The sequence below is a fragment of the Loxodonta africana genome, chromosome Y (assembly GCF_030014295.1).
Source record: "Loxodonta africana isolate mLoxAfr1 chromosome Y, mLoxAfr1.hap2, whole genome shotgun sequence".
In the NCBI taxonomy this organism is placed as follows: Eukaryota; Metazoa; Chordata; class Mammalia; order Proboscidea; family Elephantidae; genus Loxodonta; species Loxodonta africana.
Window position 1 is genome coordinate 23384909 of NC_087370.1, and position 72089 is coordinate 23456997.

The 72089-nt window shown below is 47.3% G+C and overlaps 1 protein-coding gene across 2 annotated transcripts; it reads left to right on the forward strand.

Annotated features, from left to right (window-relative positions):
• Positions 1-13864: 13864 nt before the first annotated feature.
• On the forward strand, positions 13865-46846 carry LOC135229047 (matrix-remodeling-associated protein 5-like). 2 transcript variants are annotated; one of them, XM_064278801.1, is made up of 7 exons: positions 13865-13937; positions 19354-19568; positions 26216-26345; positions 27549-27939; positions 30906-35846; positions 39395-40295; positions 42740-46846. In XM_064278801.1, exons 2-7 carry the CDS (start codon positions 19381-19383, stop codon positions 44643-44645), a joined length of 8457 nt encoding a protein of 2818 aa, XP_064134871.1. In that variant the 5' UTR covers positions 13865-13937; positions 19354-19380; the 3' UTR covers positions 44646-46846. The 2 variants fall into 2 exon arrangements, with proteins under 2 accessions (XP_064134871.1, XP_064134870.1); XM_064278800.1 differs by lacking the exon at positions 13865-13937 and adding an exon at positions 15765-15847.
• Positions 46847-72089: the final 25243 nt, after the last annotated feature.

Genomic DNA, 72089 nt, shown 5'->3' on the forward strand with positions numbered 1-72089 from the left:
CCCTCTACAAGCCTCTTTAAGAGGGACTGGCACAGTGGCTGCAATGATAGGCTCAAACATAGCAACGACTGTGAGGATGACGCAGGACAGGGCAACATTTCATTCTGTTGTGCGTGGGGTCACCATGTGCCAGAGCAAACTTGATGGCAACTCATACCCAAAACAAATTCAACGGAGACTTGGACTTGCTTACCATAGACACGGTCATCAGGAAAGACCAATCGCTAGGAAAGAACGTCAAGTTGGTGAAGCAGACAAACCAAAACTAAACCCACTGCCTTCGAGTCGATTCCGACTCATAGCAACCCTACAGGACAGAGTAGAACTGCCCTGTAGAGTTTCCAAGGAGCCCCTGGCAGATTCGAACTGCCGACCTTTTAGTTAGCACCCGTAGCACTTAACCACTACGTGAACAGGGTTTCCTGGTGAAGCAGAGGGTCAGTGAAAATGAGGAAGACGCTCCATGACACGGATTGACACAATTGCTGCAACCATGGGCTCAAACGTACCAACGATCATGAAGATGGCGCAGGACCGGGCAACGTTTCATTCTGCTGTGCGCATTTGTGCGCACGTTTCTGTGGGAGTCAGCCTGCCTTTCTTTTAGCATATGGAAGGGGGGAATGGTGGCTCAGTGGTAGAATTCTCGCCTTCCATGTAGCCATCACTGGTCTGTCGGTGAAGGTGTGCATGTGGCTATGATGCTGAACAGGTTCCAGCAGAGCTCCCAGGTAAAGATAGACTAGGAAGAAAGGCCTGCTGATCTCCTCTGAGCAATTAGTCAATGAAAACCCTGTGGATCACAACAGATCATTGCTTGACTTGCTTGCTTTCAGCACATCATCAGGAGGGATCAATCACGGGAGGACGACATTGTGTTTGGTGAAGCAGAGGGCCGGCGAGGGTGAGGGAGACGCTTGGTGAGATGGATTGAAACAATAACCACAATGATGGACTCCAACCTACCGGTGATGTTTTGTTCTGTTCTACATAAGGTCGTCATGATTTGGAGCTGACTCCATAGTCACTAACAACAGCAACAAAAAGAAGCTTCTTGGTTTCTGTTCCAAGAGGCAGGTTGTCTACATAAAATGGAGGTGGCATAAAAGCAGACCTTTACGGATTGAATTATGTCCCCCCAAAATATGCGTCAATTTGGCTACGCCTTGATCCCCAGTATTGTGTGGTTGTCCACCATTCTGTCATCTGATGTGATTTTCCTATGTGTTGTAAATCCTATCTCTATGATGTTAACGAGGCAGGATTAGAGGCAGCTGTGGAAACCCTGGTGGCACAGTGGTTAAGAGCTATGGCTGCTAACCAGATGGTCAGCAGTTCGAATCCACCAGGTCCTCCTTGGAAACTCTATGGGCCAGTTCTACTTTGTCCTATGGGGTCGCTATAAGTCGGAATTGACTCGATGGCACTGGGTTTGGGTTTTTGTATGTTAATGAGGCAGGACTCAATCCATAGGATTAGGTTTATCTTGAGTCAATCCCTTTTGAGGCATAAAAGAGAGAAGTGAGCAGAGAGGCAAGGGCACCTCATACCACCGAGAAAACAGAACTGGGAGCAGAGTGCGTCCTTTGGACCTGGGATCCCTGCACTGAGGAGCTCCTAGCCCAGGGGAAGATTGATGACGTGGACCTTTCCCCAGAGCCGATAGAGAGAGAAAGTCTTCCCGTGGAGCTGGAGCCCTGAATTTGGACTTCTAGACTGAGACACAGACCCAAATGGGTTGGGGGAGAAAATTCCTAGCAACTTCACCATGTAATTCTGAATATTTGTCCTGTATAGGACATTTTTATGAAGGGAATACATTCATATGGAAATAAGATCATTTACAATTGGTATTTTGGGAAAAGCGAGCCCAATGTTGTTTTTGGCTGACTTGGCGTTCAGAGGTGGGGTCTTTGAAGGGATAAAGCAGTCATTGCTGACATCCCTTGGCCTGGCCCTGTCTGCATGTCATTGGCCTATGTGGTCTGGGGACAGAAGAGTAAATTCCATGACCTCATCCTTCAGCTGGTTTTCCACCAAGAGAAACGTGGAGACTGAGAGTGGAGAAGCCCACGTCTGTGACTTTCTTCATTGCCGATGCTGCTAGCCCTGATAAGGAGCGGTTGTTGTTCGCTGCTGTCACGTTAGCCCTCGACTCATGGTGACCCTGTGCACAATGGAACAAAACGCTGCCCAGTCCTGTGCCATCACTATGATCAGTTGTGAATTGGACCCTTGAGATCCAGAGGGTTTTCACTGGCTGTCTTTGGAAGCGGATCACCAGGCCTTTCTTCCTTGTTCACCTTAGCCAGGAAGCTCTGCTGAAGCTGGTTGAGCGTCACAGCAACACGCAAGCCCCACTGACAGATGAGTGGTGGCTGCGCATGAGGTGAACCAGCCAGGAATTGAACCCGGGTCTCTGGCTCGGAAGGCCAAGAACTCTACCACTGGACCACCACTGTTCCATTAAGGAGCAGGTCCCCGAGTGGCACAAATGATTTGCGCTCCATTATGGAATCGACTTGACGGCACCGGGTTACGAACCCAAAGGTTGGCAGTGGGAACTTACCCAGCACCACGGCGGAAGAAAGGCCTGGAAACCTGCTTCTGAAAAGATCACAGCCAGGAAAAACCGATGGGGCTCAGTTCTGCTCTGAACACATGGGGTCACCATGAGTCGAAGTCAACCTGATGGCAGAGGATTTTTGTTTGTTTGTTTTTTTGAGTGGAGGTTAAACCACTCCCATTTTACCCAGAAATTCCTGGCTGCAACTTCCCTGTGATTGGTCAGACCAAATTCTGTTCTACAGTGAGACCTGTGAGACCGGAAAATTAAATAACATCACATTTATCCAAAATCACAAGTTACCTTGAAGTTTTAGCAAGAAAAGCAAGTGATACAGTGAAAACTCTGAGAGCTGGAACTCGACAGGACTGCCTGGTTTTTCCGTCTCACAAGTTTTCCGCCTTTGACGGGGTGCTGCCTTATCACTTTTGTATTGCTCGTTGGAGTAGAAAATATTTGAGTTTTCCTTCTCCAACAGGTTCCTGCCCTGCTCAGGTTCTGGCTTTCGCAGGTTTTACTGTATATCATATATGCCACAGGCTGCCTGTACCTCACTCTCCAGCTACTTGGGAGGAAGGAATTTCCTTGACGCTATCTTGCAGACACGATGCAACTGTGCTTGGCAGAACTGGGGAGTGTCTTTGATTGTGTACCTTTTTTTTTTAATTCATGGTGCTCTATTTTTAAAATGCAGTGGAGAAAATCTGGAAGCATTTTAGTGAAGGCAACTGAGCAGAATTTTTCTCCCGCGTGGGCTGTGCAGGAAGAAAGCAAAACAAAAACACCCTTCATTTCCAGCGACGTTGCCAGTAGCCTGTATTATCATTTAAGGCTTACCCTCGACCAGGCTGGGGTTGCTTTCACATAGAACATTCCTGAAAATCTGTTTCTGCTCAAATAAAGATCCTGCCCCCACGAGCTATGAGCCTACCCCTGGGATTTCCCAGCTATGCAAGCCCACAACGCTGAAGAGAAATTTCCTGTGCAGACTTTGTTTCTTTGTCCTTTCAGTCATCCCAGACTACTCAGGGGTCAGCATTTCCCTGCTTAAAAAGGCTGAGAAGCCGTGGGGTGTGCAGCCGTGTGCTTCAGACAGCGTATTTGCAGTTAGATGAAGCAAAGACCCACGGGCTACACAGTGGTCCACGTTTATGATATTAAATTCTCCCGTTAAAGTCACAGCCCTGAAGTGTGGCAACTGCTCCAGGAAATAGCCACACAAACCTCCAGTGGCGAGCTTTGGTGTGAAGAGTTGGATACGAGGGTGAAAGACAGAAAGAGCGTAAGAACCAACGTCGCGGAACTTTGCCTGAAAGTGTTTATTAAGCACAGATGTGGTACAGGCTCTGTGCTCGTTTCTTTCTGTCCACAATCGCATTGTGGGGGGTCACAAGAACTGCCACTAAAGGGTGGCTGTTACTGGCCTCATTGTACCCACAAGAAGGCTGACCTTAGGGAGGTAGAATAGCATCTTCTAGGCCACCCTGGAGAGAGCCCTGGTAGCTCAGTGGTTAAGCGCTCAGGCTGCTAACCAAAAAGTTCACAGTTCGAATCCTCCAGCCGCTCCTTGGAAACCCTATGGGGCAGTTCTACTCTGTCCTGTAGGGTCACTATGAGTCAGAAACAACTCGATGGCACCTAACAACAACAAGAAGGCCATCCTGGCGGCACAATGGTTGAAGTGCTTGGCTGTTAACCAAAAAGGCAGCAGTTCAAACCCACCCAGCAGCTCCATGGGAGAAAGACCTGGTGATTGGTTCCTGTTAAGATTAACCAAAAAATAAACACAAAAAACTCATTGCCTTCGAGTCGATTCCAACTCAGAGACCCTGCAGGACACAGTAGAACTGCCCCATAGGGCTTTAAAGTCTGTAATCTTTATGGGAGCAGATCACCAGGTCTCTCCCCTGTGGGGCAGCTGTTGGATTCAAATCACCCAGCTTTTTGGTTAGCAGCTGAGCGCTTACCCACTGTGCCACCAGGGCTCCTCAGTGAAGATGAAAACTAAACCAAATCCTTTGCTGTGGAGTCGATTCCAACTCATAGGGGCCCTATAGGACAAGGTAGAATTGCCAAGGAGTGGCTGGTGGATTTGAACAGCCCATCTTTCATTCAGAAGCCAAGTTCTTAACTGCAGTCTAGAAAACCCTATGGGGCAGCTCTACTCTGTCCTACACCCAAGAATAAGAGGCCACCTGCCAGGAAATGGTAAGGAGGGCATGTTGGGCTCAGCCATTGGACTGCATTACCTATTGGTTTGGGGGTGCTTCCAGGGGCCCCTACACCCGCCATAAGGACAGTAGATTGGAAACATTTTCTGATGGTACAGAGTCCTCCCTGGGTGATGCAAATGGTTAAGTGCTCAGCAGTTAACTGAAAGGTTGGTGGTTCGAGTCTACCCAGATGTGCCTCAGAAGAAAGTCCTGGCAATCTACTTCCTGAAAATCAGCCCTTGGAAAACCCCAGGGAGCACAGCTCTACTCCGTGGCAACCGGCGGTCAACGGTGTAGACGAAGGTGAATGACGATTCCCCCTCTTGTCCCCGCGGGCAAGGTCTGCAGGGACTTCAGAGCTTCGAGTTTTTACTCTTCTGCAGATTTCTAAAAGGAAACATGGTCAAGGGCCACCGGTGTTGGAGGAGAGGAGCTGCCAGGCAAACTGCTAGGATTTCCTTCCGGACAAATGCGTCGAGGTGGCTGAACTGAAAGAGGACAAGCTTCTCGGCTATGCCTTTACCACCTATCTCCCGCCTTAAAAAAGCAGCAAGCTCCCAGCCTGCTCCAGGGCGTTTCAGCAGACACGGTTGACCGCAAACATAAATGGAGCCATTGGGCTTGTAAAAAAAATAATAATAATAGTAATAAAATAGGCTTCCATACTCACAGATATCTTTCGTAGATCAAAGAGCACAATAGGCAAACGTTAACGATGGAGTACACGTTGTTAAAATTCTGGTACAAGCAGAGACATGCTAAAAACAGAAAGATCGAAAATTAATACCTTATAAAACTCCTTGGTACACCAAGCAACAGGCTTGCTCTCAACGGATCAAATTACCTGGTCAGGCTAGCTACCAAGAGGTTAATCATTGCAGTCAACGTTTTTCCTTTGCTCAAGGTAAGTGCTACAATGTAGCCACTCGGGCTGCCTGCACTGCATTTTCTCACCCCTCCGCACATTCCACAGAGTGTGATCCTCGGCTGGTGGGTGAATTTAATGCAACCAATATGGCTTCGAAATCCCCTATCTTCAAAGAGCTGTGTTGGGGCTCCTAAACCAGTTGCTGTTGAGTGGATTCCAACTCATGGCACCCCCATGTGTGTCAGAGTAGAACTGCACTCCATGGACTTTTCCGGGGCTGATTTTTTGAAAGCAGATCACCAGGCCTTTCTTCCAAGGTGCCTCTGAGTGGACTTTGAACCACCAACTTTTCGGTTAGCAGCTGAGCATATTAACTATTTGCACCACCCACCGAAACCAAGACCCAAACCAACCCCATTGCCGTCAAGTAGATTCTGACTCATAGCAACCCTATAGGACAGAGTAAAATTGCCCCATAGGGTTTCCAAGGAGCACCTGGTGGGTTCAAACTGCTGATCTTTTGGTTAGCAGCCATAGCTCTTAACCACTGTGCCAACAGGGCCCCATGGTTTTCCACCCAGGAATTCCTGAAAACCAGTTACCATCAAGTTGACTCTGATTCATGGCAAGCCCACGTGTGTCAGAGTAGAACTGAGCTCCAGGGGCTGATTTCTCAGGAGCTGATCACCAGGATTGTCTTCTGAGGCACCTCTGGGTGGACTTGAACCTCCAAACTTTTGCTTAGCAGCTGGTTGTGTTCACCATTTGTGACACCACCTACAAGCCACATCAGAACGTGTTCACCCTTTGTACCACCCAGGGACCCCACTGGTACTTCTAGGAATTAAATAAATAAATAAATAAACCATGATCCCTATCCAAGGAACTAACCACCTGGGAAGCAGACAAGGCTGGTAAGATACATGTCAAAACAAAAGGACTCCGTACATCAATATATTCATTAAAAAAAATTGAGAATCAGTAATGCATTTTCCACGTAATTTGTCTCATGGTATCTAGTATGACTTTTTTATTCTACACATTTCTTTCTCTTTTTTTTTTTTAATTGTGCTTTAGGTGAAAGGTTACAGCTCAAGTTAATTTCTCATACGAAAATTTATAGACATATTGCTATGTGTCCCTAGCTTCAATCCCTATAGTGTGACAGCACACTCCCCCTTTCCACCCCCAGTTCCCTTGTTTTACACATTTGTTTTCCTAATTAATACTTAATTTTATTTTTGGGTGAATATATAAATGGCAAAACCGACTCCCATTCCAGGGTTTCCGAATATAATGTTCAGTGACATTGGTTACGTTCTCCACGTTGTGTCAGTGTTCTTGTTATTTTTAGTCTAATTGTTTCACTCGGGTTTGCTTTAACTCCCTGCCCCCCAACCTCCTCATCTACGCTTTATAACAGCTGCTGTCCACTTGTTCTTAAACAATGTTTTTAAAAGAACACAATATTCAAGGGTGACAGTCTTTATTCTTTGAGCTAAACTGTTACTCAGCTTAAAGGTGACTTCAGGGGATAGTTTTGATTCAAGGTTTGAAGAATAACTAGAATTGAGCCTCATTCACTCATTCATTCACTCTACTGAACACCACTCGTCGGCTCAGCTCTGTGATAGTTTCTAAGTCTCAAGAAGCCCCCACGATCGATATTGAAGGGGGGAAGTGATTAGCCACAATACAGAAGGAAGAGGACCACATTAGCCATAGGCACCGATGTCGGAGGGCTTTGTGTGATGAAGGTCTAGGAGATTGTCCAGCGAGTGGACCAAAACAAGCACCAGGAGATAAAAGAGTGCAAAAACATTAAAAGGTCTTAAAGGTTTGCAAGCAGCCATCTAAGATATATCTATTGGTCCAGTCCCATCTGGAGCAAAGGAGAACAGAGAAAACCAAAGACCGAAGGAAAAGATTAGCCCAAAGGACTAAAGGGCCACATGAACCACAGCCTCTACCAGTCTGAGTCCAGAAGAATGTGCCCAGCGTCTACTACAGACCGCTCTGACAAGGATCACAACAGAAAGTCCCAGACAGAATGGGAGAAAAATGTAGAACAGAGCTCAAATTCATGAAAAAAGACCAGACTTACTGGTCTGACAGCAACTGGAGGAACCCCCAAGAGTATGGCCCCCAGACATTCTGCTAACTCCGAACTGAAACCACACTTGAAGTCCACTTTTCAGGCAAAGATTAGACAGGCCTGTAAAACAAACAATAACATACGTGAGGAACGTGCTTCTTAGTTCAATCAAATATACGAGACCAAGTAGTAAACTGTCCAAAAGCCACACAAGAAGGCAGGAAGGGACAGGAAAACTGGACGAATGGATACAGGGAACCCTGGGTAGAAAGGAGGCTTCTGCTGTCATATTGTGGGGATTGCAACCAATGTCACGAAACAATATGTGTGTACATTTTTGAATGAGGATTTAACTTGAGCTGCAAACTTTCACCTAAAACACAATAAAAAACAAAACAAAAACGGCAGAGATTTGCCCACCACCCTTCAGAGCAGGGTGTATCAGCAGATGAGAGGTTCCTGGAGTGTGATGGGGAGACCATGACATATAGTATACCAGCAACGGCAAAGTTCAGACTCTGCATTGATAACACTGGCAGCCCCTGAGTTTTAGTGATGGGCTGGGGGTCGTGGCCAGAATCGGTGGAGGAACAGGCTGGCAGAAGCTAAGACAGGATGAGAACGTGTACTAAGGCCGTGAGATTGGGGTGGGAGGAAGACATGGAACCCAAAGATCCTTAGGCGTCAGAATCCACTAGACCTATGGAACAATTGCCCATGGGTTACTCAAGGAGAAGCAAGGATGGCTGCAATTTCTAGTTTGGATGGCTAGGTGGATGCTGCTGCCATTAACAAGGATTAGGAGATTCTAGGAAATGGCAGCATAAATAGACCATTATTCTGACCCTCCTCCACAAATACAACAAAGAAACAGTTCTTGGCTTTGAGGGACTCTGTAACAGGGGGCAGAGGAAAGTAGCAGGGAACTGCAGCCAGGCAAGAATTAGTGAATCAACAAGTTGAATACAGTAGGAAAATTGCTTCTCGCACCATCCCTGCCCCTTACTCCAGCCATGCTGGCTGCTAGCTAAAGTGAACTGGGGTAGTGGCCCCAGAAAAGGAGACTCCTTTCTTAACCACCACAGTCCCTGTCTATACAAAGAGATAGGACCCCAAGCTTCTGCTCTAAAATCAGCCAGGCAGACCTCCCTAGAGATCCGTTTCAAGTGTGCCAGCACCTCCCCCACCAGGACACTGTTGGCTGCAAGCCTACGGTGAATTTTTACAGAAAGCCCATACACTGGAGTCTGCTCTCATAGTCAACACTCTTACCTGCTTCCCCGTGCACCCCATAGCTCAGGCCTCGGAAACCACTAGGACAGGTCTCCTGGGGAGTCAGTTCTGGTCTGTCTGCTCCCCCTTACTGTCAGTGCTGAGGGCTGCTGATTGAGACTGCTGTATGCTAAGAAGCAGGCATCTTTAGTGGAGGCTATACCACAGGGTCAATTTATCAAGAAGATTTAACAATCATAAATATATATGCACCCAACTTTGGGGCACCTAAATATATAAAGCAAACAGTGATAGAATCGAAGGGAGAAATAGGTAGTACTAAAGTAATAGTTGTAGACTTCAATATACCACTTTCAATATTGGAAGGAACATCTAGAAAGAAGATCAACAAGGAAACACAGGACACTATAAACCAAACAGATTTAATAGATATATATAAAACGCTCCACCCCAAAATGGCACAATATACATTCTACTCCACTGCACATGGATCATTCTCCAGGAAAGACCACATGTTAGGTCACAAAGCAAGTCTTGATAGATTTTAAAACATTGCAATCATACAAAGTATTTTCTCTGACCACAACAGAGTGAAGCTAGAAATCAATAACAGAAAAAAAAAAAAAACCTAAAAAATACACAGATGTATGGAAATGAAACAACACAGTATTAAACTACCAATGGGTCAAGAAAGAAATCAAAAGAGAAATCACAAATATCGTAGACTCAAAAACGTAACGGGATCCATGCCTCGCACCATACACAAAAACAAATTCAAAATGGATAAAGGACCCAAAGGGGCAAACTAAAACAATAAAATTCTTAGAAGAAAAAGCAGGGGCAATGCTGTCAGACCTAGCTTTTAACAGTGGATTATCTAACATTATAACAAAAGCATATATAGTGAAAAACAAAATAAAGAAATGGGACCTCATAAAAATTAAAATTTTGTTCACCAAAAGACTTTACCAAAAAAGTGAAAAGACAAGCTACAAGCGGGAGAATATCTTTGGTGAAACCATATATTTGACAAGAATCTAATAACGAAAATATATATAAAACTTTGACAATTTAACAACAAAAAGACAAATAACCCAACCATAAAGTAGACAAAGGGACCTGAATAAACATTTCACCAGAGAGGACATTCAAACAGCCACCAAATATGTGAAAAGAAGCTCAGTCGTCATTACCCGTTGTTATTATTGTTTTTAGGTGCTGTCAAGTCGGTTCAACTCATAGCAACCCTATGGCCCTATTAGCCATCAGAGAGATGCAAATCAAAATCACAATGGGATACCTTTACACTCCTACCAGACAGCTAAGATAAAAAACAAAAAAACAAAACAAAACAGAAAATAACAAATGCTGGCGAGGATGTGGGGAAATTGAAACCGTTATCCATTGCTAGCGAGAATGCAAACTGGTACAGCCATTGTGGAAAACAGTGTGGCGCTTCCTCCAAAAACAAAAACAGAACTACCATGTGACCCAACAACTCCTCTCCTAGGTATATACCCAAAAGATTTCAAAGCAGAAACTCAAACAGAAACTTGTACACCGATGTTCACGCAACACTATTCGAAATAGACAAAAGTTGGAAACAACCTAAATAAATCCCCATCAGCAGAGGAATGGGTAAACAAAATATGGCACATACATACAATGAAACACTACTCAGCCAGCAGGAGAAATGAAGTCTTGATTCATGTCACAATATGAATGGAGATGGAAAACATTATGCTGAGCAAAATAAGTCAATCAGGAAAGGACAAATATTGTATGACCTCAATTTTTTGTATAAAAAGGCAAGAAAAGGCAAACGTATAGAGAAAAAAGCTTATTAGTGGTTACCAGGAGCAGGTGGAAGGGGAAAAGGGTGGTTAATGGTGATAGAAATATCCCATTGATTAAGGGTAGGGTTACACAGCCGATTACTGTAATTGCTGTCAGTTAATTGTACACCTGTAAAAAGTTGAGTTGGCAAAAGTTGTGTGATAGACATATTTACAATGATGAGAAAAAAGGGGGGAGAGGTAGCTGCTTCTGTATAACCAAAATCCTTACGGGATGTCTGGTTTCTTGGTTTGGAGGTTTAGGGTCACAGTTTCATGGGACATCCCAGTTAACTGGCCTAGTGACTGATTTCGTGCTTCTGTTCTACCTCTTTTCATTTGTTGCATAGGGCCCGGGGTTTTAAAAGCTTGCAAGTGGCCATCCAAGGCACAACAATGGTTTCCTTTCGCCTGCAGCAACAGAGGAAGAAGGAGACTCAGGAATAGGAGGATACGGAATGTGTGGGTGATTCCCTCCATGAACAGCTGCCTCCTTTGCCATGAGACCAGAACTGGATGGTGCCCGGCTACCATTACTGAACATCTTGATCAAAGAGTCTGTAGAAGAATTCTAATCAAAAGGGGGGAAATGCAGAACAGGATTTCAATTTCTCATTGACTCCAGACTTCCTGGAGCTATGAAGGTTGGATGAACCCCTGAAACTAGTGCCCTGAGATAATCTTCAAATCATAAACAAAAAATAGTCCTCGAAGTCTTCTTAAAACAATAGTTTAGCTTAACTAATACAGAATATCTGCCTTGAGCATCGTGCTCTTTCAAGATCTATCTATATGGGATCAAACTGACAACAGCAACTTGAAAGATTAGATAGGAACCTTAGGGGCCAGTTAATTTATGTTAATGAGGGAGGAACAACTCGGAAAAGGCCCGTGAGAATGGTTCACAACTCAAAGAATGTAATCAGTGTCACTAAATGGTATATGTATAAATGCGGCACAGTGGTTAAGAACTCAGCTGCTAAACAAAAGGCTGGCAGTTCAAATCCACCAGATGCTCCTTGGAAACCCTATGAAGCAGTTCTACTCTGTCCTATAGGCTCACTATGAGTTGGAATTGACTCTATGGTGAATAGGTTTGGTTTTTTATAAACTGTAGAATTGGTGTATGTTTTGCTGTGTATATTCAACAAACTAAATAAAAAAAAAAAAAAAAGTTTCACAATATTAAAAAAGAAGGAGGATCAGGAGAAGTTCTGAGGAGTAGTTTTTTGTTTTCTTTTGTTTTAATCAATGGATTTTGGACATGCTGAGAAATACATACCATAATGCATTGTTTGACTAGTTCCTGGAAATTTTATGTCAACACACATTATTAAAAAATAAAGCTACAGACCCTCGTGTCTGCCAGTGTGTGTGCTGTAGTGGCTTGCATGTTCCTGGGATGCTGGAAGCTATGCCAACGGTATTTCAAATACCAGCACGCTCGCCCATGGTGGACAGGTTTCAGCAAAGCTTCCAGGCTATGACAGACTAGGAAGAAAGGCCCGGCAATCTACTTCTGAAAATCAGCCAAGGAAAACCCTATGGATCACAAGAGCACATTGTCCGATATTGTGCTTGAGACAAGCCTCCTAGGTTGGAATAACCAGTTGCCCTTGAGTCGAATCCAACTCATAGCGACCCCACAGTACAGAGTAGAACTGCCCCATAGAGTTTCCAAGGAGTGCCTGGTGGATTCGAACTGTCGACCTCTTGGTTAGCAGCTGTAACTCTTAACCACCAGCCACCACGGCTTCCTCAAAGGTACTCAAAATACACAGTAGTCCTAACAGTGGACTGGGGCATACCAACAATCCTGAAGATGAGGCAGGACCCGGCAACGTTTCATTCTGTTCTATGAGCGGTCGCCGCGAGTGGAATGACACTACGGCAACAAGAGCTAAGCTGTAGAAGTGAATCAGCACCCTTATCAACAGTGTGTATTGGTGATCTTCTCTGTGGAAGCCACGTGTAGGTGCAGCCAGGAATTCTGCAATTCCTAGAGACCATGTTCCTTAAGAGAAACTCCAGGACGACAAGAAATTAGCGCGGAGTGGACTTCAGCTCGTGGCAACACCACGAATGTCAGAGCAGGACTGGGCTCCCTAGGATTTTCAATGGCTGATTTTTGGGAGTAGATCACCAGGTCTTTCTTCCGCGGAGCCTCTGGGTGGACTCAAACCTCCAACCTTTTGACTGGCAGCCAAGTGCAATCACCATTTGCGCCACCCAGGGACTCCCTTGGAGAAGTTAAGGCATTCATCAGAAGGGACTGTCAGGCTCATTTCTTGTTAGGTCCTGGCGGTCCCTGGTCACGGGCCGTTGCACAGCCAGCTCCATCAGGACCGCTGGACTGGGGAGTGTCCTGCGCGCTGCCGTTCTTCCTCCCATGGAAACCTCTGCTTCTCCCCTTCCCAGTGGGGGCCCCATGGGGTCTTTGGCTCTGCCGTTTCAACTGCCCACATCATCCTTTCCAGCCCGTCTCAGGTCCTTTTCTCCTGGAAGCCAGTCCACTAACTCCTCCTACCTCCGCCCCAGAGCAGAGACACACGGTCCTCTCCAGCCTCCCTTTGGTACCCCTCCCCAGGTCATCCCCACGCCCCGGCTGTACCACCGGGCTACCCATGTTCCCACTCCGGGAGCCGCCGGGCGAAAGGAGGCAAGGCTTCCACCTTGGGCCAGGGGGCCGGGCGGGGGGCGTGGCTGGCTCACGGGGCCGGGGGCGCAGCCAGCTCCCCTGCACACCGGAGCGCAGCCTGGTTCCCGCCGTCGTCCACGAGAAGAGCAAGGCTTCTCGCTCGGCCGGGCAGGGTGCCCGGCGCCGATTTGCAGAGACCTGAACGCTCCCGCGGCGCCCCCTTCGCCCTGGGTCCCCCTACTTTCACCGGCTCCGCGCGCCCCGCCCCGGCCGCCTGCGCTCGGCCCCGCGGGAGCGGACGAGGATGCCCGCCCGGGCCGGGTCCCGTGGCCGCCCGCCGGCTCCCGGGGTGGGGCGGGGGTGGGCCGAGGCGTGGACTCGGGGATAAAAGGGCGCCGCGCGGGCCCGCTGGAGCCACGCTCTGCCCGCCCGGGAAGGGCATGGCGCCCCGGCCGTGACGCGCCCGTGCCTGGAGGCTCCGAAGAACAGGTGAGGACCGGATGGCCGGGGCTCTGCCCCCGCAGGGGTTGGGCGCGGGGAGCCAGAGGGACAGGCAGGGCGAGGGCAGAGGTGCGCACAGACAGTCTCCAGGGGCAATTTCAGGTCGCAAAGGGGCCCGCTGCCACCCAGGAGAGCAGCGGGTAGAGTCTGGAGGCCGAGGGCGGCTGCTGGGAGCCGGACTGCCGGCGCCGGGACTCTCTCCTCCTTCGCGTATCCATCCCAGCCTCTTGAGCTCTCCAGCCGCCTCCCCTCTGTCCACCCGGTCCTCCAGCGCTGCCAACCGGCTTCCCAAGCGCAGCGTCCTGTCTGCTCTTGGACGCGGTGGGGAAGAACAGTGCGTGGCCGCCTCCCAAGTCCCGGCTCCAGTATCAAGTCTCCTCCCGCCCAGACTCCCCTGGAAGGGGCGGCGAACGCCCAGCCGGGGCTGCAGCGCGCAAGCTGGGGAAGCCATCACCGGGAGAGACGGGCTCGGTGGCCGGGTCACAGGCGGCGGGGGCTCGCAGGCAACACAAGCCGCGCTCTGGGACCCTGCCGAAGCCCCTGAGCCGCCGCCCGGCGCGGCCGAGCAGCAGCTGGAAGTCGGCCAGGGCGCAGAACCGCCCGCCCGCAGCGCCAGGTCGTCTGCCCCGGCGGGGAGGGTAGAGGGCGGCCTCGCGCCCTGGCGCCGCTTGCATCCAGGGTTCGCGGACCGTCCCGAGAGGGCGGGGGTTTGCAGGCACAGAGCGCCTTCCCCGGCCGGGTGTGCCCGGAGCTAGGGTTCCCTGGGGGGACGGGGTCTCCTGGGAGGACCACGGGGAGAGGGAGGAGGGAGCGCCAAGGCTGGGGACGCATAGAGGGCATAGGGCTCAGGGCTGGGCCTGAGATGCCCTGGAGGATACCCAGTAGGGCCCAGGGTAAACGCGCAGCCAGGGGCGGGGAAAGCCCGGCTGGGGCAAGCTAGGGGACTCCTCCCCGCAAGCTGTTGGAGCAAGTTCTTTCCAGCGCTGAGAGGTGGAGCGCCGACTTGGTTTTTGCAAAGCTCTCTGCACCGTCAGCACTTCGTGGGTAACTGAAAGGGGGAGACGCACAGGGGTTCAGGAAAATGCATACTTCCAGGTCTTTTAAAAGGTGGAAAAGCGACGGATTTTGGGTGCCCAACCCTGGTGGCTTAGTCGTTAAGAGCTACAGCTGCTAACCACAAGGGCGACAGTTCGAATCCATCAGGCACTCCTTGGAAACCCTATGGGGGCGGTTCTACTCTGCCCTCTAGGGTCGCTATGTTTCCTATGGCAACAAGTTCCCCTGGATGGGAGTCCCTGGGTGGGGCAAACAGTTAAGGAGCTCGGCTGCTAGCGGCAAGATTGGCGTTTCATAGTCCACCCAGAGTCAACTCAGAAGAAACGCCTGGCGATCTGCTTCTGAAAAATCAGCCATTGAAAACCCATGAAGCACAGTTCTACTCTGACACACATGGGGCCACCATGAGCCAGAGTCACTAGGACAACTTCCCCCCAGCTGGGAAGGCTGGCTAGAGCAGAGGATAAACGGGGCCCTCAGTGGTGCTCTGTCGAGTGGTTTACCTTCCGCGTGTATGGCTATTTTTACGCACACGTCCTTTAAGAGAAGACAAAATACATGATGATGAAGGTACGGCCAATGGGCGAAAAATAAATTAACCTCTGACATTCCAGACCACGCAGCTGGTGTAAGCTAATTAAGAATGTCCAATATTTCTGTGACCTCACTGATTTTTTTTTTCTCTTTGCCTGAACATATCTTATGGAGCAATTCTTTTACTCTTTATTTATAGATTGTGCAGTGGCTCCCCCCACCCCCACCCCATCCACACATTTCCTCTGAGAAACCATGGCATTGAACCATCAAAACCCTTTGGCTGTTCCAAGAGAAGAATAAAGATGGTAAACAAACAACTCACTCAGAATGGATGGAGAAGCCTCTAGGGAGGGCTTCCTCAAGCCCTTTAAGGAGTTATAGCTAAACTTTGATGACTATCACTAAAGAAAGGAAACACTCCTGATAACAATGACTTTCCTGAGAAATATTTTTGATTCAAATATATTCAGTATATAATGACCCAGTCTTATCATTTGCAGGCAGAAATCTTAGCATTTATTATGGGATGAGCCTTATCTGCACAGTGGTTAAGCGCTCTCCTGCGAACCAAAAGGTCAATGGTTTGAACCCACCAGCCACTCCTGGGGAGAAAGATGTGGCAGCCTGCTTCCATAAGGATTATAGCCCTGGAAACCATAGGGCAGTTGTACTCTCTCCTGCAGGGTTTCTATGCATAGGAATTGACTTGATGGCAGTGGGTTTTTTTATATAATTAAAATTAAACCTCATGCAATCTCTTTCTATATGCATATATATAGTTTTAGTTATCTAGTGCTGCTATAACAGAAATACCGCAAATGGCTAGCTTTCACAAACAGAAATCTATTTTCCTAGAGGCTAGAAATCCAAATTCAGGGTGCTGGGTCTAGGGGAAGTCTTTCTTTCTGTTGGCTCTGAATGAAGGTCTTTGTTTCTTTGAGCTTCTGCTCTTGAGCAGTCTTCATGCAGCTTGCCATCTCTCTTCCCCCATTTCTGCCTCTCCTGATTGCTTGTCTAATTTCTTTTATATCTCCAAGGACACTAACTTAAGACACACTCTACACTAATCCTATTTTATTAACACAACAAAGACAACCCATTCTGAAATGGGATTATAATCACAGATACAGGGGTTAAGATTTACAAGACATATTTTTGGGGGACACAACCGAATCGATAATATTCGACCCTTTGGCACTCCAAAATTTGTGTCCTTCCCACATGCAAAACACATTCACCCCATCATATCATCCCAAAAGACTTAAATCAATTCCCAAAATCTCATCTTCTGAATCCTGTAAATCAAATATGGGTGAGACATTAGGTGTGTCACATCCTGGGGCAAAATTTTCTTTTATCTGTGAACCAGTGAAATCTAGAATACAAGTTATCTCTTTCCAAAGTACAATGGTGGAACAGGCATTTCCATTACAAATGGAAGAAATTGGAGGGAAAGAAGGGATAACAGACATCAAGCAAATCTAAAACCCAGCAGAACAATTTACATTAGCTCTCAAGGCTTGAAAATAACCCTCTCTGTTTTTTTTTTCTGGGTGGAGGCCTCCTCAATCCTGGGCTTCAGCTCTGCCTTCTAGGCCCACGGGGATGGCAACTCTGCTCTCTCAGCTTTGGGCAGCCCCATTTTCTAGCCAATCTAAGCAGTGACCCCACCCCCTTGGTCCCAGCAGTCCCCATTCTTCTGGCCCTTGGGCATGGTAGCCCTACTTCCTCAGTTTGGGCCATGGCACCATTCCCCTGGCATACCTTAATAGCAGCTCCAGCGCTGAGTTGGTGAAGATATGATTCTATTAAGCCTAAGAGGCTGTGGCCCCACCCTTTGAAATCCAGGAGACCGTGGTCCCACCCTTTGAAACCGATACAGCCCTGCTTCCTGTATTCCTTCCAACAGTTCTTCTGATCCCTGAGCTGCTCCGGGGATGGTTCTTTTCTTTTCTTAGAGGACAACAGATATAGCCCCTTTGGCCTGTTTCCTGTCTATATAATCCCAAGAGGCAGACAGTGTTCTCGCCTTTTGTTTTTTCTTCATTCCGGTCAGTCTAAGCTGATGAGTTTTCTGCTATAGTGGTTGGTTAGATTCATCAGTCACTGGCTTAATCTTCAACAAAAGATTGTGTAGCCATGTCCTTGGTGAACATCCTAGGACAAATGTCCTCAGTTTGTAGAGCAGAATTTTCCAAATCTTTAAGTTTTGTTTTCATTTTGCATAGTTCATTTTTAAGTCCGTCTCTTTCCTCTCCCATTTTACTACAAGTGGCAAGGAGAAATCATGCAGACTCTTTAAGATCTTGCTTAGAATTCTCCTCAGCGAGATATCCAAGTTCATCATTTACAAGTTCTAACTTCCACCAAACATTCAAAGGTAATTCAAACAAGTTCTTTGCCACTGCATAAAAAGCATCGCCCTTCCTCCAATCACACGTTCATCATTTTGTTTTAAAGCCTCACCAGAAGCACGTTTAATGTTAACATTTCTAGCAACTTTCTGTTGCTGACACCATATGTATTCTCTAAGATGATAGAGACTTTCTCTGTAGCTCTCCTCACTCCCTTCTGAGCCCTCACCTGAGTTGCCTTCGATGTCCATAATTCTGCCAACAAGTCTCTTCAAGGCAATCCAGGCTTTTACTATTAGGCACCTTAAAACTCTTCCAGCCTCTACCCATTACCCAATTCCAAAACCACTTCCATATTTTAGGCATCTGTTAGAGTAGCACCCCACTCTCAGTACAAAATGGCTTAGGCTAGGTTCCACAGAGGAGCAAAACCAGTGAAGCAGATATATGTAAATATATACAGAGAGAGATTTATTTCAAGGAAATGGCTCATGCCGTTGCGGAGGCTGGCAAGTCTCAGATTCATGGGTCTGGCATCAGGCTGGAGGCTTCTCCTCACTCACGTGGTTGCAGGGACTGACAAACCCCAAATCAGCAGGTCAGGCAGCAGGCTCCTGGTTCATGTCCCAAGAATGGGAGGTCAGAGGATGACAAGTTAGTTGCAGGATTGAGAGAGAGAGAGACCGAGCTTTGCCAGAGCATCCATATATATTGGAAGCAGGCCACACCCTTAAGGAAACTCCCTTTTCAACTGATTGGCTGCTCACATTAGATCACAAAATGGAGGACGATTACATCAGATCACAAAATGGAGGATGATTACACATCATACCTGCCAAGCCTCTGAGAATCATGGCCTAGCCAAGTTGAGACAGAACCTTGACCATCATAATGTTGTTGTCAAGTTGCTATTGAGTCAACTCTGATTCATGGTGACCCCGTGTGTGCAGAGTAGAACTGCTCCATAAGATTTTCAAGGGTGTGACCTTTCAGAGGTGGATCACTAGGCCTGTCTTCCGAAGCACCTCTGGGTGGATTAGAACCACTAACGTTTCAGCTAGTAATCAAGTGCTTAACTGTTTTGCCACCCAGGGACTTATGATATATCTATATATCTCTATATCAAAAAAAAAAGAGATATATATAAAAAAAATATATGCACACACACACACGTGTGTCTTATTCCAAATCCACAGCTTCTAGAGAAAAACAGAGTGAACTATCCAAATAATAATATCGAAGTCGAGAATTAAGAATCTGTTCCATAGTTATGATTAATGGAAGAAGATAAAAAAATACGTTTCGTGTATCTTTACCCAAATGTTTTAAGTGTCACTGCAATGTATCATTTGGAGGCTTAGGAAGCTTGAAACCATACGTAATTTAAAGGCAGAATTACTAAGAACGAGTAACGCAACCTGGCAACAACCGCGTCTCCTTTCCTCGTTCCACTCCAGGTAGCCAGAGCAAGCGCACCGGACAAGATGCCCACGCGTGCGCGCTGGGGGGCGCTCTCCGTGGTGCTGATCCTACTCTGGGGACACTCGTGCACTGCCCAGGCCTGCCCTCATCCCTGCGCCTGCTACGTTCCTAGTGAGGTTCATTGCACGTTCCGCTCCCTGGCTTCCGTGCCCGCTGGGATTTCTAAACACGTGGAAAGAATCAATTTGGGGTTTGTATATATGGCATTCTCACTGAACAACTCCAGCATCTTTGTGTGCATGTTTATTTGGTTTTGCATACACGTATGGAAACCCTGGTGGCATAGTGATTAAGAGCTACGGCTGCTAACCAAAAGGTCGGCAGTTCAAAGCCACCAGCCGCTCCTTGGAAACTATATAGGGCAGTTCTACCCTGTCCTGTAGGATCAGTATAAGTTGGAATCAACTTGACTGCAATGGATTATTTGTTTGTTTTAATGCAGATCAAAAGGATACCTGGTGGTGTAATGGTTAAGCACTCGGCTGCTAACCAAAAGGCTGGAGGTTCTAACCCACCCAGCAGCTCCACAGAAGAAAGACCTGGCAATCTGCTCCCATAAATAATACAGCCTAGGAAACCCTATGGGGCAGTTCTACTCTGTCACACCAGTTGCTATGAGTCAGAATGGACTCGATGGCACCTAACAACAACAATGACAGGGCAGATGACACACAGAGAAATGTATGAGGATTATTTACATAGACTTCAGAAATGATTTAAGGATAATAAAAAGAAAACGTTCAATACTTATGACATTTTATAAGTGATCTAGATGATGATATTGTGACATTGAGGAAATAGAAGAATTCTGTCAGGTTCTGCCTTTTTAAATATTCATGTATTTTTTCAAAGAGAAAGAGATTACGGTCAGCATTTCAGATAGAATTTTGTATCCTTCATTTCCTCTCGTACACATAACAATTTTATATATATAAATGCTGCTGTTGTTAGGTGCCATCGAGTCGATTTTGACTCTTGGTGACTCCAGGTGACAGAGTAGAACTGCCCCACGGGGTTTTCTAGGCGAATAGATCACCAGGCCTTTCTTTCTTGGAGCTGCTGGGTGAGTTCAAACTGCTAACCTTTAGGTTAGCAGCCAAGTGCTTAACCATGGCACCACCAGGGCTCCTTACACAAATACTTGTTGCTATGAATTGCAGATACTAATAATTGCAGCCTTAATAGTGAATAATCGTTTGGACTTCATCAAAATACATGAGCTGTCTCCTAACTTTGAGAAAACAGCAAAATAATTTAGACTTTGATGAATACCCACTGTGAAGAAGTTTTAATAAAATGAAATGGCAAACTTAAGCCAATGAACAAATAATGGCAAATTATCTTTAGAGTATTTATTTCTCCAGTTACCATGGAGTTGATCGCACCCCGTGACAACCCCACATGTGTTAGAGTAGAGCTGTGCCCCATAGGGTTTTCCATGGCTGTGATCTTTTGGAAGGTCACCAGGTCTTCTTCCAGTGCATCTCTGGGTGGGCTTGAACCTCAAACCTTTCATTTACCAGCCAAGCCCCTAACTGTTTGCACTGTGCAGGGCCTCCGTTTAGAGTATAGAGTTTAAAAACAAATTCTTGCATCTGTTGAAGCCCAGTAGTAGAATAAGAGAGAACAGAAAGTTAAGACAATAAGATAAAAACTTCCCTAATCTAAGGCAATTGACCATTAAGTAGCTTTCTCGATAAAATCTTGGAAAGCCTTATGCTTGGAGAATCTGCAAATCCAGTAACAATGATGAAAACCCAGTGGGGAAAACAACTGAGTTTTGCCAGAAGGAATATTAACAGCTACACAGTTCCATTTTTACAATCTGACAATTTATTGGGAGACTTCACTTATTTCATGGGAGTAAGAGAAAAGGAAGAAGAGATAAATCCCACTTGAACCAGGGTAGGATGAGCTGATTGCACATGGGTTAAGCAGTCCGCTGCTACCCGAAAAGTCAGTGGTTCGAACCCACTAGCTGCTCCACCGGAGAAAGATGTGGCAGTCTGCTTCCGTAAAGATGACAGCCTTGGAAACCCTATGGGGCAGTTCTGCTCTTTCCTACAGGGTTGCTAAGAGTCAGAATTGACTCGATGGCCATAAGTTTGATTTTTTTTTTTTTTTTCTGTTTGGGATGAGCTGAGCTGGTTTTTGTCAAGGGGGAAAAGCTGAGTTTTATCTACAATTTCTCTTCTTTCTTATACTTCCTGGCATGAAAAATGGTTCAGTCCAGTGATTGTTCCTTTCACGAGCCACATTTGAGTACATTGTTCAAAAAAAGAGCCCCTGGGTGGTGCGAATAGTTAACGTGCTCGGCTGCTAATGGAAAGATTGGAAGTTCGAGTCCACTCTGAGGCACCTCAAAAGAAAAGTTCTGGCAACCCACTTCCTATAAATCAGCCATTGAAAACACTATGGAGTGCAGTTCTACTCTGACACACATAGGGCCACCAGGCATCAGAGTCAACTCGACAGCAATCGGTTTTTGGTTTGTTTTTTCTTCAAAAAGAGAAGAGATGTAACACGTGCATGGATTGACCACTTTTCTCTGAAACCCAGCCCCTTGGCAGAGGACGTAGTCAGGGATCAGGGTACTGTCAGGAGTTATTAGGGTCTCCAAGAGAGATCTTGGGGGTGGCAGGTGGGGCAGAACTGTGCCCTGTCCACCATATGTGGTGTGTTGGGGGCAAGGGAGTCAGGTCGGATGTAGGGGAGAGAAAGATACAGTGTGTAGCCTTCCAAAAGAGGAGGTTAACTACATGATGAGTTTAGACTTGCAACATCAATAACTGTTTACATTTTCTTTTTCTTGCATATGTTTCTTTGCACGCATCTTCCAAGTGTTTTCTAAGTGGGAAACTTTACTAACCTCTAAATTACAGTACAGCTTCTGGGGGTTTCCTTTTAAATAACAAGCAGCAAAGACAACACCTACTGGTGTCTTAAAAACCCTCACCAGTAGCATAAAGCAGAGATACTGGCTTGCCCCCTTTTCTCCTGTTGCCAATGATATTTTGAGATGGTTTTGTGTGACATTAAAGGTAAAAGAAAATGACGTCAGGAATTCCTTTGTTGCCTCAACATACAGGACTCCTGTGTCCCTTAATTTGTAAAATGAATTAAATTGCCACTTTTTTCATCCTTGCTCTTTATAACATCATCACAGCCATGTCTCTGAAGCGGAGTCTCAGAGTAAACCATGGAGCTGGCATCACGAATTCTGATGGGAAATAAAAAAGCAAGATGAATATCGAATACAGATAAAATCTGAGGGCTGATTTGTCATTTAGCAATTTGGAGAGAATATGAAACTCTCAAGGAATGAAGTATTACTGGGAGAACTCTGATGTAACTTCGTGTTGCCACACAGCTGTCTCTGGGATTCTCAGCCAGCCTTTAAAGAGAGGTCTGCTACTTCCCCTAGGACAGCCTCACAGCTGTTCCAGAAATTACTTGCCAAATGTTTTTTGAGTAAACAAAAATCGCTTATCTCATGGCAGATAACAACGATGGTGAGGATGGTGCAGGACCAGACAGTGTTTCGTTCTGTTGAGCATAGGGTGGCTATGGGTTGGAACTGACTCCATGGCACCTAACGACAGTGTCTGATGTACAGGTTTTTTAAAGACATTTTTTTTTTCTTGATTAAAAGAAATACTTTTGATGACATCTTTCTGGAACTTCACAAATACCCATACTTGTCTTTCCCATGTTAAATATTGCTTTGCAACACTACCTGGTGTCTGTGTAGCAGTTTTACCCACATTGTCTGATAGAAACATCTCATTTAGTGTGTTAAGACGAGTCCCCGTGCCCTGACAGGGAACACAACAGAGAACCCCTGAGGGAGCAGGAGAGCAGTGGAGGGGGGGGGAAGACCCCAAATTCTCATAAGTGCAGACTTAATGGTCTGACTGAGACTGGAAGGACCCCGGTGTTCATGGCCCCCAGACCTTCTGCTGGCCCAGGATAGGAACCATTCCCAAAGCCAACTCTTCAGACACGGATTGGACTGGACAACAGGATGGAGAGGGATGGTGGTGAGGAGTGAGCTTCTTGGATCAGGTGGACACTTAAGACTATGTTGGCATCTCCTCCCTGGAGGGGAGATGAGAGGGTAGAGGGGGAATGGACACGAAAAGAGAGAGTGGAGGGAGGGAGTGGGCTGTCTCATTAGAGGGAGAGCAATTGGGAGTGTGTAGCAAGGTGTATATAAGTTTTTGTGTGAGACTGACTTGATTTGTAAACTTTCACTTAAAGCACATTAAAAAAATTAAAAAAAAAAAAACCCAGTCACCATGGAGTCGACTCCGACTCATGGCAGCCCCATGTGTGTCAGAGTAAAACCGTGCTCCATTGGGTTTTCAGTGGCTGATTTTTTGGACGTAGATTGCCGGGCCTTTCTTCCACAGCACCTCCAGGTGGACTCAAACCACTAACTTCTCAGTTAGCAGCTGAGAGCAGTAACTGTTTGCACAGCCCAGGGAGTTGGTTATTTCCAATCAACAGGTGAGGAAGATAATTTGGGGAGGAGGCAAAGAGACCAGGAAGTTGGAGAAATGGGCAGATTCCAAGGTCATCTGAGTTTCTGGTCAGGTTCTGTTCCCTGAATCCAACCTGCTTTCCTGCAGCTCTTTGCTGAGTCTTAGGACAACACAAAGAGGATCGGTCCACATCCTGGGGTGCTGGAGGGAAGAAAATTCCTCCTTGACTTGACTCTCTAGGGCAGGGGTGATTCAGTGGTAGAATCCTTGCCTTCCATGAGGGAGACCTGGGTTCAGTTCCTGGTTGGTGCACTTCATAGGCAGCTACCACCCATCTGTCATGTTGCTATGATACTGAACAGGTTTCAGCGGAGCTTCCGGGCTAAGAGTAGGAAGAAAGGCCTGGCAACCTACTTCTGAAAATCAGTCAATAAAAACCCTATGGATCCCAATGATCCAATCTGTAGCCAGTCTTGCGGTTGGCACAGGACTAAAGCAACACGTGGTTTTCTTGTGCATGAGTTTGCCGTAAGTTGGGGCGAACTCCATGGCAACTCAGCCACCAGCAAGAGATTGGTTAGACTTCGTATGTAAGCTACGTGCCCTCTGTAAGGTAACGTGCAAAATTCTCCATTCATTTTAAAATTGGTCGTCTAAGGATTAAGTCTGAGGGTTCCCATGTGCTACACTCAACATAAGGAGCCCCGGTGGTGCAATGGTTCATTGCTCAGCTGCTAGCCAAAAGGTTAATGATTCAAACCCACCCAGTGGTTTCGAGGAAGAAAGACCTGGAGATCTGCTCCCATATAGATTAGAGCCTAGAAAGCCTATGGGGCAGTTGTGCTGTGTCACACAGGGTTGCTGTGAGTCAGCGTCCACTGGCTGGTGCCCAATACCAACAGCATTCCCCAGAGAACAATGAGGAATGTCTAAACAGGTCAAGATTGCATCTTTACTAATGCTTGGGCAAAAATAAAAATATAATACTCTCCCCCCTAAATATGCAAAAAATGGAATGTTTACAAATAACTTTGACGATTAGCCAGAAGTAGTGACGTGACCTTGGGAAATAAGCTTGACTATGTTGAGAGTCAAGGAGCCTTGGTGGCATGGTGGTTAACGTGCTCAGCTGCTAACTACAAGGTCAGGAGTTTGAATCCACCAGCCACTCCACAGGAGAAAGATGTGGCAGTCTGCTTCCATAAACATTTACAGCCTTGGAAACTTTATGGGACAGTTCTGCTCTGCCCTGTAGGGTCGCTATGAGTCAGAATCAACTCGATGGCAATTGTTTTTTTAATGTTGGCTGTCAACACTTTAACTTGGCTCCTTCAGTGCTCCGTAGTGTTCTCTTTCTCCTGTTATTACCCATTGCTGTCAAGTCAATTCCAACTCCTGGGGACCCCATAGGACAGAGCAGAACTGTCCTTTAGGCTTTCCAAGGCCGTAATCTTTACGGAAGGAGACTGCCATATCTTTCTCCCACAGAGCAGCTGCTGGGTTCAAGCTGCAGACCTTTTGGTTAACAGCTGAGTGCTTAACCACTGCACCACCAGGGCTCCTTTTGTTAAATGCACAACTATTTCCGCTGCTCCTGGTCGTCACTCATGGGGACCAGGTATCACTGATCCCTGCCACTTAGGAGCTGCATCTTCAACCAGGAGCCACGTGAACCAGCTTCATTAGAATTCTCAGTCCTGTTTATCAGCCTGAAACAACCTCTAATGAATGACATTAGCGTATCCTGAGGCAAAATCCCTAGCAAAGTGTCCTGAATTGAATGAAGGTTAATAAAACCATGTCAGCTTCCCCTTGACCAAGAACACAAGGGAATGAAGGTACCTTAGCCACGGTACCAATGTGGACTCAGAACAGCCATGTTGCTGACTTGCTTATGGCGGGGTTGGAGAGGCTGTTCCGTGTGGCATTTCTGGAAGTCCTTAAGTGGTGCAAATGATTAACAGTTGGTTCCACTGCTAACTAAATGATTGGAGGCTTGAGTCCACCCTGAGTCACCTCGGAAGAAAGGCCTGACAATTGGCTCCCAAAAAGATTTAAAAAAACAAAAAACCAAACCCGTGACTATTGATTGTGACTCATAGCAACCCTTTAGGACAGGTTAGAACTGCCCCATAGGGTTTCCAAGGAGCGCCGGTGAATTTGAACTGCTGACCTTTTGGTTAGCAGCTGAGCTCTTAAGCACTGTACCACCAGGGCTCCCCATAAAGATTACAGCCTGTGAAACCCTACGGGGCCATTCTGCTCTGTCACACGGGGTCACCATAAGTCGGAATTGATTCAACAGCACCCAACAACAAGGATTCTAATTCACTCCCTCCCTCTCTCTTTTAAGGTTTAATAGTATCCAGGCCGTATCAGAAACCTCATTCGCGGGACTGACGAAGTTGGAGCTGCTTATGGTACATGGAAACGAAATCCCAAGCATCCCTGATGGGGCGTTACGAGACCTCAGCTCTCTGCAGGTGAGCTGGGCTCTCCTGGTGTCCCTACTTGCAGCCTCTAAGACGGTAATAAAGAATGGAAACTATGCGCCACTCCCAGTGCCCAAGTAGGGGCCCTTGGTGGCACCGTGGTTAAGAGCTCAGCTTCTAACCAAAAGGTCAACAGTTCAAATCCACCAGCTACTCTTTGGAAACCCCGTGGGGCAGTTCTCCTCTGTCCTATCGGGTCGCTATGAATCGGAATCAACTCGACTGGCAACGTGTTTTTGTTGATTTATTTGTTTTTAAATGCTCAGTTGAGGACAGCAGTGGTTCAGTGGTAGAATTCTCACCTTCCGTGCAGGAGACCCGGGTAGACCCAAGTTCGAATCTCAGCACCTTGTTCAAAACCACCACCCGTCTGTCAGTGCAGGTTTGCCATGTTGTTGTGATGCTGAACAAGGAGCCCCAGAGGGGCAACGGTTAAGCACTTGGCTACTAACTGGAAGGTTGGTAGTTCGAACCCAGCCAGCAGCTCTGAGGGAGAAAGACCTGGCAGTCTGCTTCCGTAAAGATTAGAAAAGCCTAGGAAACCCTATGGGGGCAGTTCTACTCTGTCGAATGGTGTCATTTTTGAATCAGAGCTGACTTGATAGCACAAAACAACAGTAACACGATGCTGAACAGGTTTCAGTGTTACTTCCAGACTAAGACTAGGAAGAAAGGCCTGGCAATCTACAAAAATCAGGCAACGAAAACCAAATGGATGATTGCAATCTGATTTGCAGCCGATCGTGGGGATGGTACAGGAGTGGGCATGGTCTCATTCCATTGTGTGTGGGGTCGCTATGAGTCAGGGGCGGCCTGTGTGGCAGCTAGCAACAAGAAAGATGGATTTCTGAGGCACCTCTGGGTAGTCTTGAATCTCCAACGTTTTAGTTAGCAGCCGAGCCCATTAACCATTTGCATCTTGGAAGAAAATTCTGGTGGTCTGCTTCTGAAAAATCAGCCATTGAAAGCCCCGTGGAGCACAGTTCTAGTCTGACACACGTGGAGTTGCCATGAGTCAGAATCAACTCAATGGCAACCCTTTTTTTTTTTAAATGATCAATAAAGTTTACTTAAAAAAAAACACAATAAAAACAAGCTTAGTGTCATGACTGTCATGCATTTTGAGCCAGTCTCTGTCCTTGACTGTGGCTTTCTTTCTCCGTAAGCACCATCATGACTTCCTTCTCTTTGTAGGTCTTCAAGTTCAGCTACAACAAGCTTCGTGTGATCACGGGACAGACCCTCCGGGGCCTCTCGAGCTTGGTGAGGCTGCACGTGGACCACAACAAGATTGAGTTCATCCACCCGCAAGCTTTCCACGGCTTGATGTCCCTGAGACTCCTTCATCTGGAAGGGAACCTTCTCCGGCAGCTGCATCCCGGCACCTTCTCCACGTTCTCCTTTCTGGACTATTTCCGGCTCTCCACCGTGAGGCACCTCTATTTAGCGGAGAACAAGATCAGCTCTCTTCCTACCGGGATGCTTCAGAACATGCCACTTCTGGAGAACCTCTACCTGCACGGGAACCCCTGGGCCTGTAGCTGCGAGATGAAGTGGTTTCTGGAATGGGAGGCGAGATCCAGAGGTAAGGAGAAAGGAGAGCAGAGGGAACAGGACGCCTGCTAGCAAAGGCTCTTACCTTTCTTTGAGATGTTGGAGCCCCAGGGCGGTGCAAACCGTGAATGCACTCGGCTGCAAACTGAAAGGTTGGGGCTCGACTCTGCTCATAGGCAGCTCGGAAGAAAGGCCTGGCAATCTACTTCCGAAAAACCAGCCACTGGAAGTCCTATGGAGCACAGTTCTACTCTGACACACACAGGTAGCCATGAGCTGGAGTCAAAAATGGCAACTGGTTTGGTTCTTGTTATAGAGATCCAAGTTTATTAGTGGTTACCAGGGGCAGGTGGAGAGAGGTCGTAAAGGGTTTTGAGCTTCTGTCAGGGGTGATGGAATAATTCGGAAGTGGATGGCGGTGATGGCTGTACAATACGATGAATGTAATTAATATCACTGCACCGTACACATATAAAGAAAGCTGAAATGGCCAAAGTTTTGTTATATATACTTGTAGCACAATTAAGAGAGTCCCTGGGTGGTGCACATGGTTAAGGGCTCGATTACTAGCAGAGATTGGCAGTTCAAGTCCACCCAGAGGTGCCTCGGAAGAAAAGCCTGGTGACTTGTTTCTGACAAATCAGCCACTGAAAACCCTGTAGAGCTCAGGTCTACTCTGACACACCTGGGGCTGCCGTGAGCCGGAGTCAATGCGATGGCTAATGGTTCTGGTGGTCCTGAGGTGCAGGGCGCCCCCTGGGGAAGGGAGCGGTGGACGTGCAGTGGATGGAGGGCCCGCTCTGGAGTCCTCTGTGTGTGTGTGCATGGGTTTGTGAGCATGTCTCTGTGTGCACGTGTGTGTGCATGCTCGTGTGTGCCTGTGTGTGCTATGTCTGTGTGCGTTTGTGTGTGTGTGTGTATGTCTCTACGTGTGTCTGTGTGCATATTTATGTGTAAATGTGTATAGTGTATGTGTGTGTGCTTGAGTGTGTCTGCGCGTGTATATGTGTACGTCTGCGTGTGTTTATGTCTGTGTATGTATGTTTATGTGTTATGTGTGAATTTGTGTGTGTTTGTGTGTTGTGTGTGTATGTTATGTGTGTGTATATGTTTGTATGTCTGTGTGTGTCTCTGTGTATGTTTGAGCATTTTTGTGTATATGTGTGTAGTGTATGTGTATGTGTGTGTGCCTGTGTCTGTGTGTCTATATGTGTGTATCTCTGTGTATATTTGGGTATGTTTGTGTATGTATGTTAAGAGATATCAGTGACACGAACATTTTTGCACTTTGGGGTATTTACTCTGAGAGTCCCACAGAAAACGGGGTGTGTGTGTATTTGGGTGTTTGTGTGTGCGTGTATATTTGTGTGTTTGAGTGTGTGTGTCGGGGAAGGTATATGGCATGACCATATTTGCATTTTGAGATGTTTACTGAGGGTCACATAGAAAATGGTGTGTGTGTGTATATTTGTGTGGGTGTGTGTATTTGTGTGTGTTTCTGTGTGTTGGGGGAGGCGTGTGGCATGACCCTATCTGTGTTTTGAGGCATGGACTCTGAGAGTCACAAGAAAACAATGTGTGTATTTGTATATGTGTGTGTGCTTGTATGTCTGTGTGTGCTGGGGGAGGTATGTGATGATCATGTTTGCATTTTGAGATGTGTACTCTGAGGGTCACAGTGAAAACTGTGTGTGTGTGTGTGTAATTGTGTTTGTATGTATATTTGTGTGTGTGTGTGTGTATGTGTTGCTGGGGGAGGTGTGAGATGTGACCACGTTTGCATTTTGAGGCATAGACTCTGAGGGTCACATAGGAAACAGTGTGTGCGTGTGGAGGGGAGAAGAAAAGTAAACATGGCAACACCAGTCAAGAGGCCACGTAGACTCTGAGTCCAGCCGATGGCTGTCTGACTGACATTCACAGAGAAGAGGAAAGAAGTGGGTAGACTCAAAGAGGACCGACATGGGGGACTCCTGGTCTTCCAGCTTTCCCAGCTGGGGAAACGGTAGCCCCGTGTATAGATACAGAGGAGGTGTGCAGAGACTGGGCTGGGGGCAGAGCGAGAACATGGTTGCTGTGTTCACCTCAGCATTGGGAGCTTCCGTGGCATCTACCTGGAGATGTGAGGCTGGCTGCTGGGTGAGGACCCAGAGGTGCATTGGGGCTGGAGAAGCACAGGTCGGCATCATGTTGCTGTAACAGAAATACTACCAGGGGGTGGCTTTAACAAGCAGAAATTAATTTTCTCACAGTTTAGGAGGCTGGAAGTCTGAATTCAGGGTGCCGGCTCTAGGCGAAGGCTCTCTCTGTCTGCTGTAATAAAAAAAAAAAAAAATTTTTTTTTTTTTTTTTTTAGAAGGTCCTTATTTCTTCTGTTCCTCAGACAGCTTTGTGTGGCTTGGCATCTGTCTTTCATTTCTCCACCCTTCCTTAATCTGCTTCTTTTATATCTCGAAAGAGGTGGACTCAAGACACACCCTATACCAATACTGCCTGGTTAACTTCACAAACAAAACCCATTCCCAGATGGGATTATAACCACAGGTATCCCATTGCCACTGGGTTGAGTCCAACTCATAGCGACCCTATAAGGCAGCACAGAACTGCCCCCCATGGGGTTTCCAAGGCTGTAATCTTTATAGAAGCAGACTGCCATATCTTCCTCTCATGAAGTGGCTGGTGGGTTTGAACTGCTGACCTTTCAGTTAGCAGCCGAGAGCTTTAACCACTGTGCCACCGGGGCTCCTTTTAATCACAAGTATAGAGGTAAGGTGATTACATGACATTGCATTGCATTACATTATCGGAAGTGATTACATTACATACATTAGGGAGGGTGATTACATTATGTTATATTACATTATGGAATGTGAGCACATACATTACATACATTATGGAAGAGCAACTAGGCTAGTATTTGGCCAAACCCCTGAGAATCATAGACTAGCCAAGTAGACACACGAAAGTAACCATCACACTGTGTTTTTGTCATTTTAGGAATCCTAAAATGTAAAAAGGACAAAGCCTACGAGGGCGGTCAGCTGTGCGCCGCGTGCTCCAGTCCCAAGAAGTTGCACAAACAAGAGATTCACAAGCTCAAGGACATCACTTGCTTGAAGCCGCTCATCGAGTCTCCTCTGAGGCAGAACCGGAGCGGGAGCAGCGAGGAGGAGCAGGGACAAGAGGAGGAAGACGGCGATGACCAGCTTTCCCTGGACAGCTTCCACCTCCCCACATGGAATGTCTCCTTGAACATGACGGACGAGCATGGAAATACGGTGGATTTGGTCTGCAGCATCAAGAAACCCACAGATGTGTACAAAATCCTCTTGAACCAGACGGATCCTCTTGAGATTGAAGTCAACGCGACGGTCGCCTTAGATTTTGAGTGTCCCATGACCAGGGAGAACTACGAGAAGCTGTGGAAACTGATAGCGTATTATAGCGAGGTCCCGCTGAAGCTGCACCGAGCAGTCAAGCTCAGCAAAGACCCCGGCGTCCACTATGAGTACAGACAGGATGCTGACGACGACGCGCTCTACTACACAGGCGTCAAAGCCCACATCCTTGCGGAGCCAGGTTGGGTCATGCAGCCATCCGTGGACATCCAACTGAACCGGCGCCAGAGCACTGCTAGAAAGGTGCTGCTCTCCTATTACACGTGGTTTTCGCAAACGATGTCCGCCAAGGATGTGAGGCGGACGCGGAGCAGAAGCTGGGTGATGGTCGAGACGAGCGAAGCCATGCAAAGGGCTCAGACGGTCCTGGAAGGAAGCTCCTTCCAGCTGGGCTGCAATGTGAGGGCTTCTGAGAGTCCTGCCATCTTCTGGGTGTTGCCAGATGGCTCTGTCCTGAAAGCCCCCATGGAGGACTCAGAGAGCAGGTTCTCTGTCCTCAGTGGTGGTCAGCTGAGGATCAAGTCAGCAGAGTACTCGGACTCGGGATTGTACCATTGTGTAGCTCAGGTGACAGATGAAATGGACCGGATAGTGTACAGGGTCGCTGTGCAGACGCTGGTCACTCAGCCACCTGGAGGACACACAGTGACCATCACCAAGAGCCCTGGGGAGCCAGTGGTATTGCCCTGCAGTGCCCTGGCAATTCCCGAAGCCCAGCTGAGCTGGGTTCTTCCAAGCAAAAGGATAATGAGCCATCTGGCTAACACATCCCATGCATACATGCTGGGTAATGGAACACTCTCCATCCCAAAGGTTCAAGCCAGCGACGGTGGCTACTACAGATGTGTGGCTGTCAACCTGCAAGGGGCAGACCACTTCACTGTGGGGGTCACCGTGAATAAGAAAGGACCCAGCAGGACCTCAAAAAGAGGCAGACGCCCAGGCTCGAAGACCCTTTCCAGAATAAGAGGAGATGTCATAGAGGATGAAGGGGGCTCAGGCATTGGAAGTGAAGACAAGACTCCAAGGAGGGTCCTACATCCAATGGACCAAGAGGTGTTTATCAAAACGAAGGACGAAGCCAGTGTTGGAGGTAAAAAGACTAAGAAAGGCCGACGAAAATGGAAACTCTGGAAGAATCCTGAAAAGGAACCAGAGACGAACGTTGCGGAAGGTCGCCGAGCGTTTGAGTCCAGGAGAAGGATCAATGTGGCAAACAAACAGATTAATCCTGAGCGCTGGGCAGATATCTTAGCCAGAGTCCGTGGGAGGAATCTCCCCAAGGGCACAGAAGTCACCCAGGTCATACAAACCACGACTCCTCCATCAGTGGGCGTAGAGGTCTCCCCTCTTTCTCCTGCTGTTCCTCCACCCTCGGTATCTCCTGAACAGACAACAACCAGTGCAGAGGACTCCTCAGCAGATACTTCCATATTCAATGAGGAGGAGGAGGTTTTGAATACCATTTCTTCAGCCAGGATTGCACTAGAACACGACCGCGATGGGGGCGTTCTTGCTGAACCCACGGTAACAAGCATGCAGCTGGAAGATGTTCTCGATCAGGAGATTTCTGAGAAGACAGAAGACTCGGCTCCCACCGAAGCTGACTCTTCAGTCCCTACACAGATGTCTTTGCCTCATGAATCCTCTTCCCCTCTGCAGATCCTGGACACGTCCTATGAAGAGCCTACCTATGAAGAGGTAGCAACAGAGGGCTGGTCCACAGTACCAAGCATTGCATCTGTGCCCCCACCCACGTCCAAAGTGGATGAGCTGCCATTGGATGCCATCTCTTTGGCGGAGGCTGAGACGGAAACATATCTTTACCCAGATCCGAAGACTGATTCTCAACCAGCTGAGGATAAGATGGAAGATCTGACCTCCACAGGCTTCACTCCAACCCCTACCTGGTGGGCTGTGGACCCCAGGACATCTGAGCCGTTAGGGGAACCAGATGTACCAGCACAAACAAATCTACAAGGACAAACAGATGGCATGAAGCCTATGCAAGGGGGCTTAGGCACTCAAGGCAACTCACTGATGAAAAAAGACGTGGTGGAGAGCTCTCAGATACCTGGGGAAGGGAACGTCCTGGAGAGAGACCCCACAGGCTCCAGACGTCCCGAGAGTGAGGAGCTACGAGGGATGGGCAGCCTTGCTCCATTTACGCTGCCCAGAGAAAGCACACCTGATACTCTACTTGCCAGGGACAGCATTACAGTATCAATGATGACGTTAGAACCAAAGACCGCTTCACCAACCGAGCTGACCACTCACCCTTTTCGAAAAAAGCCCAACGGGAGGAAAAAGTTACGACCTCACAGGTTCCGCCACCGGCACAAGCAAACTCCGCCGACAACGTCTGCCCCCACGGAGACTTTTTCTACCCGACCCACTCAGGTGCCAGAGATGAAGGTTCCAAGCAAAGTGGAGGGTTTGCTTGTCTTGACATCTGAGGTTGATAACCTAGTTGGTATCACCAAACAGTTAGAAATGGGGAAACCTGCAGAACCAGTGACCAAGGGAACCCCAAGAAGGAAACACTCAAAGAAACAAAACAAACATCGGTATACCACGTCCACCGTGAGCTCAACGGACTCTTTGCCCAAGACCATCTATCTCCCACAAAATAAACATAAATACGTGACTACTCCCAGCTCTGAAACTCTACTTTTATCTGCAACCATTTCTCTGAAAACCGGGGACCCAAGTGAGACAAGGAGAGCAGAAGATGATATGACAACCACCTCAAAAGTACGTCTGTCTCTCAGTAAAGTCCAAGAGGCTACCACAGTCACATATAAGTCCGCATCAGATAGGAAGGAAATTAAGAAGCATTACGATGTCACAAACATCCATGACCATGAAACTAGCACTCCAGCCCCCACTGAGTCAGGAATTAACATCGCATCACCTTCTGGCTCGGTGGTCTCCCCTGTGGAAGGATTTATGGAAGAATCTTACCTGTTAGCGTTTCCAGGAACTCCAGGCTGGACTTCTCCCACGACAGCCCAGCCTCAGAGGGTGGAGACAGGCAGACCTCCTAGCAGTGCTTGGGAAACCCGGACAGACCCACCCCTTTGGAAAGAGTTGGAAAACACATATTTTCCTTCTGAGTTTTCACCTTCTGCGGCAATCTCTACACTCTCTCAGCAGGGGGAAGACGCTGCTTCTGCTACCGTCTCAAGCGTGAGACTAGAGTCACCCTCAAGCCAGGCAGAAACCACCACTCGTGGTCAGGATCAGCAAAAACCCACCCTAGCGACTACCCATCCTGAAATTAGACCACAAGATCACGCCTCTACACCTGGCTCCCTGAAGGAACCAGCATTCCCATTCCCACCCACAATGTCAATGCCTTTAGTACAAACCACCACTAAGTTCACACCTCTTAGTACAACAACATCTCAAACACAAACAGAGTCCAAAGAAAATGTTTTGCTTAATTATGGGGGTGTCTCAGAAACCGAAGCACCCCAATTGAACAATGAGGGAACGCGGTATATATTGAAGCCAAAGGAGGTATCCACTCCCTCTTCCAAGCAGGATAACGTGAACTTCTCTCCAAAGCAGGAGTTCGTAAAGGAGGTGTTTGATGGTAAGACCTCAAGCACTCTACCTCAAGGTCCAGACATTCACCACCATGATGGAAGAGCACAGATTTACCACCAACCAGGTATGGTTCCCACCAAATTTACACCACCAAGAGGGACAGGGAGGCCACCACCTATGGCCACTCAAAGCTCCTTTAGATACTTGGTGACGTTCCAGCCGCCTCGTCAGGTGACCAGCAAACCAGAAATAAGAGTGTATCCTTCACAGGATTTTCCAGAGAGCAAGCCCTTTGTGACTCCAAAATTAACCACCACGACAACTCCCCTTCCACTTCACAGACCCAAACCCAGCACTCCCAGGAAATTTGATGACCGTGGAACCAACCAGTTCAATGCCAACCCCAAAGTATTTGGGAGCAACAACATCCCTGATCAAAGAAGCCCCGCTGGAAAGCCACCGAGCTCAAGACTTCCTCATCATTCCAATGGCAGGTTCCCATTCTTCTTTAACAGGACTTTTGTGTTCCCACAGTTAGGATCCACCCTGAAGCCTCAGACACCCACCACTCCTGCCTCAGTGACAAGAGAGAGAAAAGTCAACCCAGATTCCTACAACAGGATACTTTCCCAGAGCGTCAACCACATGGATTTTGGTCCTCCTGCACCTCCTTTGTTGCACCCTCCCCGGGCCACCGTGCCACCCTCAACTAATGCACACAATATCCCCCCAGTCCATTCCACCCAGAGCTCCATCCCTTTCACTATGTCTTCTGGCCAGCCTTCCAGAAACTTTCATCAGAGCAGCTCCAAACTCTTCTCCATTGGAGGACTGCCTGCATCCAAATTCTGGATGCTTGGGGAAAAACCCCAAATCATCACCAAATCCCCACAATCCGTATTTGTCACTGCGGAGACAGATGCTGTATTTCCATGTGAGGCAACAGGGAAACCCACGCCTTTCGTTACCTGGACAAAGGTGTCCACAGGTAGGGTGTTTACACATCTGCATTTTAACCAGGGCTGGTGTAGCAGAAGTTTACGAGAGTCTGCAACTCCAGGTACCATTAGGGAGCCTTGGAGAAAGGATGGGTTGACGGGTTGAGAGAAGAAGTCTGAGAACTTGGATCCAAGAACATTTCCTTTACAGGGAAATGGAAGAGGGAGATAGATTGGATGCTGGATTTTAATGGGGCTGTGGAATCATGGAATAGGTCTTTTGGATAAGGCATAACCTAGAATTTGGGATAGTCCTTAAAGGGACCTTTTGCCTTCTCCAAGTGTGACCCAGTACTAAATCCTTCAAACCACCCACTGTAGGGATGGTGTGGGATGGGGGAGTCTGCAAACTCAACCTCGTCCTTCTACTGTTGTTGTTAAATGCTTTCCAGTCAGCCTTGACTCATGGCAACCCCGTGCACAACAGAACAAAACGCTGCCCGGTCCTGAGCCATCACTGTGATTGTTTGCAGATCCGACCATTGTGGTCCATAAAGTTTTCACTGGTTGATTTTCAGAAGCTGATCACCAGGCCTTTCTTCCTAGTCTGTCTTAGTCTGGAAGCTCCACTGAACCTGTTCAGTATCCTAGCAACACGCAAGCCTCCACTGACAGACAGGTGGTGGCTGTGCGTGAGATGCACCGGCCGGGAATCAAACCTGGGTCTCTCACACGCAAGGTGAGAATTCTATCACTGAACCACCACTGACCTGGAGGACACTGCGTCTCTGCTGCTGTCAAGTCAATGCTGACTCATAGTGACTCTATAGGACAGAGTAGAACTGCCCCATAGGGTTTCCAAGGCTGTAGTCTTTATAGAAGCAGACCGTCACATCTTTCTCCCCTGGAGTGGCTGGTGGGTTTGAACGGCTGACCTTTTGGTTAGCAGCCTAGCGCTTAACCACTGTGCCACCAGGGCTCCTTGGACACTGAGTAGCAGCCCTAACTTAGGAAGTGTCTGTAACTGAAGGATCCCATCCAAGGTGGAGAACATTGTCACAGGAAAAACAGTGCCTTGCCTGGGGGTGTAATCACTGTGGGGGCAGGGTCTGGAGGGGAGATCTCCAAGGATCCCAAAACCCCATCCAAGGGCAGGTCTTTGGTCTTGGAAAAGGTTATTAGCAAATGAAGGCAGAGAAGCTTGTCAGAATGAAAGCAAATGGCCCTTGGATAAAGTCTAGACCTTCTCCCTTGGGAGAGGAGAAGACCCTAAGACTCGGTGTCTCCAGGGCCTGGGTAATGGGGTGGGAAACATGGACAACTGGGAGAAATGGGCACACAGCCCCCAGCTGTTGGGCAGTATGCCAGACGCCATCTAGAAGCATCACTTAGCGCTCAACCTGACCACACAGGGGAGAGAATGACCCACTAAAGCTACCTCTTCCCTGATGGCTCAGGAGCCTGGAGGGGCAGGGGGACTGTGGCTGCATGCCCTCGGGTCTGTGCAGCTGGCCCAGAGCTCAGGAAGACACAGCAGCAGAAACAAGGCTGGGTTGAATGGGTGGTAAGTGTGTCTCCAGTAACTGCAGTGACAGAGGTGACCACCTTGGGGGACCTAGGGCTCAGGCCAGCTTCTGAAGTCTGTCTTCAAGCCATGCCAGCTGCTGTGGGCATCAACGTGGCATAAGAGTCGATGGAGGGGGTCAAACTAGGCTTACCGTCCTACATATTGGGGGCATGGGCAGGTCTTTGCCTTTGTTGTTTTGGACATTGCATTAGTCACGATTCTCCAGAGAGAGAGAGCAAATAGAATGAGGGGGTAGGTAGGCAGACAGATTTAGAGATAGATAGAAAATAGATTTGGAGATAGATATAGAGATAGGTACGTGATAGACAGACAGACAGACATATGGTAGATAGATATAGATAAACAGACACAGTAGACTGATAGATGACAGAAAGACAGAGATAATAGATGATAGAGAAGATAATAGATTTAGAGAGAAATTCAGACATAGATAATAGGCAGACAGAAAGACAGACATATGATGGATGGATGGATGGATGGATGGATGGATGGATGGATGGATGGATGGATGGATGGATGGGTAGATAGGACAGATGACAGAGAAGATAAAAATATGAATACATGGATGAAGGTATATAAAACAAACAAAACCAAACCCGTTGCCATCAAGTCAATTCTGACTCACGGTGACCCTATAGGACAGAGTAGAACTTCCCCATAGGGATTCCAAGGAGGGCCTGGTGGATTTGAACTGCTGACTTTTGGTTAGCAGTCATAGCTCTCCATATATAAACACATGTTTATATACATGTTTTTGTTGTTAGTTGCTATCAAGTCAGCTCTGAATTGTTACCACTTCAAATAGCTTCCACTGCTCGCCTGTCAGTTTGTCATACCGTGGGGGCTTGAAGCTCTGCCACTGGTATGTCAAATACCAGCAGGATCACCCAAGGTGGACAGGTTTCTGCAGAGCTTCCAGACTGAGACGGACTGGGAAGAAAGGCCTGGCAATGTACCTCTGAAAATCAACCAGTGGAAACCCAATGTATGTGTATATACATACATATATATCTACATATAGAGAGAGAGAGAGAGATTTATTTTAAGGACTTGCCCCTCGCAGGCCAGCAGGCAGAAAACAGCACAAGTTACTGCTGAAGTCTTGAGTGTAAAATTGGTAGGTCAGACACTGGGCTGAAATTCAGGCAAGAGTTGACGATGAAGGCGTGAGCTGAATTCTCCCTTCTCCGAAAAACCTCAATTCTGCTTTTAAGGCCTTCAATTGATTGGGTCAGGCCCACCCACGTTATCAAGGATAGTCTCCCTTACTTAATGTTAATCGCATCTACAAAATACCTTCACAGCAACATCTAGACCCCTGTTTGACCAAACAGCACCACAGACATAAAGGGAGCAATCCAACCAACTAATTGCTGATGTGAGTCCCCGACAAGTGGATTCTGAATCAAGGCGCCCCCATGTGTGTGTGCAGAGTACAAGTGCCCCATAGCATTTTCAAGGCTGTGACTTTTCAGAAGCAGATCACCAAGCCTGTCTTCCGAGGTGCTGCTGGGTGCGTTTGAACTGCCAACTTTCCGCTAGTACTTGAGCTGAGCGCCTAACCATTTGACCCCCAGGGACTCCAGTCAGGTAATTGTTGTGTGCCCTCAAGTCGATTCCAGTTTACAGCAACCTTACACTGCAGAGTGGGACTGGCCCATGGGATTTCCAGTGCGGAAACCCTGGTGGTGTAGTGGTTAAGTGCTACAGCTGCTAACCAAAGGGTCAGCAGTTCAAATCCGCCAGGCGCTCCTTGGAAACCCTGTGGGGCAGTTCTACTCTGTCCTATAGGGTTGGAATTGATTCGAGGGCACTGGGGTTTTCGGAATCTTTATGGGAGCAGATTGCCAGGTCTTTCTCCCATGGAGTTACTGGGTAGGTTCGAGCTGCCAACCTTTTGTTAGCGGCTGAATGCTTTAACCATTGCACCACCACGACTCCTTAATCAGGTAGTCATACTAACCTGGGTTCATTTATATGGAACCTGATTTTATGTACTGCTCACCCCAGGGGCTCTCATGACTCCCAGCACGCGGACACAGCGGTTTGAAGTCCTGAACAATGGCACCCTCGTGATCCGGAAGGTCCAGGTGCAGGACCACGGCCAGTACCTGTGTACTGCCAAGAATTTGCACGGTGTGGACACCATGCCGGTCCTGCTCACGGTGACCACGCAGCAGCCCCAGATCCTTGCCTCGCACTACCAGGACGTCACCGTCTACCTCGGAGACACCATCGCCATGGAGTGCCTGGCCAAGGGCACCCCCGTACCCCAAATCTCCTGGATCTTCCCCGACAGGAGGGTGTGGCACACTGTGTCCCCCGTGGAGGGCAGGGTCACGCTGCATGAGAACCGCACCCTGTCCATCAAGGAGGCCTCTTTCTCTGACAGAGGCGTCTACAAGTGCGTGGCCAGCAATGCTGCGGGCGCCGACAGCCTGGCCATCCGCCTACACGTGGCGGCCCTGCCCCCGGTCATCCACCAGGAGAAGCAGGAGAACATCTCTCTGCCCCCCGGACTTAGCATCCACATCCACTGCACCGCCAAGGCCGCACCACTGCCCAGCGTGCGCTGGGTGCTGGGCGACGGTACCCAGGTGCGCCCTTCACAGTTCATCCGCGGGAACCTCTTTGTCTTCCCCAACGGCACGCTCTACATCCGGAACCTATCGCCCAAGGACAGCGGGCGTTACGAGTGCGTAGCCGCCAACCTGGTGGGCTCGGCGCGCAGGACAGTGCAGCTGACGGTGCAGCGCACCGCCGCGAACGCGCGCATCACCGGCACGTCCCCGCGGAGGACCGACGTGCGGTACGGCGGGACCCTGCGCCTTGACTGCAGCGCTTCGGGGGACCCCTGGCCGCGCACCCAGTGGAGGCTGCCGTCCCAGCGGATGGTAGATGCGCTGTTCAGGTAGGGGCTCCCCCTCTGGCTGCACCCGCTGCGGGCTCCTGCGCTCCTTGCTCCTGGGATGCGGGAGACAGCCCTGGGGCACCTTTCTTTGTGGTCAGGCGGCCCCGGACGGCTACAAATGCAAAGATTCTTGCATGCCTTGTGCCTTGAATGCGGCAGAAACCCCGGGCGCCTTTCCAACTAGTCAGGTGGCTTCCAGCTTGCTGTAAATGCGTGGGGTCTGCGCTCCTCCGCTCCTTGGGTGGTGGAGACACCCCTGGGGCAACTTTCCATGTGGTCAGGCCAAAAAAGGCAGCCTCCTGAGCCAAAATGAGTAGGCACAGAGTTTGCCTCGTATGTGCCAGACTGTGGAGGCCCTGGGTGGTGCAAACGTTAAGGTGTGTGGGCTAGTTACTGAGGGTTGGAGGTTCAAGTCTGCCCAGAGGCACTACCCAGGGACTCCAAATTCAATTATAGGTAGACCAAGATCTATGGCACAGTTCTAAAAATACTATTAGTAAAACACAGTGTTTAGGGAATTTTTAATAAAAATACCATTTTTAAACAAAATTTTTAACAAAAATACCTGGCTGCACAGTGGTTAACCTCTTGGCTGCTAACTGAAAAGTTGGCGATTCAAATCTACCCAGCTGCTCTGTGGAGGAAAAGATGTGGCTGTCTGCTTCCGTAAAAATTAGGAAACCCTATGGGGCAGTTGTACTCTGTCCTATAGGGTCACTATGAGTGGAAATGGACTGGATGGCACCTAACAACAACCTAAAAACTGGGAATATTTAGGGATTAAAATACAAGGGCCCCATAATGCTGCCATTAAGATTGACGTGTAATGGATAGTTTTGATGCAGACACTTTGGAACTCTCAGCCTCCCAAATCTTTTCACCGAGTTATCCAAGACGTGGAAACCCTGGTGGCTTAGTGGTTAAGTGCTATGGCTGCTAACCAAGGAGTCGGCAGTTCGAATCTGCCAGACGTTCCTTGGAAACTTTATTGTACAGTTCTACCCTGTGACTATGAGTCGATGACAGTGTGTTTTTTGGTTTATCCAAGATGTTAGTCCCGACTTGCTCAAGGACACAACAGTGTTTATAACCACATCGCCTACGTACTGAAGAACCTTTCCATCCTTCTTTTCCTGTTGCCCCTTTTAACCAAACATCTTTCATAAATATTAACTCCGAGAGGCCTGGGTTAATGTCCAATTTTTTTTTTTTTTGAAATGGTGGTCTGTATATATGTAACAAAATATTTGCCATCTGAACATATCTTGCATGTAGAATTTCGTGACGTAGTTAAGGTCATCATGTTGGGCAACCATCGCCCCTCTCGGTTTCCAAATTTTTTCCATCATTAGGTCCATCTTTTATCATTTCAGATGGAACGACGGAACACCAGCATCAAGGTTTTCACTGGTCCGTGTCATTTAGCTTTTTCGTAACAGATTCTGTGGTGGAAGGTGCCAGCCAAGTTCTGGAGAATCCAATTCTAGCACTGAACCTCTGGGCATGATCACTGTTACACAATGAATATTGCAGCCGCTTTGCTGCTTCTTGAGATCGCTGGGTGGTGCAAGAGGTTACCATGCTCGGTTGCTAACCAAAAGCTTGGAGGCTCGAGTCTGCCTAGATGTGCCATGGAAGAAAGACCTGGCGATCTACTTACAAAAATCAGCCATTGAAAACCCTACGGAGCACAGTCATACTTGAGCCCACACGGGGTCACCATGAGTAGAAAGTGACTCAAGGCCAACTGGTTTTGCTGCTTGTCACCTGCTGATGAGATGAAATGTCATAAGAAATTGTCATGAGTAGAGGAGTACCTGAAGTATTTTCTTCCAGAAGAACTGAACCTCTTTATAAGGTTATTTCAGATTCACCGTTTCCATGCCTGTAGCGTTTTCCTGATTCCGTCATTATAATTAGCTCTACAAACCAAGAAAACAAACAAGCTGTTGCCGTCCAGTCGGCTCCCAATCATAATGGCCCTGTGTGTCAGAGTAGAACTGTGCTCCATAGGGTTCCCAAGGCTGATTTTTCAGAAGCAGGTCGCCAGGCCTTTCTTCCAGGGCACCTCTGGGTGGACTCGAGCCACAAGCCTTTTGGTTAGCAGCTGAGCGCAAACCATTTGCGCCGCTGACCATCAGATACTCGACCACACACACTCTTGTTTACAGGGCTGAAGTCTTTGATTGCCTTTCAGACCCTCAAATTAATGCCTGGGCCAGCCGAGGTCAGACAGAATCCAGCAGGGAATTCTTCCGTGTTGTAAATGATTTTAGCATTTGGACGCAACTTGCTCCAAGTCTCCGAAAGCTTTTGACAATCTGTAGCAGCAGTCGTGTGTGCTGGTATTTCTCAGCGCGTCTTAGTTCTGTCCCTGTGACTCGAAGCCAGGGCGAGCATCTGGGAGACTTACATTGTATTCTTTGTCTTTTTTTCTCCCTTAGCTTTGACCCCAGAATCAAAGTGTTTGCCAACGGGACTCTGTTGGTGAAGTCTGTCACCGACAAAGACGCGGGGGATTACCTGTGCGTCGCCCGCAACAAGATTGGCGACGACTACGTGGTGCTGAAGGTGAACGTGGTGATGAAGCCGGCGAAGATTGAGCACAAGGAGAACGACCACAAGGTCTTCTATGGAGGTGATCTGAAAGTGGACTGCGTAGCCACAGGGCTCCCCAACCCCGAGATCTCCTGGAGTCTCCCTGATGGGAGCCTGGTCAACTCCTTCATGCAGTCGGACGACAGTGGTGGACGGACCAAGCGCTACGTGGTCTTCAATAATGGCACGCTCTACTTCAATGAGGTGGGGATGAGAGAAGAGGGTGATTACACCTGCTTTGCCGAGAACCAGGTTGGCAAGGATGAAATGACGGTGCGCGTCAAGGTGGTGGCGGAGCCCGCAGCAATCCGAAACAAGACGTACTCTGTCATCCAGGTCCCCTATGGGGATGTGGTCACTGTGACATGCGAGGCCAAAGGGGAACCCACCCCAAGGGTGACCTGGTTGTCTCCCACCAACAGGCTGATCCCGGCCTCCTCGGATAAGTACCAAGTCTACCAAGATGGCACTCTTCTGATTCACAAGGCTCAGAGGTCTGACAGCGGTAACTATACCTGTGTGGTCCGGAACAGTGCCGGAGAGGACAGGAAGGTCGTCTGGATCCAGGTCCAAGTCCAGCCACCCAAGATCAATGGGAACCGCAATGCCATCACCACAGTTCGGGAGATTGCAGCTGGAGGGAGTCGGAAGCTGATTGACTGCAGAGCGGAAGGCATCCCGGCTCCAAAGGCACTGTGGGCATTTCCCGAGGGTGTGGTCTTGCCTGCCCCATACTACGGGAACCGGATCACCGTCCACCGCAACGGCACGCTGGACATCCGCAACCTGAGAAAGAGCGACTCTGTCCAGTTCGTGTGCATCGCCCGCAACGAAGGCGGGGAGGCCAGGCTCATTGTCCAGCTTACAGTTTTGGACCCCGTGGAGAAGCCCGTCTTCCATGACCCGGTGAGCGAGAAGATCATAGCCATGGCTGGGCACACCATCAGCCTCAACTGTTCTGCTGCGGGGACCCCAGCGCCCACGCTGGTGTGGGTCCTTCCCAACGGGACGGAGCTCCAGGGCGGCAGACAGCTGCAGCGGTTCTACCACAAGAGCGACGGCAGGTTGCACATCAGTAGCCTCTCCTCTGCAGACGCCGGGGCTTACCGCTGCGTAGCAAGGAACTCTGCGGGCTACTCGGAGAGGCTGGTGTCGCTCAAGGTGGGACTCCGGCCCGGGGCAAGCAGCCAGCACCAACACGTGGTGACCATCATCAATGGAGAGACGTTGCAGCTCCCCTGCCTCATCCAAGCCAGCCGGCCGGCTCGATTCTCCTGGACACTCCCCAACGGCATGGTCCTGGAGGTCCCCCAAGAAGTGGGGCGCTTTGCCCTCTTGGAAAACGGCACGCTGACGGTGCATGAGGCCTCGGTGTTTGACAGAGGGACCTACACGTGCAAGGCAGACACCGAGTACGGCCCTTCCGTCATGAGCGTCCCGGTTATCGTCATTGCCTATCCGCCGCGCATCACCAGCGAGGCCACACCGGTCATCTACGCCCGTCCCGGGAGCACCGTGAAGATCAACTGCTTGGCCATGGGCATTCCCAAAGCCCAGATAACGTGGGAGCTACCAGACAAGTCCCATCTGACTGCCGGCACCCAGGCTCGCATCTACGGGAACAAATTCCTCCAGCCGCAGGGCTCCCTGACGATCCAGCAGGCGTCTCCACGAGACGCAGGTTTCTACAAGTGCACAGCAAAGAACATCCTGGGCAGGGACTCAAAGACCACTTACATCCATGTCTTCTGAGAGACCGGCCGGAGTCACGGCTTGGGAAGTGAGAACAAGGCAGTCATTTGTAAAGGGAGCCTGCTCGGGGAGATGGAGCCCTTCGAAGGATTTTTCATGGTGCCTGGTGGTCCTCGGGTGGCTTTCAAGCTGAGGGTGACCTTGACCTTTGATTTGTTGCTTGAAAGAAGTAACACAGGCGGGCTAACAGGAGTCAGCCTCCCTGGAGACATCCTTTCCTGGTTACCGGATGTCTTGTGTTCTCGTCCGGCATTCCATGGCACCCAAGACTCGAACTGCCATCTCTGTTTCTCAGATACTGCTCCATGCCTTCAGTCACACGGGAAGGACACCTCTGAGAAGCTGTCACTAAACAGAAACTGTAGAGATTAAAAGCGTCTTGCTGCCACACTGAAGTTAACCTACTGCCACTCTGACACGATACAACACCCTACCACGAGTCCTGATATTTCATTTATTCCCTCGTCCCTTCAAAACTCCCCCTGACCAAAGAAGGCCTTTAAAACCAGAGCTATCAGTTTTTTGAAAACAGTTTTTATCGTGGTGAAATATAGACCACAAGGCATTTGTCAGTTCAACACTTTCTGACGTTCCTGTGTGAGCCCGAACTCGACGAGACTGCTTTGTTTTTCCAGGTCTCAAAACTCTTCCGCCTTTCACAGGGTACCATCTTACTGCTTTTCTACAGCGCATTTTAGTGGAAAATGTTTGTGTTTTCCTTCTCTGACAGCTCTCCGCCTTACACAGGTTCAGCTTTTGCACGCTTTAACTGTGTAACTCGGTGATGTTGAGTACATTCTACATGTTGTACGTTTACTCTCACTGCCTTTTTTTAAATTAAGGGGCCCTGGTGGCACAGTGGTTAAGTGCTCAGCTGTGAACCAGAAGGTCAACGGTTCCAGCCCACCAGCGGCTCTTCTGGAGAAAGGTGTGGCAGTCTGCTTCTGTAAAGATTACGACCTTGGAAACCCTATGGGCCAGTTCTACTTTGTCCTATAAGGTCACTACGAGTTGGATTTTCCTTTGTTTTGTTTCATTTTTAACTATTTCACCAGTATTAAAATAAACTCAGTGCTCCCAAAGCAAAAACTTACCCTCACGCCCTCCTCAAAAAACCAAAAAAACAAACCTGTTGCTGTGTTGTCCATTCCGACTCACAGCGACCCTACAGGACAGAGTAGAACTGCCCCATAGTGTTTCCAAGGAGCGCCTGGTGGATTCGAACTGCTGACCTTTTGGTTAGCAGTATGCTCTTAATCACCACTATTTATCTCCTCCTAGGGATTGATTTTTTTTTTCTTTTTAATTGTGGTGAAAATACACACAACAGAACCCTCACTAATTCATCAATTTCCACGTATACAATTCAGTGACGTGGATTAAATTCTTCAGGTTGTACGACCTTGGCCTGTGATTGATTTTTTTTTTTTTTTTAATACACAGTCTCGTTGTGCAGTAAAACCTGTGAAAATGGAAACCCACGTACGGCATAAACTCGTCTGAGAAGGAAAACTCGAATATTTTCCAGTAAAACGAGCGATAGAAAAATGATAAGACTGCACCCTGTCAAAGGCGGAAAACTTGCGAGACCCAGAAAAACAAGGCAGTCCCGTTGAGTCCCAGCTCTGACAAGTTTCACTGTATAGCAAAGAACTCTTTTTCCCCAGAGGTCACTTTTTATATAGTGTTTTATATATATATATATATTTTTTTTTTTCTTTCTAATCAGACTATGAGACTCGAAAGAGAAAAAAATACTTTGTCTCATTAAACGTAATAAATTATTGGTCTTTACAAGACTTGCATACATTACAGCAGGTATGGAAACACTCTATTTTCTTTAGGTCCCTCCCCGTCCTCCTTCAAATTCCGGAACCACTCTTAGATTACTTTCCCAGTGGCAGGGGAGGCTGGGATATAGACTTTCCTTGTGTGCAAAATTTATCTTGGGAGCTGTGGTCGGGGGAGGCGGAGGGCGGGGAAGCAGAGAGAGCTAAGCCGTGACCCTACAAAAAAAAACGGAATCCAGACTTTTTTTTCTCTGCGGTGGTGAAACTATAGCTGTGGACCTTCAACCTCCCCCCATCGTGGGTCACTCTGTGGTCCTGGATTTGGGAGACTCCCTATTTCCACGTCTGCTTTACTGTATTTTTAAGGTCAATATACTGTACATTTGATAATAAAATAATATTTTCCAAATATCCTGGCGATGATGACAATGAATTTTTCAGCAACGAAAGAAGGTCAGATGAGTTTGGGCTTCATTCAGAGTGCTTGGTAAACCCCTTTTGCCCACCATGTTTCAATTATTCTATTCTCTACAGTTCTTTTTTGTTTTTCTTTTCTTAAGATAATAAAATTGGGTCAAAGGCGGTGGCTCCAGTGATGTATTTAACAGACAGGAAGGCAGGGGCTGCCGCTGCCACGCATGGTGACCATTCCAGTATAAAACATCCCTGGAGAAAGAGCCAAGGCAATTTGAGGATTGAGGAGCCAGGGCCTCAGAATATCCTTCCGGGAATTGTCTTTGGCGAGAAGACCTCTGAGGGTGCAAGCAGTAGCGTTCCTGAAATATGCAAAACTGTGATTCTTGTGCTTCCCCCCACCCCCCGCCCCCAGAGGAAGAGAAATGAGGAATGTAGGAAAGCTGTTTGGCAAGAACGTGACAGTCTGCACTGACGAGAAGCACAGAGCCAAGGCAGTTGAAGTGTCAGCCACAGAAGCGGAAGAACCCTAACTTTTGCATGTCTAGGGGAGAAGCCCTTCACGACTCCATTTATTTACTTTCTAGTATCTGCATGGAGCTCTGGTGGCACAGTAGTTAAGAGCTCGGCTGCTAACCAAAAGCTCGGTAGTTTGAATCCACCAGCTGCTCCTTAGAAACCCTATGGGGCAGTTCTACTCTGTCCTGTTGGGTCTCTATGAGCCGGAATCGACTCGATAGCAATGGGTTTGGTTTGAGTTTGGTGTTAGCATAGCCTTTACCATGTGCCAGGAGCCCATATCAATCCCAGGAATTCTGAGACATGTTGGAACAAGTCCTGCTTGAGCAGCAAACATTCCACAGACAGGTTAGAGCAGGAATCCCCTATCTTAGTGCCATGCACACTTAGGCTAACACATTCTATGGGGTGGGGGCTGTCTTGCGCACTGTAAGGTGCTGAGCAGAATCCCTGGTCTCTACTCACCAGATGCCGGTAGCACCTACCTTGCTAGTTATGATAGAGGAAACTCTCTCCAGACATTGCCAAGGGTTCCCTGGGGGCAGAATCGCCTCACCTGAGAACCACTGCCGTAGATACAGATCAATGATAGATAGATAGATAGATAGATAGATAGATAGATAGATAGATAGATAGATAGATAGATAGATAGATAGATAGATGATAAGTAGATACTTGATACATAGTAGATAGATACATAGAGAATAGACAGATAATAGGTAGATGACAGGTACATACATGATAGATACTAGCTAGATGATAAGCAGATAATGTCGAGTGTCCCCTGGGGGTTAGAGTCAGCCCTGGGTGGGAGCTGCTGTGGTCAATAAATAGAAGCAGCAGGAAATTTTAGAGACCAGCTCCTTTGGACTGTTGCCTAACTGCTTGAATACGGAAGGTAAAGCTACCTGGTGTGAAAAAACCCCCACCAGGCACAGCTTGGAGCTGCTTCACCTGGAAGAAAGAAAACTAGTAAAACAGACCATTGACTTGTTGCTCTGTGCTCTCAAGAGGTGACTGACGGATGACAAAACTTCTTTGCACAAACTGAACATACATTTTGAAGACTTGCCTCATTCTGTTACACTGTTGTTGTTGTTGATTGCCGTCAAATTGATTCCAACTCAAAGCCACCTTCGGGAAAGAGTAGAACTGCCCCATAGTGTTTCCCAGGCTGGAATCTTTACAGGAGCAGATGGCCTGGTCTTTCTCCCTCAGAGTCGCTGGGTGGGTTTGAACTGCCAATCTTTTGGTTAACAGCCAAGCTCTTGACCATTGTGCTGTCAGGCCTTTTTCTGTAGGCATCCTAAACCCAACCAAACCAGTGGCCATTGAGTCAGCTCTGACTCATGGCGCCCCCATGTGTGTCAGAGTAGAACTGAGCCCCGTAGTGTTTTCAGTGGCTCGTTTTTCTGAAGTAGATAGCCAGGCATTTCGAACTGAGGCACCTCTGGTTGTACAGGAATCTCTAACTTTTTGGTTAGCAGCCAAGAGCCTTAACTGCACCACCCAGGGACTCAGATGACATAAATAGGCATTCTATCCGTACTTAGAGTCTTCTAAAAAGATGTAAAACATGGATACAGTAAGGTTAATACAAGGCTGAGGCACAGAGAAGTGTTAAAGGCGGTTCAGCCTGCACTGGGTTTCAGGGGACTCGAAAATATCGCCAAAGTGGGAGGATGACAGATGTTTTTAAGGCCGAGACGCTATTTCTGCCAGGTGGCTGGACAGCACAAGGACGGTAGGGGGTGAAGAATTTTCTAAGCAGCAAAAACATCATAAAGTAAGTTACAGCTCCGGGCAAGGAGACCTGGGGTCTACTGACAGATGAAAATGGTAGGAGTATTTGGACTAGAATCTAAAATGTACTGCTTTTTTTGTTGTTGTTGTTGAAAATGCTAAAATATTTAAAAATTTCAAGCAGGAACGATCATAGTTAGAGGCAATGGTGATTTACTTACACTGAACCAGATGCAGAGATTCTGACTTATCGTGACCCTGTGTGTGTCAGGGTAGAACTGTGCTCCACAGGGTTTTCAATAGATGACTTTTCAGAAGGAGATCACCAGGCCTTTCTTCCGAGGCACCGTGGGGTGGACTGGAACTTCCAATCTTTCAGTTAGCAGCTGAGCGCTTAACCGTTTGCACCACCAAGGAGCTCAGAACCAGTTGCCGTTGAGACTCATGGTGTCCCCATGTGTGTCAGAGTAGAACTGTGCTCCATAGGGTTTGCGATGGATTTTCAGAAGCAGTTGCCAGGCCTTTCTTGTGCATGCCTGGGTCAACTTGAACCTCCCAGCTTTCAGTGAACAGTTGAACACTTAACCTTTTTGCCACCCAGAGACGCTTTCCAATGACACTAAGAAGCATTTAAACCAGTTTGCCCGAAGCAGGAACCTGTGGGACTGGACCAGACAGATCAGTAATTGAAATCACATATCCCACTATCACGAGCTGTAAATAATTTCCTCACTAAAAGAGAGAGTTTTTCCACATGGCAGACTTTTCTCATCTGGTGTATGTACTTGTAGATTTGTGTGCTCAAAAGCAAAATCCTCAGCTCACAGGCAACTGTCCTCTCTGATTGCTCCCTGGTCGTCCTTGTGGAAAAACAAAACCCAAACCAGGTGGTCCGCTTTAAAATTCGGCTTGCAATTGCAAATGCTGCTGTAATTCTGAAGTGGGGCTGGATGCTAGATGCTAGCAAGGTCCGCCGCGCCACCGAATTCAAACTGGAAGATGCTGGTCCCTGCGACAGCCGTTTCTGCATCTTTACTGTGTTAGATTCAAGTCTCCTGCAGGTGAGAACAGGGTGAGCTTCATAATGGACTGCAGGCTATTTCCTGAGTGACCAGCAGGACCTGACCCGCTGTGGGGAAAACCCAACACCAACTTACCTCCTTCCTGACAGAATCTGCTTTTTAGCCACGTCGGTGGTTCCCCACCTTAGCTTCATGTCATAACCACCTGACGAGATTGCAAGTCTTCAGTGGATAGGTGTCTCAGTTTCCAGTGACAGGATAGAATCTCTAGGTCTTTATGATGCTTGTCGACTGGCAAAGGAGCCCCGCTAAGCAAAAGGTTGCATGTTCCAGGTCACCCAGAGATGCCTCGGAAGAAAGGCCTGGCAATCGATTTCTGAAAAAACAGGCATCGAAAACTCTGTAGAACACGGTTCTACTCTGACACATATGGGGTGCCATGAGTCAGGGTCGAGTCGAGGCAACTAGTAGTGGTGGCAGTAGATTGGCTGGAGGACAGGAAAAAATCCACTACTTCCCATCTTTTCTTCCCTCCCCTACACCCACACAAGCCCATGAGGCCACGGAAGAAAAGCAAGGATGGTGTTCATATGAATTTTCACGGCGGCTCAGTTCTGTGCATGTGGAAGAAAGGAGCCAATCCATAACGCAAACACCCATGTTGCTCTCTAAGCGTTTTCTGACCAAGGAATCGGAACACCGTGCATGGTCTTGTTGTCAGTTGCCATTGAGTCTGCTCCAACTCATGGTGACCCCATCCACAGCAGAACAAAACGCTGCCCAGTTCTGCACCATCTTCACTGTCGTTTGTATGCTCAAGTCCACTGTGTGTTTTGAGTGACTTCCAACCTAGGCGCTCATCTTCCAACACTACATCAAAGTTCTGTTGTGATCCACAGAGTTTTCATGGGCTGGTTTTTCAGAAGTAGATTGCCAGGCCTTTCTTCCTAGTCTGTCATAGTCTGGAAGCTCCACTAAAACCTATCCAGCATGGGTGACCCTGCTGGCATTTGAATACCGGTGGCATAGCTTCCAGTATCAATCAGAGCAACACGCAAGCCATCGCAGTACCGCACATGGACAGATGGGAGCACCCAGGGTAAGTGCTACAAATTCCTTTGTTCTCTGTGTGTCCTAACATGGTGTCCCGTCATAACCATTATGTGTGATTTTATTTAAACCTTCATGTCTTCTTCCCCCCTCCAATTTTGCTTACCCCTTTGTCGTTGCTACTGTGCGCCATCAAGTCTATTCCGACTCATGGCGCCCCCATGTGACAGAGTAGAACTGCTCCATAGGGTTTCCTAGGCTGTCATCTTTACGGGAGCAGATCACCAGGTCTTTCTCCCTCGGAGACACTGGGCGAGTTCCAACCGCTGGCCTTTTGGTTAGCCGCTGAGTGCTTACCTTTTGTGCCCCCAGGGCTCCCTCACCCCATTACCCCACCATTCTTCATGCATTCTCTTCTCTCTTGACTTCATCCAGCACACTTGTATAACAGGGCTTTATTTATCATTCTAACCCTGACCTCTTTCCCAAACCCAGCCCCTTCTTTTCAGTAATATGCTGATTATCTTTCTCTTTCTAAGGAAACTCTCTCCAGGATCTTCAACTCCAAACTACATTCACCACCTCAGATAAGTGAGATGATGGCTCTCAGTGATCTGCCCCCTACCCATAGGATGGCATTATACCTCTCCACATATGGTCTCGCGATGCGCTCTGGCCAACGGAACACGAGTAGACATGATGTAAGAAACATCCAAGAAGTCTTGAGGTATCCTCAATCCTCAAAGTCCTGCCCTCCACCATGACAGCAGTATTAACCAGAAGACTGTTGTTGTTGTTGTTAGGTGCTCTCACGTTCGTTCCGACTCAGAGCGACCCCATGCATGACAGCGACCCCATGCCTGGTCCTGCACCATCCTCACAACCGTTGCTATGTGTGAGCCCATTGTTGCAGCCACTGTGTCAATCCACCTCATTGAGGGTCTTCTCTTTTTCGCTGACCCTCTACTTTACCAAGCATGATGTCCTTCTCCGGGGACTGGTCCCTCCTGATAACATGTCCCAAGTATGTGAGATGTAGTCTCGCCAGCCTTGCTTCTAAGGACCATTCTGGCTGTACTTCTTCCAAGACGGATTTGTTCATCATTTTGGCAGTCCATGGTATGCATATTCAATATTCTTTGCCAAAACCGCAAATCAAAGGCATCAATTCTTCTCTGGTCTTCCTGATTCATTGTCCAGCTTTCACAAGCATAGGAGCCGATTGAAAAGACCATGGCTAAGCCATAGTAACCGGAGGATAGCTGCTCCTTTAGCCTGTGTTCTGGAATAAGAACTATGTGAAGTGAAGCTCTATGAAGTAAGCAGAGCCCTTCTGAGCTCAGCTGACCTGCTGCTGCTGTTGTTGTTGTTGTTGTTAGTTCCTGTTGAGTTACCTACAGCTCCTGCCGACCTTATGTACAGCAGAACAAAACTCTGCCTGGTCCCGCACCATCTTCATGAACACTGGTACATTTGAGTCCACGTTGAGGCCGTTGTGTCAATCCATCTCATTGAGGCTCTCCCTTGTTTTTGCTGACCCTCTCCTTCACCAAACAGGACATCCTTCTCTAGCAATTGGTCTTTCCTGATGAGATGTCCAAAGTCAGCAAGATGAAGTCTTGCCATCCTCACTTCTCAGGAGCGTTCCGGTTGCATTTCTTCTAAGACTGTTATTTTAATGATACTAACTATGTTTATTCTTCGATAAAACAATATAATGGAATTCAAGTTTCAGGGCTTGTTATTCAAGCCTATGGCTGAAACCATTTTAAAACCAATTGTAGTTAAATCATGTGTTACAAAAATTACTCACTGAGTTCTCATATTCTGGATACACTGATGGGACCCAAAACCCATTGCCGTCAAGTTGATTCCAACTCATAGTGACTCCACAGGACAGAGTAGAACTGCCCCACAGAGTTTCCAAGGAGCTCCTGGTGGGTGTGAACTGCCAGCCTTTTGGTAAGCAGCCGTGGCACGTAACCACTACGCCACCATCCCACCCCGGAAATCTTCAAGCTCCATTCGCCCCAGTGCAACCATTTCACCCGAGCATGTAGCTGGCATGCTTTCATGAAACACCTTCCACCCCTAAGAGAATGCTGCCACCATCTTGAACATCATCCTACCCTTTTCACACATCTTAATGTAGTCCTCATAGTTATTTCTTATTTTTTTTTTAAATATTCTATTGTGCTTTCAGAGAAACTTTACAAACAAATTATGTTCCCGTTTAAGTTATTTATTATTTTAAGGGGAAATCACTGACTAGATAGTAGTCAAGTGTCAACTTTGGTGAAGGGAAAGACAACACGCAATATAGGAGAAGTCAGTACAACTTGACCAAGGCAAGGTCATGAAAGCTTCCTAAACACACCCAAACAGCTTAAAGGACTGAGTTACTGGGGCAGAGGCCTGGGGACCATGGTTTTGGGGGACATCTGGGCCAATTGGCCCAACACAGTTCATAAAGAAAATGTTCTACATCTTACTTTTTGGTGAGTAGCATCTGGGGTCTTCAAGGCTTGTGAGCGACCATCTAAGATGCATTAATTGGTCCTATTCCACACAGAGCAAAGGAGAATGAAGAAAACCAAACTCACAAGGAAAATATTAGCCCAAAGGACTAAAGGACCACATGAACCACAGCCTCCACCAGCCTGAGCCCAGAAGAACTAGATAGCGCCTGGCTACCACCACCGACCGCTCTGACACGGATCACAACAGACAGTCCCAGACAGAGCCAGAGAAAAATGTACAACAAAATCCAAATGTGCAAAAAAAGACCAGACTTACTGGTCAGAGACTGGAGGAACCCCCGAGATTATGGACCCCACTAACTCAGAACTGAAGTGTGTGTGCAAACACATACATGAATATAATTTGATTTTGGTTAATAAAGTCAACATATATATTTTTTCACAGCACAATATATGACTTGCGTATTTCAACAACCTTAAATATTCTACTTGATACCCATTTCTTTGTATGTGCCATAAAATGTTTAATCCTACGTTGGTGGACATGGAGATGGTTTCCTATTTTGGCCATCTCTGAAAAGAATCTCTTATCTATAAGCCAGAAAACCAAAACAGTTGCCGTTAAGTTGACTCCGACTCATAGCGACCCCACGTGTGTCAGAGTAGAACTGTGCTCCACAGGGTTTTCAACAGCCAGGGAGAACCTCATGGATCACAAAAGAACATTGTCAGATATAGTCCTGGAAGATGAGCTCCCTAGGTTGGAAGGCACTACACAACACCCACAACAATGGACTCAAGGATACCAACAATCAACAAGATGGTGCAGGACTGGGCAGCCTTTTGTTCTGTTGTACACGGGGCCGCCATGAGTCAGAGCTGACTCGATGATAACCAACAACACACAAAAACCCGCTGCGGTCAAGTCGATTCCAACTCATAGTGATCCCATAGGGTTTCCAAGGCTGTAAATCTCTACAGAAGCAGACTGCCACATCTTTCTCCCAGGGAGCCACTGCTGGTTTTGAACCACTAACCTTTCAGTTAGCAGTCTATCTTTTTAACCACTGCGCCACCAGGGTTCCTTAACAACACACAAGAGATATTGAAACCCGTTACTTCTTCTGAAAGATTTTCCTGAGAAGCTGCCTCAGTTTCATTTCCTCACAACTAAATCCACGGATCTTTTGGTTTCCGTATAAATAATTATCTTTGTGTAGCAGAGGGCCCCATGGAACAGACAGCTAATAAGTTTCACATGATTAAAAAAAGAAACATGTTAAAAGCGCAGCTTGGAATATTCGTATCCTCAAATTTTCCACCCAAGTTCTGCATGTGTGTATGTTTTGGTTCTTGGAAAAACACAGTGTTTTCCTGCCTCTTTGCCTTCTGTTTGTAAGCAGTCCGAGGTAGCTGCAAATTTCACTTTATCAAGTGTTATTGACGTTGGCCTTCTATCACACGAGAGCCATTTTTACTGCAGTTACTACTTAGGTTGCTGGTGAAATGTCGAGCCAAAAATTTAAAGAGTTGGGCTCCCTTTCACTGAGATCAAGCCTTTATTCTTCACTGCAGAGTTTCAAGGGCGGTCAAGCCTGTGTAGAATTCTTAACAGACAGAGAGAATTCCATGTGATTCCTTGGATGTCGGCTTCGTTTGTTTATACCTTCCACACGATTTAGTGAATGCCTGCTATGGAAAATGATTACAATCTGGAGAGGCACATGAGACAGATACAGGAATGGCTGTTTGACACAGACGTTGTTGACCTTAGTTGCTATGGCGTCAATTCAACTCATGGGGACCTTACGTAACAGTAGAACAAAACGTTGCCCAGTCTGGCGCCATATTCATGATCGTCGGTATGTTTGAGTCCACTGTTGCAGCCACTGTGTCATTCCATCTCATGGAGGGTTTCCCTCGTTTTTGCTGACCCTCTACTTTACCAACCACGATGCCCTTTTCTAACGACTGGTCTTTCCTGATAACGTGTTATGAGGAGGGACCGGTCCCTGGAGAAGGACATCATACTTGGTGAAGTAGAGGGTCAGTGAAAGAGAGGAAGATGCTCAATGAGATGCATTGACACAGCGGCTGCAACAACGGGCTAAACCATAACAACAATTGTGAAGATGGTGCAGGACTGGGCAGTGCTTCATTCTGTCGTACTTCGGGTTGCTATGAGTTGGAACTGACTCAATGGCACCTAACAACAAGGAGTCTCTGTGCCAGCCAAGCCACTACGAGTTCCCATCCACCTTGCCCGTGTATATAAAGCAAGAGGGGCCCCCAGGCTTGAGAAGGGGCTATGGCACCTGGGCAGAGTGCGTGCCATCTTTCACGTAGACCAAAGCTCACTGGAGCGCTCCCCACATACCTAGAGGATAAGTCACCCCGCAGCTCAGCTCAGTCAGCCATAAACATACCAGAACAGCCTCACGCAAGATGGCTCTTCAGTGTGTGCCCATGAGATCTGTCGGAATTATATTTTATTTTTTGAGACCGTAACCATGGTAGCATCAAGTTAAGTGTAAGGTGGAGCAAGAAGTACTGCTGTGGTTTTTGGAAAACCCTCCACTATCATTTTCTTATTTTATTAAGTTAGTAAAATGATGTGTAATAACTTAAGTCACATACGCCAAGGACCTAGGGGCATTTGAAACAAGCCACGCGAGAGAACGGGAAGAGATTAAGTCAGGATAAGGGCGACATTTGGGATGACAGACATGAATTCTGTCATTAGAGTGATAAACAGATGCATGAATAGATAGGTAGTGACGTCGTTGTTTGGTGCTGCCAAGTCAATTTTGTGCCATAGCGACCCCATGTGACAGAGTAGAGCTGCCCCGTAGGGTTTTCTAAGCTGTAATCTTTATAGGAGCAGATCGCCAGGTCTTTCTCCTGCAGAGGTGCTGGGTGAGTTCAAACCACTGACCTTTCAGTTAGCAGCCCATTGCTTAACCATTGTGCAGATAGATGTTGGATGGATAGATAGATAGATGGATGGATGGATGGACGGACGGATGGATGGACGGACGGATGGATGGACGGACGGACGGACAGACGGAGAGATAGGCACATACATAAATACATAGGGATAGATAGATGATTGATAGATAAGGATGGATGGATATATTATTGACAGATACATAGATGGATAGACAGAATGAAAGATAATAGATAGATGGTAGATAGATAGATAGGGATTGATAGAAGATTGGTCGATAGATAGATAGAATGAATGAACAGATTACTGATAGATACATAGATAGATGATAGATGGTGTCTTGGGTTGGGTTCTCTAGAGAAGCAAAACCGGTAAAGCATATGAATATGTATTTGGAACCCCCCATATCTGTGGGTCAGGTTAGAGGCTTCTCCTAATTGGTGTAGCCACAGGGGCTGGCAAACCCAAGATCGGCTGGTCAGACAGCAAGGCTCTTACTCACAGGCTTTGAAGATCAATGAATTCCAAGATCTGCAGGCAAGACAGCAGGTAAGTTGCTAGCTCAAGTCCCAAGAACCAGAGATCAGATGAACAGGAGCACAAAGCCCCCCAAGACTTACCAGAATGTCCACCTATATTTGGATACAGGCCGTACGCCCAAGGAAAGTCCCTTTCAACTGACTAACTAATCACAGCAGATCCCACCATGGGGGGTGATCACATATTAAATCTCAACAGAAATGATCACAACATTGAACAACTGCCAAAATGCTGAAAACCATGGCCCAGCCAAGCTGACACACAACCTCAACCATTATGGAGAGATAGATGCTGTTGTCGTTAGGTGCTGTAGGGTCAAGTCCGACTCGTAGCAACCCTATAGGACAGATTAGAACTGGCCCATATGGCTTCCAAGTAACAGCTGATAGATGAAATATACGTAGCTAGATAGACAGACAGATGACAGATGGACAGATACATGGCACATAGACAGAGATGATAGGTAGATAGATACGACTGATAGATAATAAAAATAGGTGGATAAATAATAGATAGGTGTAGATAGATACACATACACACTAATGTGTGTGTGTCGTGTATGTGGTGTGTCATATGTGGTGTGTGTCATGTATGTGGGGTGTGTGTCGTGTGTGTTGTATATGTGGTGTGTCCTGTATGTGGTGTGTGTCCTGTATGTGTGTGTGTCTTGTGTGTGGTGTATGTGGTGTGTCATGTATGTGGTGTGTGTCTTGTATGTGGTGTGTGTGTCCTGTATGTGGTGTGGGTGTCATGTATGTGGTGTGTGTCCTGTATGTGGTGTGTGTCATGTATGTCGTGTGTGTCCTGTATGTGGTGTGTGTCATGTATGTGGGGTGTGTCCTGTATGTGGTGTGTCATGTGTGTGGTATGTATGTCATGTGTGTTGTACATGTGGTGTGTCACATATGTGGTGTGTGTCCTGTATGTGGTGTGTGTCATGTGTGTTGTGTACGTGGTGTGTGTACATGTGTATGTTGCATATGTGATGTGTGTGTGCATGTATGCGTGTGTGTCTGTGTGCCCACACACGTACTCATGAAGGATTTACAATCTAGAATGTCACTCTGACAGCTCCCAGCTGCCCACTTCCTGCCCACACACACTGCTGCTAACTGAGGAGGATATGCCCGGGTGTTGGTATTAACAAATAGGAACAAGTATATGAGCGCCCACTGTGGGGCGAAATACTCAGTGCCCAGAAGTGGGGGTTCCTTTGGGCACAAAGCCGCACTTCAACATTCGACAGCCAGAACAATGAAACAGCAGTTTATGACTCACAGGTCCGGGGAGGGACCACGCTGGGGGCCACACACAGCGTTCACGGGGGCACCCACAAAGGGGAGAATCAGAGAGAGCAGATGGACCTGGACTCAGCCTTTCCTAGGGTCCCAGCGTGGGGACGGGTTTTCCACTTGATTTTATCAGCTTAGGGACTACTGGCTGATTTACAGCAAGTGTCTAGAAACTGGAGTCTGGGGGTGCAAACAAATTTGGCAAGGAGGGTTGGGGGTCCTTACCTAGGTTGGCAGATATGACGTGTGGGTGGAGACGGACAAAGGACAACAGGGGGAACTGCCTCTGGACTGTTACCTAGGATTTTGCAGGCGACTGCCAGCTGCTTAGAAGGGCCAGGAGGCCTGCTATTTTGAAATAAGTAATGTTGAAGCAAGGAGCCCTGGGGGCGCAGTGGTTAAGCGCTCGGCTGCTAACCAAAAGGTGGGCAGTTCAAACCTACCAGCGGCTCCGTGGGAGAAACACCTGGCAGTCTGCTCCCGTGAAGATCACAGCCTTGGAAACCCTATGGGGCAGTTGTCCTCCATCACATGGGGCTGCTGTGAGTCAGAATGGACTGAATAGCACCCATCAACAGCAACATGCTAAGTTCTTAGCACAGTGTTCAACATTTTAAAAAGCGTTTTCACTAGGGAAGACCACTACTTTATGAGTTTTTAGTAATTATTTCAAGTGCTTTTACTGTCAAAATAGCTCTGGTGGCACAGTGGTGAAGTGGTTGGCTGATAACCGAAGTGTCGCGGTTCGAACCCACCAGCAGCTCCTCAGGAGACAGACCTGGCAGTCTGCCTCCCCAAAGATTACAGCCTTGGAAACTCTATGGGGCAGTTCTACTCTGTCCTATAGGGTCACTATGAGTCAGAATCAACTCAACAACACACACCAACAACAACATGGTTTATTGAAGGCGTCCCTGGGTGGTGTAAATGGGTAAGAGCTTGACTAATAGCCAAAAGGCTGGCTGTTCAAACCTGCCCAGCCGTGCCATGGAAGAAAGGCCTGGCAATCTACTTCTGTAAAGATTACAGCCAAGAAATCCCTATGGGGTGATTCTATTCTGTCACATGGGGTTGCTATGAGTCTGAATCGACTCATGGCACCCAACAACCACCACGACAGCCTTTGATATAATGAGATAAGAAAGGCATTTCACCTCTGTGTTTTCCCCCTCAAAAACACTTAGGCTAGCTCAGCACTGAAGCCGCTCCTGAAGCTCACTTTTCAGACAAAGATTAGACAGGCCTACAAAACAAACTGGTGGCACAGTGGTTAAGAGCTGGGCCGCTAACCAAAAGGCCAGCAGTTGGAATCTACCAGGTACTCCTTGGAAGCCCTATGGGGCAGTTGTACTCTGTCCTATAGAGTCACTATTGGTCACAATCAGCTCAACGGCAAAGGGTTTTAACATTTAAGCAGAGGCTGGAGGAGAAGGATGCTGACACATCAGGAAATGGAGTTTGGGGTTCTTAGGACAGCCTGCATCTGGGGTATCTCCGGGCGGTCCCGGGGAGCCTCGCAGGCGTTCCCTACTGCTCTCAATGTTGCCTTCTCATTGTCAGCGTTGACTTTTCCCTGCCAGCAGCGGGACAAATGGCTGTGACTCACAGACTCTGCAGCTCCCCACAGGTAGAACTGCTCAGTGAGACTCGTTCCTCGAATCTCATTGAACCTCTCCTTCCTCGGGAGGTGCAAACACCGGGCTCCCTCACGGAGATGGTGCGGATGGCACACTTTGACCCTCAGGTGTGACCAAGTCAGCACAGAAACCTGTCGTGTTTGAGTTGGCTTTGGTGGCACAGCAGGCATGGGACTCCCCTTGGGAGGAAAACCCTGCCAGGACTAGCTGGGTAACTCCCCCTCGGGAAGGAATATCAGCTCATGGAGGATCCTGGCTTCCATGTGTTGGGGATTGAATGGTGTCCCCCCAAAATACGTGCTGTAAATCCTAACCCCTATAGCCCTGGTGGTGCTGTGGTTAAGAGCTTGGTGGCTAACCAAAAGATTGGTGGTTCGAATCCACCTGGCATTCCTTGGAAACCCTATGTGGCAGTTCTACTCTGTTCTATAGGGTTTCTATCAGGCAGAATCAACCGACAGCAACGGGTTTGGTTTATACCTGTGGATGGAATTGCATTTAGGAATAGAGTTTTCTTTGCTATGTCAAGGAGACCATATCAATGTAGGGTGTATCTTAAACCTAACCACTTTTGAGATATGCAGAGGGCGAACTAGACAATGTTACCAATTGCATTTTGCCCCATCCAAATAGGTGTTGTGAACCCTAACCCCTATACCTGTGATTATAATCCCACTTGGGAACGGATTTTCTTTGTTACGTTAATGAAACAATATCATTGTGGAGTGTGTCTTGAGTCCATCTATCCTGAGGTACAGGCAGGCCCTGATTTACAACATATTCGAGTTATGACAAAACGCGCTGACACCTGTCTTTTTTTTTTGTACGTCTTATCGTTAGTAATACACGCTACATACAATGTTACAGCACGTAACTTGCTGTTATCATTCTCAGATGTTCACTCGCAGAGGTGTATACGTAATGTTTCTAACCCCCAAGAAGCCCTGGTGGTACAGTGGTTAAGAGCTCGGCTGCTAACCAAAAGGTGGGCAGTTCAAATTCACCAGCTGCTCCTTGGAAACCCTGTTGGAACCAACTCAATGGTAATTGCCTTTTTTTTTAATTTTTTGGTTCCAACCCTCAAAGATAAAATAAGATCAGATTTATAAAGATACTGATAATTAAAAGGCAATAATAATTAAAACTAAAAAAAAAATAATGATAAGGTGTGTGACTTACATCAGTACCGACTTCCAACGAAGTCGTGGGTACCCTGTCTTCAGTCAGCGACTACCTGTATAAAAGCAGCAGATTGGGCTCAGAAGCAAGTAGAGATGGGGGAAGATAGATGTCACACCACGTGGAGATAGCCAAAGAACCAAAGAACAGAAGCTGAAAAGAGACAAGGACCTTCCCCAGAGCCAGCAGAGAGAGAGAGACTTCCGGCACAGCAGGCGCCCAGAATTCAGACTTCCAGCCTCCTACACAACAAGAAAATCATTTTCTGTTTAAGAAAGCCACCCCCTTGTGGTGTTTCTGTTACAGCAGCACTACATAACTAAGACAGAGGCTTTTTCTCCCATTGCTCTGCTCTGAGTTTTCCTGCTTACCTCCAAGCCCTCACTCGGAGGCCACTTGGAAATGCTGGGAACAGCCAGCTTGGCGTGGGAGAACTCAGGCTCCACCAGCATAGCTGAAGGGACTGTAAATTAAAGACACTGCCGCAAACATTGGAAAAGACCACAAGGAGAAGCAGATCTACCAATGTGACGGATGACTGCAGGCACGAGTCAGTGTCAGCCTTCCACACCCTCCGACCACACGGGGGCATGGAACGGAGGCTTGATACTGGATACAAATTCACCCCAGGGTTTTACTGTTTTACTCAAGCAGATTCCAAGTGACAAGGACAACTTCAACACCCACTGTCCAATTACAGATGGGATCGTGCTGGCTTCCCCTGGAAGTCCACTGAGTTGTCTTGCTAGTGGTATGGCATCCAGACCTAATGAAAAGGTGGTCCACTTTTAATACATAATACATGCTACGACATGGGTGAGCCTTGAGGACCAGGATGTTGCAACTCCTTAAAGCGTTGAGCAGCTAACTGAAAGGTTAGAGGTTTCAGTTCACCCAGAGGTGCCTCGGAAGAAAGGCCTGGTGAACTGCTTCCCCCCAAAATTAGCCATTGGAAACCCTGCGGAGCACAGTTCTACTCTGATGCACATGGGGTCGCGATGAATCATAGCTGACTGATGGCAGCTGTTTTTCGATTCATTTATGTATCAATAGTCTCTGTATCTATATATCTATGGAGTCCCTGGGTGGTGGAAATGGTTACATGCTCGGCTGCTAACTGACAGGTTAGAGGTTTGAGTCCACCCACAGTCACCCCGGAAGAAAGGCCTGGCAATTTACTTCCAAAAAATCAGTCATTGAAAACCCTGTGGAGTACAGTTCTACTCTGACACACACGGGGTTGCCATGAGTTGGAACCAACTAGATGGCAACCGGTTTTTTAAAACATTATGCTGAGTGAAATAAAGCCAGACATATGATTTCGTTTATATGAAATATACCCAACAGGCAAATACATGTAGAGAGAAAGTAGATTAAGGGTTACCCTGGTATGTGGGGAGGCAAGCAGGGGTAGTTATTACTCAGTGGGTACACAGTTTCTATTTGGGGTTATGGAAAAAAGTAAACTTGGAAATGAAAAGCAGTGACGGTTGCCCAGTGTTGTGAATGTGATGAAGGCCACATGAAAATGGTGAAAATGGAAATTTTTATGTGGTGTTGGCATCACATGGACCGTGCACAGCTGTGGAGGAAGCAGCCCCGTGAGCCCTCTTCACTATTAGGACCGTACTATGCTCCGGTGATAGGAGCCCTGGTAGGGCAGCGGTTAAACGCCAGCCGCTAACCAAAAGGCTGGTGGTTCAAATCCACCAGCCGTTCTGCCAGAGAAAGATGTGCCAGTCTGCTTCGGTAAAAATTGCTGTTGTTAGGTGTCGTGGAGTCAGTTCTGACTCACAGACAGCAACCCTAAGTACAGCAAAACGTAACACTGCCTGGTCCTGAACCATCCTCGCAATCATTGAGCCCGTTGCGGCAGCCACTGTGTCAATCCCTCTCACTGAGGGCCTTTTTCCTTTTCACTGACGCTCTGTGATGCCCTTCTCCAGGGACTGATCCCTCCTGATAACATATCCAAAGTATATAAGACACAGTCTCGCCATCCTAGCTTCTAAGGAGCATTCTGGCTGTACTTCCAGAAACAGATTTGTTCGTTATTTGGCAGTCCGTGGTATATTCAGGATTCTTCGCCAACACCACAATTCAAAGGCGTCACTTCTCCTGTCTTCTTTATTCATTGTCCAGCTTTCACATGCATATGATGTGATTGAAAACACCATGGCTTGGGTCAGGCACACATTAGTCCTCAAAGTGACATCTTTGCCTTTCAACACTTTCAGGCAGTTTTTTGCAACAGATTTGCCCAGTGCAATGCGTCATTTGATTTCCTGACTGCTGCTTCCATGGGTGTTGATTGTGGATCCAAGTAAAATGAAACCCTTGGCAACTGCAATCTTTTCTCTGTTTTTCATGATGTTGCTTACTGGTCCCGTTGTGAGAATTTTTATAAAGATTACAGCCTTGGAAACCCTGTGGGGCAATTCTACTCTGTCCTATACGGTCATTATGGGTTGGAATCGACTTGACGGCAAGGGGTTTGGTTAGGGTTTTGAATCAGTGCACGCAAAGTCAGAAGCCTTCTGCCTGATCACATGTCTATTGGATAGAGGTTTGCTGGTTGCCAGGGGCTGGTGGATTTGAACCGCCAGCCTTCTGGTTAACAGCCGAGCTCTTAACCGTGACACCACTATGGCTCCACATACAGCATATATGTGACATTTTACATGAAATTTCAAGGAAGTCACGGATCTTCTGAAACCTACCACCATCATCTCTAGAGCATAGCCCTGCTTACACCTTTTGTGATTCTGTGGCATAAACTATAACATTAAAACTTTGGTTGACTCCCTTGTTAATAAAATATACATCCCCAAATCCTTAACCCAGGGGCTGCAGAAGAAAGGACTGGCTACCTGCTTCCATAAAATCAGCCACTGAAAGCCCTGTGGGGCACAGTTCTACTCTGACCCACGTGGGGTCACTGGGAGTCAGGGCTGACAGAACAGAAACTGGTTCTCATTGGGGATCGAGTATAAAGTACAAGTCACAGATGTTGGTTTCCAATCTCTGAGCCTGAGGGAATATCCACAACATGGTCCCAGCAAGGACGGAAATACAGTATTATGGTACCACGCCAATTTTTACACGATCATCAAAGGAGACGAGGCCTTTTGGAAGACGTATAAAATGATACAGACTTGTAAGGGGGGACCAGGAAAAAGGACTGCATCGTGAAAACATATCAAATGAAAGTTAACGTGAAACAGCTGGATTCTAAAAGTGTAGGTACCTTAAGGAACTCGAAATGCCTCGGGTTTATTTTATGTTAGCCTTCGGTGGGATCAAGCATGATCGCAAGTGTTAAATAATCCTGACCTAGCGAATGGATTACCGACGCCATCAGGAAATTGATCTATTGATATTTGAAATGCAGAAAAGGGAGCAAAATTTGGCAGTCTCATGATGTGTTATTTTTCAGGCTCCAAAGTGGCCTTCCTGGACATGACTTTTTTCCCCCGCAGGGGACCACCGTAACAAAGATCGTCTTCACTAACTAGCTAAAATGATTACGTTCAGAGTTGGGGAGGGTAATCAAAGAACAAATTCTGTATTTGCGGTTATTTTATACTAAACACGAGCACACTTGCTTCTTTAAAAGCTGGTATAAAAACACTTGGAACCCTATTCTACAGTGTTTGAATTTGTTGAACAACGGATTTCATAGCAGTTTTAATGGAGCCCTTGTGGCGCAGTGGTTAAAAGCTTGGCTGCTAACTCAAAGGCCCGTAGTTTGAATCCACCAGCTGCTCATTGGAAACCTGGGGGAGTTCTACTCTGTCTTATCGGGTCGCTGTGAGTCAGAATCAACTCAATGGCAATGGGTTTTTTTAGAAAATTTAAGGCAGGCATTTAATACTCTATCCCATTCACCTAGCTGATCCAACTCAATCGGTATTTTGTAGTTTTCATCGTAAAAACCCTGTACATGTTTTGTTAGATTTACTCTTGCGTATTTCTCCTTTTTTTTTTAGGGATCTTTCAATACTATTTAATTTTGATATCCGCATATTTATTCCTACTGTATTGATTTTTCACATTTATCTTTTATCCTGCAACTTTGTAGAATTCAGCCTTAGTTCACGGAGGTTTTTTTTGTTTGATTGATTTCTTGGGATTTTCTACATGGAAAATCCTGTCATCTGCCAGTAGGGAGTTTTATTTCTTCCTTTTCAATCTGTGTCTTTTATTTCTTTGTCCTGCCTTGTTACATTGGTTAGTACTTCTAGTACTGTGTTGACTAGGTATGGTGAGACAAGACAGTCTTGCTTTATTCTTGATTTTGGAGGAAAGCATCCAGCGTTTCACCATTAAATATGGACTTAGCTATAGGGTTTTTGTAGGTCTTCTTTATTCATTTGAGGAAGTTATCCTCTATTCCTATTTCTGACAGCTTTTATCATGAATAGGTTTGACTTTTCTAAAAAAAATTTTTTTTTGTTTCTAATATCATTTGAAATGCTTGTGTGATTTTTCTTATTTAGGCTTTTTATAGGGTGGATAAACTGGCTTTCAGACTTTGAACTAGCCTTGCATCGCTGGACTAAAGCCCACTTGATCATGGTGTATAATTCTTTATACATGTTTTTAGATTATCAAGAATATTAGCCCTAGCTTCCACTGAGAGCTTGCAAACTACCACCAAGCTTGAAGAGTTTAAACAAGCACCTAGATTTTTTTTTCTCCCCACCAAAGCAGAGTGGTATGCCTGTTTTAGGTCATTCTAGGTGGAAGTTGGAAACCCTGGTGACGTAGTGGTAAAGAGCTTCAGCTACTAACCATAAAGGTTGGCAGTTCAAATCCACCAGTCACTCCTTGGAAACCCTGTGGGGCAGTTCTACTCTGTCCTATAGGTTCGCTGGGTCAGAATTGGCTTAACAGGGGGAAGTTAGTAATATTTCCTTAACTTCGGCTAAATTAAGGAAAAAAGTTAGGCCAGGGTGATCAGCTAGGAGACCAGAAGAATGGATATAAAGATTTTCACATTGGTAATTATTAGGCCAAGAGACAGAAAGGGCCGCATAAGCCAGAGACTCCATCAGCCTGAGACCAGAAGAACTAGATGGTACCTGGCTACAACCAATGACTGCCCTGACAGAGGACACAACAGAGAACCCCTGAGGGAACCCCAGGAGAGCAGTGGGATGCAGACCCTGAATTCTTGTAAAAAGACCAGACTTAATGATCTGACTGAGACTAGAAGGATGCCAGAGGTCATTGTCCCCAGACCTTCTGTTAGCCCAAGACAGGAACCATTCCCAAAGCCAACTCTTCAGACAAGGATTAGACTGGACTATGGGATAGAAAACGACACTGGTGAGGAGTGAGCTTCTTGGATCAAGTAGACACATGAGGCTATGTGGGCAGCTCCTGTCAGGAGGGGAGATGAGAGGGCAGAGGGGGGCAGAAGCTGGGTGAATGGACATGAAAATACAGGGTGGAGAGGAGGAGTGTGCTGTCTCATTGGGGGAGAGCAACTAGGAGTATATAACAAGGTATATATAAATTTTGTATGAGAGACTGACTAGATTTGTAAACTTTCACTTAAAGCACAATAAAAATTTAAAAAATAAAAGAAAAAGGATTTTCACATTGAAGTATGTAGACCCAGATCAATTAAGTGAATACGATTTATTACTAGGATCCAACCCTACTGTAACATATTAAATTGTGTCCCCCCAAAATATGTGTTGTAAATCCTAATCCCTATACCTGTGGTTAAGGAGCCCTGGTGGCACAGTAGTTAAAGGGCTAGGCTGCTAACCAAAATGTCATCAGTTTAAATCCACCAGCCGCTCTGCGGGAGAAAGATGTAGCCGTCTGCTTCTGTAAAGATTTACAGCCTTGTCCCTCGGACACGCTGCTAACTCAGAACTGAAGCCCTTCCCAAAGCCCACTGTTCAGCCAAAGATTACACAGGCCTATAAAGCAAACCAAACCAAACCTGTTGCTACTGAGTCGATTCCGACTCATAGCCACCATATAGCCACCCCATAGGACAGAGTAGAACTATCTTATAGGGCTTCCAAGGAGCAGCTTTGGATTACAGTTGCTGACTTTTTGGTTAGCAGTTGTAGCTCATAACCGCTGTGCCACCAGGGCTCCAGATAGGCCCATAAGATAAACAAAAACACGTGATGAACATGCTTCTTAGTTCAATCACGAATACAAGACCAAACGGGCAACTCCTGCCCAAAAGCAAAGATGAGAAGGCAGTAAGGGACCGGTAACGTGGGTGAGCGGACACAGGGAAACCGGGATGGAAAGGGAAAGAGGGAGAGTGCTGACACATTTTAGGCATTGCAACCAATGTCACGAAACAATTTGTGTATAAATTTTTGAATGAGAAACTAATTTTCAGTGTAAACTTTCACCTAAAACAAAAAAAAGATTTACAGCCTTGGAAACCCAATGGGGCATTTCTACCCTGTCCTATGGTGTCACTGGAAGTCGGAACAACAAAATGGCAGTGGGTTTTTTTGTTTTTGGGTGAGGGGAGGGTTTATATCTGTAGTTATGATCCCATATGGGAACTGCTTTTTTTGTTATGCTAAAGAAGCCCTACCAGTGCAGGGTGTGTTTTAAACCCATCAGTTTTGAGATATAGAAAGAGCAGTTTAGGATATAGGAACAAGCAGACATGAGGGAAGGATAGGCACCATGCCACATGAAGATCACCAAGGAGCCAGGGAACAAGGACCTTCCCCCAGAGTTGACAGAGAAAGAAAGCCCTTCCCTGGAGCAGTGCCCTCAATTCAGACTTGTAGCCTCCTGAACTGAGAAAACAAACTTGTTTGTTAAAGCCACCCACATGTGGTGGTATTTCCATTTGAGCAGCACTTGATAACCACGACACCTACGTTTCTCCTTCCTCTATGCTTCTGTCTTAGTTACCTAGGGCTGCTGAAACAGAAATACCGCACATGGGGGGCTCTAAACAACAGACATTTTATTCTCTCACAGCTCAGGAGGCTAGAAGTCCAAAGTCAGGGCTCTGGTTGTAGGGGAAGGCTCTCTCTCTGTCGGCTCTGGGGGAAGGCCCTTGTCTCTTTTCAGCTTCTGCTGCTGGGTTCCTGGGTGATCTCCACGTGCCATCTCTCTTCCTGCCTCTGTGTTTGCTTCTCTCTGTGTCTACTCTGCTTCGTTTACATCTCAAAGTGGTTAATTTAAGACACACCCTACACTTACAGGAAACCCTGGTGGTGTAGTGGTTAAAAATTCAGCTGCTAACCAAAAGATGGGCAGTTCAAACCTACTAGGTGCTCCTCAGAAACCCTATGGGACAGTTCTACTCTGTCCTACAGGGTCGCTATGAGTCGGAATCAACTCAATGGCAATGGGTTTTGGTTTTCTACGTTGATATGGCCTCATGACCATAACAAAGAAAACCCTATTCCCAAACTGGATGACATCCACAGGTATAAAGGTCAGCATTCCAACACGTATTTTGGGGGACACAGTTCAATCCGTAACAGCTTCCGTAACTCTGCTTCTGTCTTGGCAATGACCATACCCTCCTTGTATCAGAGAGTCATGAGTAGGGTCAGCCATTCCTTAGATCTCAAATACCCAGCTCTCCGCATGATGGGGGTGACCTGCCATCTTCTATTTCTGAGCCTTTGTGAAATTTCACACATAAGCAAGACTCGCACTTTTAACAGAATCGTGTGTGTGTGTGTGTGTGTGACCTTGAGGTATTTTACACCACTAATAGAAAGAACACGTCCATATTTATACTATTAAATGACCATATTGCATTTCAAAGGATAAAAGCATTCCTTTCAGAAAACTTGAGATGTTTTTGCACTTTTTCAGTGTCAGCTAATTTAAAAATAAATGGTGTATTATAAAATAAATAAAACGCCCCCCCCCCCCCGCAAAATAATAGCAGACATGTGTTGCTGTATACATTTGGCTCTGAAGTCCTTTGCCATGTGGCTCAACCAAACCTTTCAAGCCCCTCCTCCTGGATGAATGAGAAGCAGAGAAAGCCACAACAAGACTGTGTCAGAACACAGAGGTTGCTGACGATGGTGGATTACCACCCCAGGCCAGCCGAGCAGAGAGGGGCACCTGGGTCTCATTTTCCTGTCCACGGAGACATTCTATGTAAAGGACTACAGCAAAAAAGCGATTTTTTTAAACCATGCTTGTTTTTTTAACCTAGCCGTTCAAATCAAGGCAGCACTGTTCACAACAAGAGAGCTTTAAGACACGGTCCCCAAGGCAAGCAGCCACTTGATAGGTACCAATTACACTCAGCCACACGTACAGAGAGCTCATCACGTTAAGGCGGTGTTGGAATATGTTGACATGTTCCCATGTCATCCCCAACAACACTGTTAAGAGAGGGGGGCTATTATCTGCTGTTGTTCATTGTTAGCTGCTGTGGAATTGGCTCTGATGCTTACCGACTTGGAAACCCTGGTGGTGTAGTGGTTAAGTGCTACGGCTGCTAACCAAGGGGTTGGCAGTTTGAATCTGCCAGGCGCTCCTTGGAAACTCTATGGGGCAGTTCTACTCTGTCCTATAGGGTCGCTATAGGGCCGCTATGAGTCAGAATCATTGCGACAGCCCTGGGTTTGGTTTTAGTTTTGGTCTTAGCGACTTTATGTAAAACAGAACCACGACATGTTGCCTGGCACTGTGCCGTCTTTACCATCATTGGTATGTTTGAGTCCGTTGTTGTGGCCACTGTATATCCTGAGTGCCTTCCAACCTAGGGGCTCATCTTCCAGCACTGTATCGGACAACTTTCTGTTGTGATCCAGAGGGTTTCCATTGGCTGGTTGCCAGGCCTTTCTTCCTAGTCTGTCTTAGTCTGGAAGGTCCATTGAAACCTGTCCACCATAGGTGACCCTGCTGGTGTTTGAAACACTGGTGGGAAAGGTTCCAGCATCCCAGCAACATGCAAGCCACCCCAGTAGGACAGACTGACAGACGGGGAGTGGATTACCAGCTGACAGCTGAGGAAATTGAGAGGTGAAATGAGCAACCCACCATCATGGAGTTAGAAACTGTGCAACCAGGATTCGAACCCAGGCAGCTGGCCTCCGAATTCTCTAGAAAGTCTTGCCGGCATCCTGACCTTCATGTCTATCTGTGGCAAATGGTCCTTTCTTGATGTTTTCACAGGGTTTAAAATCGCACTCTTTTTCCTAACAGGCCATTTCATGCTCATGGGACTTGTAATTAACTATGTTGATACAATGTTGCATAGTTCTGTGTTCACAGTATTAAATGTAAACCAACCGAACAAATACATATGGACTCTATGTTGCAGCGCGTGCTGAAATCTATAAAAGTGTAGACCAAGCAGTCACACCTTTTGTAGGCACCACTCTTGTTGGTCAAAAAGAAAAAAAAAAAACCCAAACCCGATGCCATTGAGTTGATTCCAACTTATAGCAGCCCTCTGTGTGTCAGAGTAGAACTGTGTTTCATAGGGTTTACTCGGCTGTAATGTTTACGGGAGCTGGTCACCAGGCCTATTTTCTGAAGCACTGCTGGGTGGGTTTGAACTGCCAACCTTTCCATGAGCAGGTCAGTACAAACTACTTGTGCCACCCAGGGATTTCTCGTTGAGGGGAGGTGGAGCCATCTGCAGATAGAGGTTGTCTTGGTTACTGATGCCATAATAGAAATACCACAAAGGGGGAGCTTTAAAGAACAGAACTTTGTTTTCTCACAGTTTTAGAGCCTAAAAGTCCAAATTAGGGTCTCAGCTGTGTCATTTCCTTCCTTGTAGATAACCCTGTGTGTTCTTTGGTCCCTTGACTTATAGATGACCCTCAGATGACATCGGAAACCCTGGTGGCGTAGTGGTTAAGTGCTACAGCTGCTAAGCAAGAGGTCAGCAGTTCTAATCCACCAAGCGCTCCTTGGAAACCCTATTGGGCAGTTCAACTCTGTCCTATAGGGTCGCTATGAGTCAGACTTGACTCAACGGCAGTGGGTTGGTTTTTTGGTTTTCATATGGCATCTGTCTTCCCCAGTGTGTGCATGTCTACATCTAATCTTTTCTTTTTATAACTCAGAAGTGATTAGATTCAGAACCCACCCTGCTCAAGTATGATCTAATTATCATAACAAAGAAAACCTATTTCCAAACAAGATTGTGTCCACAAGTTCAAGGGTTAGGATTCCAACACACGTTTGGGGAGATACAATTTAGCCCATGACACAGGTGCTCAGGTAGCTAACTCAGAGAGGGTATGGAAACTCCAATCTAACGAGTAAGTAAAGCATTCAGAGAAAAGAAGGGGGAAAGCTTGTTTTCAGCTGGAGGAAGCTGGTAAGGTTTCAAGAAAAACAAAGGCTTTTTAGCTTGGTCTTCAAGGATGGAATGTGGAGATGGGGGACAGAGAAGCAGAGAGAGTGCGGTCAGAGAGAAGGGGGGAGGCAGGAAGAGCAAACTGGGGGCAGTGAGGGTGAGCCTGGAGGAGAGGGCAGGCTGGAGAACAAGCAGAGGGCAGCCTGTTTATAACTCCTCCTGGCTGTTTGTCAGACCCGGGATCAAGTCGCAGGGTAGCCACTTTCCGCCTTGGGAAAGTTTTCCAATTCTCCTAAGCCTCATGTTTAAAAAAGAAAAACGATAGTAGAAACCATTTCACAGAACTGTTTTTCAGGTTCAATTACTACTCAGTCATAAAGAGAAATGAAGTCCTGACGCATGCTGCAAGGTGGACGAGCCTGCAAAGCATCACGCTGAGCAAAACTGGACAGACACGAAGGACAAACGCTGTGTGATCCCACTTATATGAACTATCTAGAATAGGCAAGTACTTAACAGTTTATTACTGGTCGCTAGGGCGGG

Bases quoted from the DNA above. Each gene is read 5' to 3' on its own strand.
- LOC135229047 (XM_064278800.1), top strand. The intron at 26,346-27,548 runs GTGAGCTGGGCT...TTCTCTTTGTAG, and splicing joins GAGACCTCAGCTCTCTGCAG to GTCTTCAAGTTCAGCTACAA. The intron at 27,940-30,905 runs GTAAGGAGAAAG...TTGTCATTTTAG, and splicing joins ATGGGAGGCGAGATCCAGAG to GAATCCTAAAATGTAAAAAG.